The sequence below is a fragment of the Saccostrea cucullata genome, unplaced genomic scaffold (assembly GCF_032062105.1).
Source record: "Saccostrea cucullata isolate Sc308-1 unplaced genomic scaffold, CSIRO_AGI_Scuc_v1 ctg530, whole genome shotgun sequence".
Classification (NCBI taxonomy): Eukaryota; Metazoa; Mollusca; class Bivalvia; order Ostreida; family Ostreidae; genus Saccostrea; species Saccostrea cuccullata.
Window position 1 is genome coordinate 288,516 of NW_026934319.1, and position 72,089 is coordinate 360,604.

General features: G+C 32.1%; 2 protein-coding genes and 2 long non-coding RNA genes across 8 annotated transcripts; 3 read left to right on the forward strand and 1 right to left on the reverse strand.

The window, feature by feature from the left end:
• The first annotated feature begins 2,387 nt into the window (after positions 1-2,387).
• Positions 2,388-40,949, forward strand: LOC134240465 (dual oxidase 2-like). 2 transcript variants are annotated; one of them, XM_062722552.1, is made up of 30 exons: positions 2,388-2,510; positions 8,705-8,788; positions 10,198-10,359; positions 12,358-12,542; positions 14,634-14,859; positions 15,365-15,531; positions 15,936-16,032; positions 17,209-17,335; positions 17,680-17,791; positions 18,707-18,800; positions 18,991-19,342; positions 25,149-25,261; positions 25,704-25,886; positions 28,315-28,425; positions 29,111-29,319; positions 29,777-29,962; positions 30,511-30,733; positions 31,064-31,157; positions 31,627-31,808; positions 32,145-32,220; positions 32,343-32,357; positions 35,251-35,432; positions 35,519-35,749; positions 35,907-36,000; positions 37,506-37,837; positions 38,111-38,346; positions 38,703-38,861; positions 39,127-39,282; positions 39,534-39,662; positions 39,865-40,949. In XM_062722552.1, the coding sequence occupies exons 1-30, from the start codon at positions 2,453-2,455 to the stop codon at positions 39,988-39,990; spliced, it is 4,701 nt and encodes a 1,566-aa protein (XP_062578536.1). In that variant the 5' UTR covers positions 2,388-2,452; the 3' UTR covers positions 39,991-40,949. The 2 variants fall into 2 exon arrangements, with proteins under 2 accessions (XP_062578536.1, XP_062578537.1); XM_062722553.1 differs by lacking the exon at positions 32,343-32,357.
• Positions 40,950-46,793: 5,844 nt separating this feature from the next.
• Positions 46,794-54,680, forward strand: LOC134240480 (cys-loop ligand-gated ion channel-like). The gene is made up of 9 exons (XM_062722564.1): positions 46,794-46,961; positions 47,720-47,881; positions 48,481-48,522; positions 48,968-49,162; positions 51,010-51,267; positions 52,490-52,645; positions 52,957-53,133; positions 53,604-53,651; positions 54,354-54,680. Exons 1-9 carry the CDS (start codon positions 46,905-46,907, stop codon positions 54,429-54,431), a joined length of 1,173 nt encoding a protein of 390 aa, XP_062578548.1. The 5' UTR covers positions 46,794-46,904; the 3' UTR covers positions 54,432-54,680.
• Positions 54,681-60,468: 5,788 nt separating this feature from the next.
• LOC134240466 (uncharacterized) lies at positions 60,469-64,558 on the forward strand. 4 transcript variants are annotated; one of them, XR_009986458.1, is made up of 5 exons: positions 60,471-60,576; positions 61,189-61,250; positions 61,940-62,081; positions 62,585-62,725; positions 63,382-63,664. It is a non-coding gene; the product is annotated as an uncharacterized LOC134240466 (long non-coding RNA). The 4 variants fall into 4 exon arrangements; XR_009986457.1 differs by lacking the exon at positions 61,189-61,250 and having other exon boundaries at positions 60,469-60,576; XR_009986456.1 differs by lacking the exons at positions 60,471-60,576; positions 63,382-63,664 and adding an exon at positions 64,480-64,558 and having other exon boundaries at positions 60,940-61,250.
• On the reverse strand, positions 63,760-67,947 carry LOC134240468 (uncharacterized). The gene is made up of 3 exons (XR_009986459.1): positions 67,837-67,947; positions 66,025-66,207; positions 63,760-64,714 (listed from the first exon to the last, which is right to left on the reverse strand). It is a non-coding gene; the product is annotated as an uncharacterized LOC134240468 (long non-coding RNA).
• Positions 67,948-72,089: the final 4,142 nt, after the last annotated feature.

Consider the following 72,089-nt stretch of genomic DNA (forward strand, 5'->3'; position numbering starts at 1 on the left):
TAAACTAACTAAGTGCCTAGTTATGGCGAGCAAGAGTGCCTCTACCAAAATTGTGAATTTTATGGCCCCAGGATTAGGGGTTCTGGTATTAGGGGGGGGGGCGGCTCTATTGATTATATACTGAAAATACATGAATTCTTTCAAAATCTTTTTCTCTGCTCCTGGGTATTAAATAAACCAACTATGTACATAGTTATGATGAACAAGAGTGCCTCTACCAAAATTGTGAATTTTATGGCCCCAGGGTCAAGGGTTCTGGTGTTAGGGTGGGGCTCTATTGATTATATAGTGAAAATACATGAATTCTTTGAAAATCTACTTCATTGCTATTGGGTATTAAATAAACTAACTAATAAGTGCATAGTTATGATGAACAAGAGTGCCTCTACCAAAATTATGAATTTTATGGCCCCAGGGTCAGGGGTTTTGGTGTTAGGGCGGGGCTCTATAGATTATATAGTGAAAATACATTAAATCTTTAAAAAAAATTCTTCTCTGCTCTAGGGTATTAAGCAGATGAACTACCTATATAGTTATGATGGACAAGGACCCTAATCTTCCAGAATTGTGAATTTCAAGACCCCAGGGTCAGGGGTACCATAGAGGGGGGGGGGCTGTACTTATATACTGAAAATGAATGAATGGTTTGAAATCTGCTCCTTGGTATTACCGTAATCAAATATCAAGGCCTAAGGGTTAGGGGTTCATGTGTGGTAGGGGCACTACTGATTATTGCTGAATATAACTGATTAGTTGAAATGCATTTTTTGTTCCCCTACCTTGTGTATGGGTATTAAGTAAACAAACTAAGCAACTGCTAAGTGTATTGTTATGATGAATTAAATTCAATCACTGGAAAGTTGTTGCATAATGCTCAGGTGACCTATAAGGCCCACGGGCCTCTTGTTTTAAATACTGGTAAAAAGGGATGTTTATGAATTTTCTTCATGGAACGTTTTACAAACCGACTCTTAGCGATGTAGTTATTCCTCTATAAATTGGCCAGTTATCGAGCCGGTGCTGTCATGAAAATAAGTACAATGCTTACTAATGCGATGCTGTAATATTAACTTTCTTATTAAACAAACTGTTCTGCTTTACAACTTCATAATGTTTTCCCCACCTCCATCTTTTGCCTTCTTTATACAATCAGAGTCTATATTTGTATTTGCAAAATCTTAAGTCTGCTGTGAAAGTTGACTCAATCCATGTTGTATACTTACAACGATCACGACTTTCTGATTTATAGTATTTAAATAGTAACCAGGAACAGGTTTGGGTAAAAAAAAAATCGTGTTAAACTTTATTCTATTTTTTTTTTATCAAAAACATTCTTTAGTAAGTGCATGCTCGGATGAAGTGGAGCGGTAGAGGGGAGGTGTTTCGTGGGTTCGCCTCCCCTTCCTTTTTGATTTTCGGAGTTATCATTATATAGAAAAGTGAGGGAAAGATGACCTCAGACCCCTCTCTCCGGTAGAAACACGTACCCTAATCCCCCAGAAACATGGATCCATGGTTTTAGTAGAGTACGAAGAGAATGCGACATATCCTACATGCAACTGAACACAACCCTAACCCCGTGTCAGTATAAATTTCCTTCTCCATTTCCCAAAATTTAATTTACCTTTTTGTTTTATACAAAAAAAGATAAAATATGGTTATCATTATGGAGATGTTAATATTCATACGCTATCTCTTAAAAAATGATACTATACAAACGTACGAACTGTTCTTGACATTGCTACTGAAATTGGAACATCATACTGGTATAGAAAGATGGGTAGTAATTTGAAATATAAAGAAAAAATGAAAATAAATTGGTGCGAGAGCTAGGATACCCAGGCTTTTCTCGAGAAAAAAAACGGAGGAGAGGGCAGCATTTTGCACGTAGAATTACGTATTCAAATTGGAGATTACGGTGAGATGCTTCTACATGTATATTATGACGTGACGTACTTAACTTGACGTTACGTCGAAGTCTCCCCCGGGTTTCACAACTATCCATTTTCAGAAAGCTCGTGTGACCTTATTGGTAATTGGAAAGTGGTGAAATTTTCTAATATTGTTGCATTGTGACTCTATATTATAAATATGCCTGTTGTTTCTTTTCAACAAATCACGATAAAATTTTAGAAAGAAATTCCACGAACGTTTGGATCAACCCTCGTATTTATCGTCTCTTTAAAGAAAAATATTTTCATTGATACTTCCTAGATAGAACCTACGAGATATTGGTTCACAAACAAATAAACACTCGCAATCATTGATAACGAAACGAAGACTTCAGGTATCACTAATCCTTAAAAGTATTTAAGTTTAAAATCTCATTCAATCCGTAGTGTATTAAGATCCAAAAAAAAAAAAAAAATAGAAACCACGTGACCTTATCTACTTCCTGGTCCAAACTTTATAAACATTCAAGCTTTATTAATAGCAACATATCAGTTTAACAATGAAAATCTCTAATAAAAGAAACTTGCTATTCCTAGGATATTTTACCGTTATATTCGGTGAGTTTTTCAAAAAATATTTATCATTTTCAGTTGTTTTAAAAGGAAAATTTTTTTTAGAATTTTTACGCATGCAAGTAGATCTAGTTCGTGTTGTCAAAGATTATCAATTAGTCAGGTTTTGAATTTTTAAAAAAATAAAAAGTCAAAGTTTTCATGGATTTTATTAATATTTTGAACTTTGCAATATATATGCATATATATTTTTTTAGACCATCAATCAAATATAATCGTGCAAGGTTCTTGATTGATACCTCAAAGGTGCAAAATTTCACATCGCTGCACAGTTCGCCGAGTATTTAATAGAAAACAACGCAGACCCCCTGTCCTTGTTCCGACTGATCGAACAATGCATAACTTGGATAAATTCCAGCAGGTTGTTTTAAATGCATAAAGAAATAAGATTACAAACGCGAATAAATCTATTTCTTTATCCATTTTTTATCAATTCTGGGTCTGAGTATGAATAATATCTCAGATGGCTTTTCTTGTAATTTTTTTTTTTGTCTGGAAGCGTCATCCCATTTTCAGAGTAAGCAAAACACAAATCTGTACATGCTTTGAATATATAATTATATCTGTCTCACTTCCTCCCCCCTTCCCTATTCATAGGGTTGGATTCAAGTTTCTAGACTTCACTGAACATTTCGAGGGTAACTGTCACGCCTTATTCGTTCCACCTTGTCACATGATACATTAGCGATCCAGAAAACTTTTGACCCGCGATCATGTTGATGAAAAAGTCAAATAATTCTTTTATTAATCCAAAGATGTCGGTATTCCCGTCTTCTGGCGGCCATGATAACTAACTTTTGATCCGTGTAATTCAGAATCTTTTGAAAAATAAATCACCTAATCGCTTTCTATTTTCCCTGGGTTTCAAAAGACGTGCAACCTATTTTAACAGAATGCCGAAAACATGCGTAACTTAAGGATTTATAGATCGGGGAAGTTAAATTCATTTGTGCTTGTTGAAGCATTTCAAAATTATACGTTTTCTGTATACACACACATACATGCAATTTAGAATTTAGTTTAATAGGCCAGATTTTAGATTTTCAAGTGGGACGGGGAAAGAAAAGATTTTTGCAAGCAATTTAAATATTTATATTTTGACTAAATGGTTGGTACTAGCTAGGAGACTGGCTAAATGGTTATAGTAATAAAAGAAAAAGTGAAGAACTAGTAAAGATGTACGGTAGATTTTCAAGATGAAATTGCTTATGGTCGCATGGTCGCCATTAATCAGGTAATTTGAATCCTTAGCTTACAATATCCCTGCAATTCTTATCGCACAGCACTAAGATAAAAACAAACAAAACAGAGCCACTTCACGATCCATCATACAGTCGTTATCTAAATGCTGTATAACTTCGTATCTTTAACTATTAAATTCTCTTAAATCTAAATATAGCAAGAGAACTTTTGACGTAGATGACATTTCTTTCTATACCTAGGTTATATGTTTACTTTAAACATTTTTTCATTGACTCGGTATAACTTTCTCTTTAAAATCTTCTTCCGAATGATCAACCGCTTAAAATTTCATAGTAATTGGGTTGTCTAAGAAGTATAGCATCTAATTCACTTTTAAATTTTAACAAGATTTTAAGAGTCGTAAATGGGCATTCCAAGTAGGATGACTAGCTCTATTTATAAAACAAGATAAGCGAAAAATAAGGCTTCCTGGACGGGAATTTCTTTATCTATACAAGTATATTATTTTGAAAAGTTAAGTAAACATAATTTTAAAATAATTTTTAAATGCATTATCAGATACCAACGGGTGATCTCGTTCATTACTCATCGTACAGAGTAAAAAGACGAGGTCACCCGAGGGTATCCGACGATATTTTAAATGATCTTTTCTCGTACGTTTATTTCAACAATTCAATGTACTTCACAAGGTTCTGAAAGGATTCTTTAAAAATGGAAATTATTATATACGACCTTTTGATGCAAATGGGTTTAAAGAGTAGAAACATGCACACTCCAATAATCAAATAGAAAGCGGAATACACATGACATGACATAATTTCTAGTGCTTCATCAAAATGAAAATTGTTTTTAAAAATACCAAGAAATTATTAAGGGATAATTTTAGATTCAATGAAAATATGTGCATTTTCAGCTGCGAAGGGCAAAACGAAAAAAGAGGAAGTGTGATGTATGTCCCCGAATAGATTTCCGCTAAATTGGTTGATCAGAAGCCGCACTAAAAATATATGCACCAGATTCAAAATTAATAAAAATGAGGAAAAAAGAACTATTTTCGACACTGTAGCACTATAACGGAAGTGGATTTTAAATGAACATGTAAATAATTGTACTATTTTCCTTCTTCGAAAGAAATTTTAAGGCGAAAAAATATTCTTTCAGGTTTTCAAGAATCATAAATTTGGGGTTAAATACTACATATTGATTCTTGCGTGCATGGGCAAATAATTAACCAAAGCGAACCTTTTTTTTTTTAAGAATTCGAAAATACGATTCAAGTAGACGTAACTCAAGATATCTGACCCGAAAAAGGTCTTTTGTTTTCGGTTTTTCACGCAGATTCAATTTTAAACTGATATGGACTGAAAATCACTTCCTGGTGCCACTTACGTACAGGGGGGATTTTCCCTGAAGTAAATAATAAAGATCCACTTCACCATGGATAGGTATTTCAAATAAAACCATAAAAATCATAAAAGCGTGCTGCCTATAGCATATTAGGAAGTGAAACAGAGGATAGCATATCAAATTTTCTGAAAGCAGTTTTTATTCGTCGAGATGTAAACTTTTTTGTTTACTTTGGGTATACATATTCAAAGACCTGAAATATCACGGTGCAGTTGTAAAACCCAGACTACCTCATAATATACCCGACTTTCGGTGCATTAGGCATTAGTTGTACGTGATTGTTTATACAGACAAAACGACAGGTTTCAATTTTCAAAAAACGTGTCTATTAGAATCTTTGTTTAATTTGGCGTGATCCATTATATCTCATCCATGCATTTAATGCAAAGAATTTTGTTTTACTGCGATCAGCACGAAAGGTTTATAAATATCTTGGATAAATTTAGAACCAGAAATATAAATACTGCTTTTGTGTTTTCTTCCCTCTTGTATCATAAAGTATTGCAAGCTGTGGATTTTTGATAATAAAATGAATATATAATGAGAGAGAGATCATGGGAAAATATTTGAATTTTTCTGAATTCTTTGTGCTGTGAACTTGTCATTTTCTAGCTGCAATAACGAAGCCCCATTTTTTTGGAGAAAACATCAGATTAAAAAAATCGGAGATGGCTACATAATTGCAGCTAGTCTTTTTTCTTCCACTTGTCTACAATTTCAAGTGAAAGATCTAGAAAACTTGCAAACTTGTCTTAAATGACATGGCTTTAGGTCTATCGATCGCGTTTGAATAGTTTGGTTGACTAAAGATAATCTCCCCACCCCACAAAAAAGAAGAAAAAAAACTACTCATCAAGCACACCAGCGGCGATAAGTTTAGAGTTTTATCAATCATTTGGGGAAACTTCCTGCTTTAGAAGTACATATTGTTTTAAAACTGGAGTATCGAAGCATCAAGAAAAAAGTCGTACAAAATAATATCAATATTGACAATCAAATTACATGTAATAAAACTATTTTGAAGACCTGCATTGAAACTAGAGGTACTGTGAGCACTAAGCTCACTAAATGATACCCCCCCCTCCAGTATGATTATATTGTCAAAGTACATGTTTTGCCCTGGGATGACCGAAATAAGTGTCAGATCAAAAAGTAAAATAGAAGGTTCACAATGGCACAATGTTACATCTGTGAAAGTCTCATTAAATTTCATTTAGTGGTAAAAGGGGAGCTGCAGATAAGAATTGGGTACCCCAAGATTAACAGACGGACGGACATCCCGATCACTACATATCCCCCCCCCCCCACACACGCACACACACTTTTTCAAGCGGGTAAAGCCTATATTACTTGACGGTCACCCGAGTGCAATTATGCCCAACTCAGCAACAGACCCAGGAAGTGTGGGTGAAGCAATCGCAACTCTCTGTCTCTGGCCTTTCCGATTGATTGATTGTATACTGTATCACACAATTTGTAAATTTGGGGTTAAATACTATATATTGATTCCTGCGTGCATGGGCAAATAATTAACCAAAGCGAACCTTTATATACGAAAATACGATTCAAGTAGACGTAACTCAAGATATCTGACCCGAAAAAGGTCTTTTGTTTTCGGTTTGTCACGCAGATTCAATTTTAAACTGATATGGACTGAAAATCACTTCCTGGTGCCACTTACGTACAGGGGGGGTTTTCCCTGAAGTAAATAATAAAGATCCACTTCACCATGGATAGGTATTTTCAAATAAAACCATAAAAATCATAAAAGCGTGCTGCCTATAGCATATTAGGAAGTGAAACAGAGGATAGCATATCAAATTTTCTGAGAGCAATTTTTATTCGTCGAGATGTAAACTTTTTTGTTTACTTTGGGTATATTCAAAGACCTGAAATATCACGGTGCAGTTGTAAAACCCAGACTACCTCATAGTATACCCGACTTTCGGTGCATTAGGCATTAGTTGTACGTGATTGTTTATACAGACAAAACGACAGGTTTCAATTTTCAAAAAACGTGTCTATTAGAATCTTTGTTTAATTTGGCGTGATCCATTATATCTCATCCATGCATTTAATGCAAAGAATTTTGTTTTACTGCGATCAGCACGAAAGGTTTATAAATATCTTGGATAAATTTAGAACCAGAAATATAAATACTGCTTTTGTGTTTTCTTCCCTCTTGTATCATAAAGTATTGCAAGCTGTGGATTTTTTATAATAAAATGAATATATAATGAGAGAGAGATCATGGGAAAATACTTGAATTTTACTGAATTCTTTGTGCTGTGAACTTGTCATTTTCTAGCTGCAATAATGAAGCCCCATTTTTTTTTGGGAGAAAACATCAGATTAAAAAAATCGGAGATGGCTACATAATTGCAGCTAGTCTTTTTCCTTCCACTTGTCTACAATTTCAAGTGAAAGATCTAGAAAACTTGCAAATTTGTCTTAAATGACATGGCTTTAGGTCTATCGATCGTGTTTGAATAGTTTGGTTGACTAAAGATAATCTCCCCACCCCACAAAAAAGAAGAAAAAAACTACTCATCAAGCACACCAGCGGCGATAAGTTTAGAGTTTTATCAATCATTTGGGGAAACTTCCTACTTTAGAAGTACATATTGTTTTAAAACTGGAGTATCGAAGCATCAAGAAAAAAGTCCCACAAAATAATATCAATATTGACAATCAAATTACATGTAATAAAACTATTTTGAAGACCTGCATTGAAACTAGAGGTACTGTGAGCACTAAGCTCACTAAATGATACCCCCCCCCCCTCCAGTATGATTATATTGTCAAAGTACATGTTTTGCCCTGGGATGACCGAAATAAGTGTCAGATCAAAAAGTAAAATAGAAGGTGCACAATGGCACAATGTTACATCTGTGAAAGTCTCATTAAATTTCATTTAGTGGTAAAAGGGGAGCTGCAGATAAGAATTGGGTACCCCTAAGATTAACAGACGGACGGACATCCCGATCACTACATATCCCCCCCCACACACACTTTTTCAAGCGGGTAAAGCCTATATTACTTGACGGTCACCCGAGTGCAATTATGCCCAACTCAGCAACAGACCCAGGAAGTGTGGGTGAAGCAATCGCAACTCTCTGTCTCTGGCCTTTCCGATTGATTGATTGTATACTGTCTAACGTTCCTCTCCAGAATATTTCACTGATATGGAGACGTCACCATTGCCGGTGAAGGGCTGCAAATTTAGGCCTATGCTCGGCACTTACGACCTTTGAGCAGGGAGGGATCTTTATCGTGCCACACCTTCTGTGACACGGGGCCTCGGTTTATACGGTCTCATCCGAAGGACCGCCCCATTTAGTCGCCTTTTACGACAAGCAAGGGGGTACTGAGGAACTATTCTAACCCGGATCCCCACGGGGACTGGCCTTTCCGACTAGCGGTAAATAAAGAAAGACCTGAGATATTGCGATTGCAATTTGAAGGCGACCGAATGTTTGATTTTGCTATAGGATAACTAATTTCATAAAATGTAAATGGTATCATCATTATATGGAGTGTTTTTAATTAGTAATTTTACAATGTTCCAGGACTGGTAAATCCAGATGAATTTGAACCGATCCCGCAAGATGGATTCTTCAACAACTTAAACCACCCGGACTGGGGAGCCGTCGGTGAGTACAATTCAGTGACGTAGCTTCCTGCCAGATCACATACATCAAAAAGCAAACATAGATAAAAATAAAAACTATAAATATTTACTCATATTGATATAGGTTTCATATTGCTAGCACTGATAGAAAATCAGCTCTGGTATTTAGATTTAGTCTGTCAGAGTCAAATTAAGGAAGTTCTTAACACTAACAAAAAGTGCTTTTTTGATTTGGAGAAAAAAAATTCATATAAAGGTGTGCATATTGAGACTTTATTTAATTCATCACCATGCCTCAATTCTGTAGGAAAAATGTTCAAATACTATGGAATATGCATGAACAGAAACTCTGTTGTTTACTTACATTGGGAAAATTAATGGGAGTAAAGAATTCAATTTCTTATTCTTTGTCTAACATAATAAATAAGCAAATTTAAGTCTATTAGAAATTGTGTAATTAACTGTAAATAACTTTTTTGTCTATATCTCACTTCTAAAGACATATCACTCTAACAGCATAAAAATAGTTACCATACAATTTGAACTCTGGTGTGAAGTGTTTAGAGCTTCCTTAATCGGCTTCTGGTGTTGCACGGTCTTGGAAGTCTGTTGCGTGGTTTATATTCTGGTCTATCTTCAATTTGCGTGTCATCAACAGCGCTACATTTATCTACTATATACATCTTAATGGAAATATTATACATTGTACATGTACGCATCACAGAATCAGCACAGCCAGCAAATGGTCAGGTTTCCCCCCAAAATGAGTTATCATCTGGGTTATTAAAATATAATTAAGAGATGTTTGTGATAAATGCTTCGGAATCACGAAAAGGTTTTTAAAAAAACAGATTTGTTTTAAACAAGGTTTAGGTATACCGTGTGAAGTTTTACGTCTAATGATATATTCTTTAACTTGGAGTTTTGCATATAATATTTCTCTTTTTTTTTAACTACGAGAGACCAATAAATTGGCAATAGATTCTGAATTACGGAAATTTTCCCCTATCTGAACTGGGTACCTGGTTATATGCAATCGCAACTTCTCGCAAAGGCGGATCCAGGGCCGGTGACCCAAGCGTGCCCCCCCCCCCCTCCCACCCCGTTTGAAATTTTTGTATGTAAAATATATATGTCCATTATCCTAAAGTCAAGGGAAAAATCTTTTATTTGTAAAAACTTGTCAGCCCCCGGAACACCCAAAAGGACCTTGCTTTAGACCCACTGGGGGCTTCAGTACAGCCGCCTTACTTTCTGCCTTCTACTGCACCCTCCCCTCCCGTTACGAAATTCCTGGTTCCGCCACTGTCCCGTGCCTCTTCGACAAGCGGAATGGTTTTGCCGTTTTGTATCTTTAATAATTATGGTTATGTCATTTTATACCTTTAATATGGTTGGTTGTTACATAATGTACCTTTGACATTATCCTAGACGACATCCTGATTCGGAAGTCCCCTCCGGCCTACCAGGATGGAGTGTACGAGCCCGCGGGACAGGACAGACCCAACCCTTTCGATCTCAGTGACAGCGCCCACAGCGGGGAGAGTGGTCTGTCCTCAGCAAGAGGAAGAACAGCCATGTTGGTGTATTTCGGTAAGAAAGAGAGAAAGAAAGAATGTGTGAGAGAGAAAGAGCACGGAGAGTTGATACTCAGTAGTTCCATACAATGAAATCCGTCTTATCCGACACATGTGAAATTTAATTGTACTCTGAATTTCGACCTATCTTTGTGCTATCCGACACCTTTTAAATGCAACATTGCATTCTACATTTCAAGTACTGTACATGTATATGTAGCAACACTTCTAAAGATCTAGAGCGTTAGAAAAAAAAAACGCGACCTATCTTGAAAATGTCTAATTTATTGAGTGTGAACAATCGAACTCCAGGTGTATTTTATACTTGAGAACAAAGCATTATTATGTGCATTGTGCAAACATACATTGGGTTCAGGTAGTGGATTTGCCACTTCTAATTTGACACAAAGTCGAAGACATCACCGGAATACTTGACAACCATTTAAAGGACTGCTCAAAACCAAAGCTGATAGAACTACAAATCTTAAATTTCATGTACTTAAATAAAGATTCTTTGCATATCCTTATAAGATTGCTATTTTTCTATTTGAATAAAAAAATTAACAGATTAAATTCTATTCTTAATGACGTCATATACAGGTGTGTCAAGGTCTACGAAAAAAAAAATCATAGAAATGCAAAAGCATGAAGCATCTCATTTTTTAAAAAAATTAGTCTGAAAGCGTCATGTGGATTAAAGAATATAAATACTTATTCCTGGATCAGAGTCCAAAGATGGATGTCCGAATAAGATATGTTTCTTTGTTTATCGTCACTGAAGTAGCTACATGTACATGTATTGTAACCAGATAACCCAGTGCTGGTTATTTTTTGTTTGACAGGGGAAACAGCCACTTTGAATAAGTTTAATTTCTGTGAAAGGAAACTACATTATAATAAAAGCTAAATTAATGAACAGCAATGAACTTTACTTAAACAAACACACTGTGGGTCTTTTACTCATATTTTTTTATTTATTACATGTAAAAATCGTGATGATTTCTGTTATTTTCTCTCTCTCTCTCTCTCTCTCTCTCTCTCTCTCTCTCTCTCTTGGACAACTGGAACTTGATGGAAAAGAAAAGTTCTGTTTACAAATATATGTTTACTAATCTTCTTAATAAATCATGCGGAATTATTCTTCATGTCGAGACATTTTAAGGGGTTGGTGTCAGTGGGAGTGTATCCGTTGCGATTGAATGTGTGTGTACTGACCATGCTGAAATATAGATCGTTTGTATTTAGTTTCGTACCAGTGATTTTTTTTGCTTGATAATAAGAACAAAGAATATACATATAACAGTTGGTAAATTAGTATTGCTTTTAAATTGAATTAAATTAAATTAAATGCTTGTCCAATGATAAATATGAAATACCAAAACAAATACCGGTGTTCTTTTGTTGTGTGGATACAATGTGTATACAATTATAGTATTACTATTTATTTATATTATACTTTCATGTAAATTACTTGAATCTGATTCGTCGAGAAACATTTGATAAAAAACACTACTACCCGCTGAATAATGAAGCCACGCCCGCCTGCGTAGCAACAGTCAACATTGCTTGACGACGGGTGGTATTCCAAAAAATAGCGACTGCGCGGAATTTATGCGCGCACGGTTCACTGTAATATGTATTCGTATAAAACATTCAGTATAATATAATAAATATTGCATGTAGTTGAGTGTAACATTGAAAATTTTCACCCCTCGAAAACCATTGTCAACCTCGGCTGCGCCTCGGTTGACAATGGTTTTCTTGGGGTGAAAATTTTCAATGTTACACTCAACTACATGCAATATTTATATAATCTATAAAATTTAAAATCATTGTATTATTTTTACTTAACATAATATTGGTATTTTTTTTCATATTATAAACATGATATGATCAGTATAATAACATTTCGAAATCCGTTGATATTCAGGGTTGATTATTTCTTTTCATTATTTTCAAGTTTTTGAAGTATTTGAAATTAATCTAAAATTTAAAATTTTTACACTTTATCTAGGTCAACAAATTGTCGAGGAAATACTAGACGTTCAAAGACCCGGATGTCCAAGAGAATTCTTTAATATCCCAGTGCCTAAAGGTCACAGATTTAACCCCAAAAATTTGGACAACCTTCAGATGCCCCTACAGAGGTCAAGGTTCAATCAAAGAACAGGGCAGACGGCAGGGAATCCAAGACAACAGGTTTAATCTGAATATTTATAATGACTGTCGCTTCAATTTAAAATCATCGTACATGGCTATTGTATAAAATACTTTGTTATCTATTTATGATACAAGTCTTTTTATGTACGTATAACTCTGTTTTATGCCCCCGCAATCGCTTCGTCGCAAACCACGGAGCGCCCAAAAGTATGATCCTCTCCAATTGGTAGGATAGAGAGAGCTATATGCGGACTCCAAACCGTGGGTTGAGACGATGCCGCAATCGAAGATTCAGGGGTATATTGCTTTTGCCCTGTCGTCTGTCTGTCTGTTTGTCCGCAAGAACTTAAACTATGCCCGTAAATTTTGATTGGTTAATTAGAGTTATGGCTTTTTCACATGTATATTCTTTGTGATATAAAAAGCCTTTCTTTGGATACATATTTTGGCAAAATTTTCAAACTTTGACCTGGCCGTAACTTTTGGTTAGGTTGTGCTAGGTCTTTCATACTTCACATGCATATTCTGATAAGACTCTTCAAAGGATATAATTTTTCTTTTACCTTTTCGTTTCTCTTTTAAGAAAACATTAGTCTTCGCCATAACTTTTAAAAGCCTCGTACTAGGACCTTCATATTTTACAGATGTACAAGTATGCCCGTGACAAGACCTTTGTTTGAAAACCAAAAACTTTGACGTTGGAGTTTCATCTGTTTTTGAAAAACTTAATCTTGGCCATAACTTTTGATTAGTTAGTGTTACTTAGTACTTCAATATTTCATAATTACGTATATTTCTAATGACAAGGTCTTTCTATGAGTATGGCTACCATTAATTTGACCTTTTGACTTTGGAGTTTGAATCAGATTTTAAAAAGTTCCATAACTATTGAACGGTTGGTGCATAGGCATTCATACTTCACAAATATAATAACTGAGATAGGTCCTCCCCTTTGGGCAACAACATCTATCATCTCTCGACCTTAACCTAAATTGAAGTTTGACTTGCATTTGAGGTTGTACAAACACATCTTGTTTTAAATTGGAATCTTTATATGCCGTATCAGTTTATAGTTTTTCATCAGAAGCCTCTCTTAAGAATTGGTTTTTAAGAATTCGATGTTCATATAGATCTTTTTATTATCTTATAAAAATGTTATATAAAAAACTATAAATATTATTTCTAAATATAATGAAATAATAAAAAGCTTAATCCCTATTATATTACACTGAAGTTTCATAAGTGATACAACTGCTGTACTTTCTTATCATATTTAGAAGAACAACTTTATTTTCTGTAAATAAAATAGTGCATTAAATAAACAAAATAATTAATATCACACGCTTTATGGTGCCATTTAAAATTCTGCACATGGTAAGAATTAAGAAATAAAGTTTTCGTGAGTGTTGCAGGATAACCTCCAAGGTCGAAAAATGTTGTTAGAAAGATAAAAGCCGAGGCGTTATCCGAGGCTTTTATATTTCAAACAACATTTCGAGACTGAGGAGGTTATCCTGCATCATTCACGACGACAGGGACTTTATTTCTATTCTACCATGTCTACTAAAATCACAAAAATACAGCTGATCCTTTCCTCTATAGAGAAACAAATTAGTGTCTCGATTACGCTGTTCCATTTAACACCAGAGAGAAAATTTGTTTGCTTACCTGTGTATGGAATGCAGACGATTTGAACTTTCGTTGCATTAAAAATAGGCTTTTTAAATTACAAATTTGTTCGTAAAAATGTATTGATTGATTTTAATGAATATACTTTAACAAAATCATGTTCATGTTTTACTGCTTTAGTGGGACTAAAATCACGTTGTTTAAATGTGTAGGGAGGTCCGTGGAATAGCTTAGCTATAAAAACCGACATTCATCTGCAACTTTTTGCAATTTACAGTGTTTGTAATGCAAAAGACGACACATCGATGTGGTCTACACAAGCATTTCATTCTATAGCCATGCAAACATGCATTTCAATTGTACGGGTTTGAAACGTGTTTCTGATCTGATAATTCTTTGATGACGTTCGTGATTTATTGGAGAATAATGTCTGCGGCATTTCTTTGATCTCCGCAATAATCGTGGTAGAATGTAAATTATATGCATTCCTCTTCTTTACAGTTAAACGAAATAACACCTTTCCTAGATGGCACTTTGTTTTATGGCCCTGGAAAAGCTTGGACAGACGCCATACGAGAATTCAAACGTGGCTATCTCAAAGTTAAGGACCCCAGTACATATGATGACATCACAAAACAATTTCCGGCGGACAACGACATCAGACTCCCTTTTGCGAACCCTCCGCCACCTGCAGACCACTACCTTAAACCCGTCAAACGATTTTTCAGTACGTATAAATTACTAGTAGTATATACACTGATAGAAAGGATTAAATGATTAATTGTTGCTCTTTTTGCAAATTTCCTAGACTTGATCTACGGGAATTATGAGAACTTTTCATAAAATGTTTTACTAAAGGTTAAACGAATAAATCTGAAAAATAAATTAATATTTATAAATTGTTAAGTTTCAGATTGTAAATAAGAAGATCAAAAATATCTAAGTCTTTTTTCTTCGTGATTTTAATTTGATTTTAATATTTAGGCATATATTTAAAGAACAGTTAGAGATTTTATTGAAAGCATGGTCGTAGGAACCGGGGGGGGGGGGGGCACGTGGGCATGTTCTAGTGTATAGTTTAAAAGAAAATTGATTTTTTCTCCCTAAATATAGAAAGAAAAGGGGTGCTTGGTGTTGATAAAAAGATCCTTAAAAGAACATAAATATTAGGAAGCAAAGGCAATAAAGAGAAAACGTTTGAGATATTTAAATCTAAATTTACTAATTCCTAGGACTTGGAAACATTCGAGGATTTGAGAATCCGTTTTTGCTTACGTTCGGTGTTCTCTGGTTCCGTTGGCACAATGCTATTGCCAAACAGCTTGGAGACATACATACACACTGGAACGACGAGGAATTGTTCGAAGCTGCAAGGAGGCATGTCATTGCTCATCACCAGGTGCTTAGAATTTACAATAAATGCCCCCTTTTCGAAACCTAATACATTTAGTCTTATTCCAGGCAAAAGAAAAGTGCAAGACGATAATATTTAAAACAAAAGTACAGTACACTTTCTGATTTGAAACACAATGTCAAATTTTTAACATGCAGAACATTTTAGATTAAGTCAGCTTTATTTGATTAAAATTTGATGGAGTTATGGTTTAAATAGTTATTTGGGATCAGGAAATTAGAATGTTTAGCCCTCTGTTTTATAAGAAACTTCCGTTATATTTACAGATATTACTGTTTTTTCTACGAGGTATCACTAATAATAAGTGTCAAAGCGATTATTCTTTTGTTCTTGATGATCCGCAAACATTTTGATATTTCAGCATCATGTTTATGTTTTCATTTAAATAGAAAATAGTGATGTATGATTGGCTACCAAGATGGCTGCAAATTACATCGAACGGGAGGTTTTTCAACATTCCAAAATATTCCCGTGGTCCCAATGAATGTAAGATTGATATTAATAATTATCTTTATTAACCTAAAAGGCCTTCATTATGGATTTCCTAAATCCTTCCCTAAATGAAATATAGTTTATCCATAAATTTGGCACGATTTTTTTATCCCCACTCAGCTCGTTGGCATTAATGAAAAACAAAACGGTTTGGTATAGCAAAAGTGAAAACTGATGAAGTCGATGACCCGTTTTACAAAAGACTATAAAGAAAAACCTTAGCTGACTATATATGTCTTCATTTTGCTTAGAAAAGATTATATATATAACAATTTCAAATTCTATGAAAATTGGAAAATTATAAGCAGAATTAAATTTGCTCTTGCATTTAAGTCGTAATATCTTTTGCAATATGGGCCTATGATCTTAGGTGTGTAAATGAATCGGCACTTTTATTATTGTATTATTTCATTATTTACTATCAAAAAATGGTATATCATTCCTGCTTAACATGTAGCATTTTTTGTTTGTTTCTGATAAATTTTGGTTCACATAATTTTTATTTTTGTTGTTTTTTTTTTAATTTTTTTAAATAAATTTAATTTTACTGAAGAAACTTCATAGTAATCAAGAAATATTCTCTTTGAATGCTCCTCTGAAATATTGTTTAACTACATGTTTTTTTTTATTGAAGTACATGTAGAAAAGATAATGTATTCTTATTGAAGAGTTATTTAAGAAATAAGGTATCATTTTTAAACATCTATCGGGCTATAAATACGGGTTGGTCACGAGATTAAATTCCATTTTATGATGAATTTAATCTCGTACCAACCCGTATTTATAGCCCGATAGATGTTTTAAAATGATACCTTATTACTTATATTTACATTTGTGACTTATTCATACTTTATATTTGCCTAATTGTGACTTTTAGCGTGTGAAATGCATTATTTTTCAAACTCAACGGAAAGTATGTAATCCACTGAACGCGCGTCGACCCTTTATGACGTCACTGAGAAATTACGTCAAACGATTATCCATACGCACATCTATGACCTCTTGACCCCGTAACTGTATTTATACAGTTATAGATACGTATTCCTTTCAGTAGTGTTATATAAAGGAAAACATTTACAAATGTAAATATATATTTATAGGAAGAAATATAATATAGTAATAGGTTACTTACTGCATTAATATCTTTATGAACTTTCCATTTCTCCAAAGCTTGCACAGGAAGGCTATGCGCTTTTAATGGTTATGATTCCGAAATTCATCCGGGGATTTCTCATGAGTTCCAGACGGCAGCTATGCGTTTTGGTCACACACTAGTGACTCCAGGCCTTTGGATAAGGTTAGATTGATTGATCGATTGATTTACTGATTGATTGATTGATTATTGTTGTTTTACACCGAGTCGGCATGCAATGTTTCAGCCGTATTTCGGCGTTGGTTAGATTGACAGACACACGATAAATAAGAAAAAAAATACGTTGATTTTGAAATATGACTTTATGCAGAATGTTCTTCTGATTTCTAATTATAAGCACAAACATTGATCAAATTTTGATAGTAGATAGAATGGTTTATGCACTTAACATATTTTTAAAAATATAATTCATCAGCTAATAATCGAACTTGCATTTAGTCAAACATAATAAATTCTTGTGAAAAGGAAGTTTTTTATCGTAAAAACAGAGGGCCGAAAAAAATTAATGATTGTAACTGGAGGAACAGGACGATCGGAATCCCTAACCAGCCACATAAAGTCCACGCCATCCGACTCTGCAATGCCTTCTGGAACAGCAGGGTAAGGCTTAAGTGTTTATAGTAAAACATGCTTATGGAGAAGTGCCAGGAATGAGCATTTTTGAATCGCTAAAAACGTACTTAGTAATTCGTAATAACCGTTAAAATGACAATGGATTTGAAAAAAATTTATTTGAAAATCATTTCGCTGTAAGTGTGAATTCATTATAAGTGTGTTCGTTATAAACGTGTTTGACTGTATTGTTACTTGCTGAAGTCAAGTATGAAGTGGAGATGCTTGTATTTTAAAAATCATGCTTTTGAAAGATTGAACCTAATTTATTACCGTTACAGTTTAATATTGTTGTTTTTCGTCATAGAGACGTGTTTACTTTAAATTTCCTCATTCAACTATGATCAAGAATTCTTTTTTGTGATTATATTTACTTCTTGAGAAAAGACGGCATGGTCATTGTCATTTTTAAAGAACAGTGTATGTCATTTTTTAAAGTATGTTTTCTGTACATGTATTATATACAATATACATGTAGCTAGTATATTGAGTTATTTTTGTCTCGTAATGTTTTCGCCAAAAATACTTGCAAGCGAATTTGCACAGTTTTAAATTCGTTCACAGATTTTGCTACTTTATAAAACTTCCATTCTGAGGAGCAAACGGGTTGAAATAGTCTATGTTGCAATAAATGTATGCTGTTAATTTTATTGATACTAGTAATCACAGGAAGAAATATGGAATAAATATATATATAGATATATAAATTCGAATGAATCAAGATTAAAATACAGTGAAAACTGTCATCCGTCACACTGTAAATTTCGACGTAAAGTTTCACCCCCTTTTTCCTTACACCATGCAATCTGACACCCTGTCTATTCTGACACAAAATTGATCTCTTAGTGCAGGTCGGATTAGACAGGTTTCACTGTACATTATTTTGAATGTTACATGTAACAGGAGCCGGTAGAGAGCATGTTAGACGATATTGTTCGTGGTCTTGCTTCAACTTTAGCTGAAAAAGAGGATCATATAGTTGTTCCAGATCTTAGGGGTAAAATTTTCTTTATTATTGATTATATTCTGTTAATCTATCAAGATCGACTATTATTCAGATGACATTTAAAGTTCTGTAATAGAATAACTTTCAAAAAATTTATTGGTGCATTTTTTTAAGCTACCAAGAGGTTAAGAGAACCCCCTTTTTACTTTCTGAAAATCTAGCAAATATTAAATTTTTGCAGAGCATCTTTTTGGACCATTGGAATTTTCTCGGCGTGACCTTGTTGCTATAAATATCCAGAGGGCGCGGGAACATGGTCTCGCAGACTACAACACCATCCGAAAAGCGTTTGGTTTGGAAGCAGTGACTTGGAGCAACCTGACGACAAATACCGATGCATCTCGCCAAAAAGCCATCAGTGATCTGAGGTCTCTGTACAAGAATTCCAGTTCACCAGATTTAGACATCTTTGTCGGGGGATTACTAGAGACTACAGAGGATGGACCTGGCCCATTATTTCAGAGCATCCTTATTGACCAATTCATGCGAATCCGTCACGCCGACCGGTTCTGGTTTGAAAACAAAGACAATGGGTAAATATAAAAAATAACTCCCTTCCCCCACCCACATTTCCACATTGATAACTTTATTATTATTTTGCAATCAGCAATTGATCCGTGCTAGCGCGGGAAATCAATTAATATTATACATATGTATTAAATAATAATAAAATGATATCAAATGATGCTTGCGTTTCAGATTAACAATATCTTTGTAGTTTTTGCAGACCTGATCTTCCAACAATCTGTTTGAATTATCATCGTTAACAACTGCGCACAGTTAGCAGATCTTTTTTTTTTTTTTGTATTCATATGGAGCAGACTTGATTCAAAAACTGGTGCACGAGAAGAAGGAAACACTTGCTGTGGCCTTCAATTCGACATTTCAATAAATCGACGGCGATTGTCAATTAATAACAATAGATACTTTCTTTCAAAAATCGACTCTATATATTTAGCATGAGATAAGATATACCACGGTGTCCGACACATCTGTTTCATACTTGAATATTGATTTATTAATTAGAAAGAAGCATTAATGGTAACATTAAAATAGAGCTTTGTGAAGAACGAGATGACTTCTCATGTGGAGTTTAAGTCTCTCGGTTCAGCATGCTCTATGTATGAACAGTTTCTAAAACGAGACAAGCTATTGACAAAGAGGTTGATAAAACAAGGATATCAACAGTCTCGTTTGAAGTCATCTTTTCGCAAGTTTTATGATCTCGTCAGCAAGTACAACGGTCCTATCTTTTAGTCAAATGCTGACTTACAATTTTCTTACACTTTTTTGGCTCATTATTTTCACACTAAATTGTCTTTAAAACGGATTTTGTTTTTCTACGATCATGACAAGGAGCACACGGCGGGTGTGACTGGTTGGCAGAGAATGCTCACTCCTCCATAGCACCTGATCCCATCTATGATGTCTTATTGGTTCACATTTCCTCTGCTCCCGATCTGTATTATTTAAATGAACTTTGAGCTTGAATACCATTTGTCTTCACCATAGTTCATTATGTATTATTTATAATTCTTAACACGCATTCTCTGTAAGCACCAAAAAAAAAAAAACATGAAAATTGAGGAAATGTAAATGAATATTTATCGGTTTCTAATACACTCTAACAAAAATCATTGGATCATATGATAACACGACCTTTTAAGGTACACAGGGCATATAATCGTTTATTCTAGAAATATTCCTCCTGTAAAAAAAAAAAGTCATGCAAACTGACATGGTTTCTGATAATTTGAAAAATGAGGAAATTGGAATTTTTTGAGATCTTTGACACTAAATAAGAAAAATTGTCCGCGGAAGTTTCCCAGATCTTATATGTGTTATTATACTTGGGAATAAGTAGTGTCATCTCATGAAAAAACATAAGTGGGCTTTTGATCCTATTTTTAGTAACATGTATCTATAAATAGATATATTTTAGAAAAATGTGAAAAATCAAATTTTGGCAAAGTTTAAATTGTCACTGCTGCATAATTAGAACGTATTTTGTAAAATTTGAGATTTTAATGACAAGAGCTGGATACCACTAGCTGGTATGGATAATGGTTTAGGGGGTTTTCCATTTCTATTTTTAGTTTCACGTGCCTAAATATAGATATGTCTCTGAATATTAGGAAAAATGGCATTTTTGTTCTTATTGGAAGCTTCATATAAAAAGTCCTAACAAATAAAAAACTTTCTACAATATGCTTTAAGAATGTACATGTGTTTGTACAGTAATTGCTACAATATTGAGGATGGACTCTTGTATCATTTTATTGCAACAATGGCCTAAAAATAGATTACTCGAATAATTGAGAAAATGTAGATTATTGCACCTATTCGGGCACTTTTTAGATGTAGTTGCTGCATTATTAAGAAATATATTGTAAAATTTGAGATGTGAATGACAAGATCTGGATACCACTAGCTGGTATGGATAATTGTTGAGGGGAATTCCCATTTCTTTTTTTAGTATCAAGTGGCTAAATATAGATATGTCTCTGAATATTAGGGAAAATGGCATTTTTGTTCATATAAAAAGTCCTAACAAATATAAAGCTTTCTACAATATGCTTTCAGAATGTACATGTGTTTGTACAATAATTGTCACAATATTGAGGATGGACTCTAGTTTCATTTTATAGCAACAATGGTCTAAAAATAGATTACTCGAATAATGGAGAAAATGTAGATTATTGCACCTTTTCAGGCACTTTATAGATGTCATTACTGCTTAATTAGGAAGTATATTGTAAAATTTGAGATGTTAATGACAATAGCTGGACACCAATTAGTCGGTGTGGACAATGGTTGAGGGGGTTTCCCAATTCTATTTTTAGTATCACATGGCGAAATATAGATTTGTCTATTAGGAAAAAATGACAGTTTTTTGCTAATTTGAATATTCCTAGAAAATGTCTTAAATATAAAGCTTTCTACAATATGCCTTCGAAATGAACGTTTAGGACTGATTCTTGTTTCATTTTATAGCAACAATGGTCTAAAAAGATTCCTCGAATAATCGACAAAATATGGGTTATTGTACCTTTTCAGGCAATGTTGGAAAGAAAAATAAATGTTACACCTGGGTAGACATTGTGTGACTGACAAATACTTCAAAACTATTTAGTGAAATGCACACTTTCTGAACGGGGGCTCTCTTTTCTATTTACAGCACACCCACTCATATGTAGAAACTTCTCAGCAAAAGAAGAAAAATCACAAAGGATTAAAGGAGCTTCATTGATAACATATTTACGAAATATACTGCTGCATACAATATGTCATGAACAAGAACATCTGGGAAATGAAAATATAGATTTTTGCACTGTTTTAGACATTGATAGAAAATTTGAATACTCTTTATTAGAAACACAATGTCACTGTCAAGCACTAGAAAGAAATTACTAAATTCAAAATGTTTCGAGGGAATTCCCATTCCTATTTTTTAGCACAAAAATAAACCTTTGATTCGTCTTAATATATGAGGTAGAATATAAAAAGGACAAGATAGGATAAAGCACTTCTTGGCCCCTGATTTTGATGCCTTCGAGAATGATGCAAAAGTTTATTCATAAAAGCCTTTGTCACCCCTGTCACAAAATGAGTATAAATTTGATGGAAAATTTGTAGACTAAGTGAATGATGAAAACGGAATGGAATATGGTGATAACAACTAAAATTCAAGCTCAAATTCTATTTAGACAATGCAAATTGGGTGCAAAGCAAACATAGACCTCCCAAAACATTGAATTAGGTGTCATGTAGGAGTGAGTATCCCGACTGGTCACATCCGCAGTGTGCTCCTTGTCATGAAATAACCCGAAAAATCCGTAGACAATTGATTGTGTAAATAATGGCCTAACAATTAGTATGTAAAACAGTATTTGACTTAATGATAAGTTATATTTTCCTGAATTCATTGCATCGACCATTTAACCTGGGAAATAATAACTTCAAATGAGACTGTACGAGGGTTGATCCAAAAGTTCATGGAATTTCTTCATATTTTATTTATTTTTCAGTGGAATTGGTTGAAAATTCCAATTGATGAATATTTCAAATTGAAAAACATTTTTAATATCTTTGTGTAACTTTGTGGTAGTTGCCATAGAAACGGTTGTTTGGAAATCATGCATTTATTATCATTTATATTCTTAATTCCTAAAATAAGAATTAAACCGCCCTATATGGTAAATAAAACAAAACCATGTCATTATTACGATTGCTTTATCTTTTATAAACCTTTGGGTGAGAGTTTTAATTTTTGGACAGTGTTCATTTTTGTAGAATCAAAATTTCAAGTCACACAATCCCGGGATTTTTAAACGCATATAATTGACAAAGGCTTTAAAAATGCATTTAGTTACTGGTTTTCCAGTGGCATAAGAATTTTGAAAAATAGACCTTCCATGGACGTTGATAAAAGATGTGATCGCTTTTTAGAGGCTCTATTTAAGTAAGTATCCCCCTAGACAAACTAAAAATATTGACGTTGTCGGCTGTTGTACTGTTTTTTTTGCTATTGAAAAACATCATATGGAAAGATGGGTAGATTTTTTTTAAATATTTATTTTTGAATATTTTATACTTACAAAATAAACAAAATACACACGTCAAACACCCCGGGTTACCCAACAATCCACACACATTATGACACACCTGTTGATTGATTTCATCAAATCACGATTAAATTTTAGAAAGAAATTCCACGAACTTTTGGATCAACCCTCGTACATATGTTAGTTTCATCAACTTGTTTGTCAATTGCTTACCTCGTTTTAACCAATTTCAAAGGAAGAAGATGTTCTTGCGTCACGAATTAATTGTGACATAAAAATCACATATAAGAAAATACCAGTTTTCTAAAAAAATTAAAAGTCTTTTAAACTGAAAATACAGGTACACTGTCAAAGACTAGAATTAGGACAACTAGCTAGTTGTGGCCAGCTACTGTCATTTACATCTCTCAAATTTTACAATAAACTTCCTAATTATGCAGCTAGGACATCTACAAAGTGCCAGAAAAAGTGCAATAATCTACGTTTTCTCGATTGTTCCAGGAATGATTTTTAAATTGTTGCTTTAAAAAGAAACAAAAGTCCATCCTCAATATTGTAGCAATTATTGTACAAACAAGTGTTCATTTTGTAGGCATATTGTAGAAAGCTTTACATTTATTTGTAAAGACATTTTCTACAAAGATTCAAATATTTTCCCTAATATTAAGAGTCATATCTATATTTTGCCACGTGATACTAAAAATAGAAATTGGAATTCCCCTCAACAATTATCCATACAAGATAGTGGTGTCCAGATCTTGTCATTAACATCTCAAATTTTACAAAATATTTCCTAATTACGCAGCATCTACATCTAAAAAGTTCCTGAAAAGATGCAATAATCTACATTTTCTCAATTATTCGATTAATCTATTTTTAGACCATTGTTGCCATAAAATATTCAATAATGTAGCAATTACAAACATATGTACATTCTGAAACATCCAATTAGAACAAAAATGCCATTTTCCTAATATTCAGAGATATATCTATATTTAGCTACGTGATGCTAAAATTTTCATGTTTTCCAGCTCTTGTCATTAAAATCTCAAATTTTACAACATACGTTCTAATTATGCAGCAATGACAATTTAAACTTTGCCAAAATTTGATTTTTCACATTTTTCTAAAATATATCTATTTTTAGATACATGTTACTAAAAATAGGATCAAAAGCCTACTTATGTTTTTTCATGAGATGACACTACTTTTTCCCAAGTATCATAACATACGTAAGATTTGGGAAATTTCCGCGGACAATTTTTCTTATTTAGTGTCAAAGATCTCAAAAAATTCCAATTTCTCCATTTTTCAAATTATTAGAAACCATGTCAGTTTGCATGACCTTTTTTTTACAGGAGGAATATTTCTAGAATAAACGATTATATGCCCTGTGTACCTTAAAAGGTCGTGTTATCATATGATCCAATGATTTTTGTTAGAGTGTGTTAGAAACCGATAAATATTCATTTACATTTCCTCAATTTTCATGTTTTCATTTAGTCAAAATGGGCCAAAAATGGCCGAATTCAATGGATCCGTCTCCATTGCAACCAAGTGCACGTGTGGAACTTCCGACACCATATTTACTAGTTTTGTACCATGACACACCTATGGTGAAAATTTCATCAAAATCCGAGACATGTCGTTTCCAAGCCCTATAGTAAATTCGTTGGTGCTTACAGAGAATGCGTGTTAATATGCATTATCATATAATGCAAGTATAATTTACATAAAAAGTAATTAACAATTAATAAACTCTCATTTTTTCAAGATATTTTACCGATGCAGAGATTGAAGATATAATGAAGGTGACCCTCAAATCTATCATTTTAAATGTGACCGATGTTAAAGACGACGAAATTCAAGACGACGTTTTTATTCATAGTAAGTAAACCAATTAAAGTAAGACAAGGGGAAATTAACTGGCAAGATTATAAAAATTCGCAATTTAGGCCAAAACTATTTCCATATGTTACCTTAAAAACAAATAATCATAGACTATGAAATCGGCGGGGACTATTCCAAACGAACTGCAGTCTAGTGCAAATTTCATTTTCAATCCACCTCAAATATTTTCATATGCAGATGATTAAATCTTTGATCTAATTAAACATACAATTTCTTTTTGTTTTTATTTTGATAGAAGATGAGTGTTTAATATAATTAAACTGAATTCACATTTCCTATACAAAAATATTGTACGCAATGGGAAAAATATTATGTTAAAAAATACAATTTTTCAAACATAACTATTTTGTTTATCGAAGTACTGTAGGTATTAATTAATTAAATCGAACATGTAATTAATTTTGAGAATTTTCTGTAGATAATTCAACTGGGGATGTCTGCCCACAACCCCAACCATTGAAGGCTGATTCTAATGAGATGTATAAAAATACCGGTATTCACATCATAGAAAACTGTACGTCAGTACAACACTACGACTACTTTTCCGGAAGTGGAGCAGCATTCATTCTGACTTTTGTAGCACTAGGACTCTGCGTTCCAGGTTAGCCTTAAGAGGGCTGGGTAGTTTTAGCCATTTTTGAACTATATTGATCTCATTAGTAGAAGAGCTCCATATAGAAATATACATGTACAAAAATGATTAAAATTTTAAACTTAAATTTATGACTGAAATTTTTCTTTGTTAAATGGTAGTTGACAGTTTAAGATATCGTAGCTAAAAAACAAGATATATCTGTTGGTTAATTTGTTGACCCCCAGCCTCCTTAAAATTCACCGTGTATATCCCAACATGCGGGGTGTATACTATGTTGTGCGCGGGGTGTATGCTTCCGAAGCGACAGAAAGGGGGTTAATGTAGGTTCTTTGTCCATTTTCTCACTTTACGGATATTTTTCGCCAGAAAGCATATGCCTACGGAAGAAAGCATTATCTAAGGAGTATATGGATACCTATGAATCCACTGGACACCTTCTAGTTTTATCAAACACCTCAACACAGTTCCGAGGATCGGAGCAAGATTGACGCTACAATGTGTTTATGGTCAAATATTAGAAGAAAGCTTTGCTTTATCATCACTTTTATATTATTGTTAAATATATGTTTACTATATAAACGTTTGTTCAAATTGTCTATAAATAAGACAGTTCGCATGTAAAGATATTGACGAAAAATCAATGTTGTGTCCGGGGTGTATGCAACATGTTGTACGCGGGGTGTATACCCCTCTCTTTACTCTATAGTATCATTGTCTGAAATATCATTAAAAAAATTCTTAACAATTGTTTTTTGTGAAAGATATATTCATTTTTTAAGTTATTAACCAGTTTTGTAACTGCTTTACTTCGTGTATATACGATAATAAATTAGAAGAGGGGTGAACATTAATTGATATTAAATACACGTCAACGTGAAATTGTAATTGTACCTTAACAGTTTTTTTTTCAATTATGCATGCCCTCAAAAAATTGTCATCCAGTATTATAAATGTGCATTTTTATAGCTGGCTTTACATCTTTATTGTGATTTATAAAATATGAAATCTTTTCAGATAAGGAAAAATGAGTCCATATGTTCAAAAATTGAAAGGAAAATTAATTTAATATATCATACAAACATGAAGTATCACCCCCCCCTTTTTATTTCAAACACAACTTTTCACTACAGAAAATGTTCATCGAAAGTAAAGTTGCCCCCCCCCCCCCCTTTTGTTGCAGCATAGTCAAACAATGATTATGTAGTGTGTTAAAGTAATTGAATTAAAATGGGACCTTCAACCCCATCTGAAATAGGATTTTTGAGTTTCGATAAGCCCCCCCTTTTATAGCTAGTCAACTTATGTCAAGTTTTTTTTAGGTACCCCCCCCCCACCTTTCAAAGAAAATTCTGCATCACTGTCATAAATGTTTAAGAAGACATGTATTGATAACATAAAAGTTGCAGAAACAGAAAAGAGATTTATTCATAATACATCATTCATGTACTGTTTCCATTATTTTAAACAAGCGAAATATTTAGATTAATTAAAAAGTGTCATCAATGACTCTTTGGAGAGATTTTATGATTACGTAGATTTAGACCATCTACAGTGTAGCATTAATTCAGATAACAATCGCTCCCTGCATATCTAGCGCCTATTATGTTTGAATATGATAGTTTGTTTTTAATTTTTTTTATTCTCTTGATTTTTCAAAATTTAGTTAATTCGTTTTTTTACTTCAGTAAGTTTATGGACTTTACTTTTTGGTTCCAGCTTTAGTATTAAGGTCTTTTATCAACACTACCTGTCGCTTATAAACCTGTGTAAATAATATTTCTATAGATACTTCACACTAACAATCTTAAGAAAAATATGGGTATACACCCCGCGTACATCATGTTGCATACACCCCGGACACAACATTGATTTTTCGACAATATCTATATATACGAACTGATTTATTAACAGACAATTTGTACAACCATTTATAAAGTAAACATGTATTTATCAATAATATAAAAGTGATGATAAAGCAAAGCTTTCTTCTGATATTTGATCATAAACACAGTGTAGCGTCAATGATTTAGGTGTTTGATAAAACTAGAAGGTGTCCAGTGGATTCATAGGTATCCATATACTCCTTAGATTATGCTTTCTTCCGTAGGCATATGCTTTCTGGCAAAAAATATCTGTAAAGTGAGAAAATGGACAAAGAACCTACATTAACCCCCTTTCTTTTAAAACGGTGAAATTGATTAAAACATATTGTGATATTAATATACAAAAAGGTAAAATTTAATATCTGATAATTTCGATCTGATTTTATTTTATTGTTTTGAACGTTTGGTAGTATGCATTTTAGATAAATAACACCTAACATAAGAAAAATATGAATAAAAAGATTTTAAAAATTAAATGCTACGTAATGAAAAATCATTGTAAATAATCTATATATGATAATAACTATAACAAGTTTTATCAATTATTTCAGGGACCGTCGGGATAATGGTGTGCATGGCCAAGATGCGAGCGAGGCAAATGCAGCGAGGTCGACAGAGGCGATCACCCCACCGCCCTAATGATGACCCTAACGTTTTCACAGGTATATTGAATGTAAATTATGTTGTATCAGAAACTAGTGTTTGACTGTACCAGAGAGATCGGATAAATTTTTTGTTCAATAAACTGACGAGTGCCTGATGTCAGAGTCTTATTTTCATTTGATAATGATCAAGTATGAAGATTAAATTTAGTAGCGGATCCAGGAGTCTTAGAAGGAGCGGGGACCAGTTTGGGTCGGGGTAGGGGCCCACAGCTACACAAAAAAAAATAAAATTTTTATGTATATTTTGGACACAAAAGGGGGGCTCTCTAAATTCGCCAGGGAGATTAGTGGGCGAATTACTTTAAACAATAATATTCATTTTACTTAGTTGTACAGCAAATAGCTAAAATCTACAGTTAAACCTAGGTATCTCGGATACAGATACCTCGAGTACGATGATTATATCGTAAAAGTCACTTTAAAGTCCCAACAACTTTGCCGTAACGTGTGTTTACCGGAAATGTCTTTAACCCTTAAATTGGAGATCTATAATTTAGTTGTTTTTAATCTCTGTCAAAACGAGTTCAAAATGATTAGGCTTGACTGTATGCAGTATGAATTTCCAACATCGGCTAATATTAAAGCTTGAAGAATAATTGCTTTTTGATTTGATTCTTAAGTCCTAATGATTGTTTTATATCAAAAATAGATTTTAATCATCATAATGTCACTGTGATTTTAGCTGTTGAGTGGGTTGGTCCAAACTCAGATGAGCGCAACGTGAAGGTAAAATTTGACCGAACTCGGAAGAAGATTCACGTAGAAGACATGCGCAGAAAACCATTACGAATGTTGGATCTGAGAACTGTGAAAGGCAAAGTGCATTACAGAACGGCAACAGACGGACTTCAGAATGTCATTTCTATCCGTATATCGGGGGAAATTGATCTGGTTAGTGCCTCTAATTAACAATGATTTTTGATATAGTTACTAAATAAAGTTGTATATGAATCTGTGTAACAGCGTATGATGTATAATTTCTTTGTACTTGTATATGGAAAGGAAGTGATGTTCATGCAAATGTATAAGCATTAGGCGACAAATGCTTATACACATTTGAGGTAAACGTTTTGCAAAGCCTGTCTGAATACTGTATAATGTCTTCCTCCTTTTGTGAAGTAGTTTTCTGAATATCTAAGGATATGTAAAATGTTTTGACACACTGAGCAGAAAAGACACTTCTAATAAGCAAAGCGAAGTACATGTTAAAATAGTTTTCTATGGCAATAGCTAGCCATAAGCACTCCAAAATCCAATGTAGTCCATGGGTGTATGATGTTAAAATTGAAAAAAAAACGTCTTCATGTGATGTTTTTCCTGAGAAAGTAAAAAATATTCCATTTTCCAGGTTCTCAAGTTTTTGGATATGGAGGAACGAGAAAAATTCAAGAAGAATTTGGATAACTTTTTGGTTGACCTTCAGATTGAAAGAGAAATTCACCAGTTCTCAGAAAAATGGATCTACGATAACGCTAACACAAAAGAGGAACGGCAAAAATATCTTGATAAATTTTTCCGCGTTATTTGCCTTCAGGTAAAATATTAGAAACATACTTCATTAACGTTTACAAACTCTTGTTGGGTCCAGTTTTAGGTGTAGTTATAAATAGATCCAAAACTATTTTCCCGACTTTCGTGCTTAGGCGAATGTTTCTCTGGACGGCAAAAAGAAGAGATAAGGAACATGATTCTTAGAAAACGGGGACGAGATAAACTAAATCGTACCTGTTTGATTACTTATGAGTATAAAAAAAGGTAAAAATTTTGGTACTAGGACCATGCCAAAATTTTTTATCGTTCATTACGTACATACGACGAAATCCAAACATTAAAAAACGATATTTTGAAAAAAAAAATAACATTGGAATGATAAATTATAAGTATTTTTTCTGCCATGCTAATGTTATGTGGATTATTCATAAATTCATCGGTTTCTATATAGTACTCAAACAACCACAGATGATTTCTAGTCTACCAAAGTAACCGAATGCCGTTTAAAGCATCAAATCTAACACAAATTTGTCTTTCTTTTAAATATTGTATGAATCAAACTGGATGCAATATTGTCGTTTTCATCTAAAGGCTTTCAACAAAAACCCCGGACAAATGCAAATAGAGAGTATGAGTGGAGATGATCTAAATAGAGTAACAAAAATACAACTCACAAGAACGGAATTCGCCGACGCACTGGGACTAAAACCGAATTCTATATTTGTACGGAACATGTTTATGATGGTTGATAAGGATAACAGTGGATTTGTGAGCTTCCAAGAGTTCCTCGACATGTTTGTGGTTCTGGCCTCAGGTACTATTTTGATAACAATCTGTTTATTATTGTTGTAATAAAAGGTTATAATTAAATAGTCAAAATTGATAAGTACGTTTTCGAGAGTATAATCTTATCCCAGTGAACTTGTTCATTGATCAATACCTTTTACTATATGCACACTAATAGTTTGACCCTCTATTTTGACTTTTCCAAGTAGCATTTACGTCATAGTTTTGGAAAAGAAAAATCTGCGTAAGAATAAGATAAGAAAACTTCTGTAGAAACTGTAAAAAAAATCATATACATGTATCAAGTTTCTTCAGTACTGTTGTTACTAGAATATTATCTTTAACATTTCTTATTAAGGCGATGCCGACGACAAAACAAGACTGATCTTCAATATGTACGACGTCAAAAAGCAAGGAAAACTAACAAGCAAGGAGTTTGCCCGCATGATTCAGTTTGTAGCTTTGCGTTTTACCTTAAGAAATGGTTTCTTTAACTTAAACCCGTTAAAAATGTTATTCTTGCATTTTACCATATGGAATCTTCATTGTTCATGGGGGGACCAATGTTCGTGGATGATGTGGGTCGCCCATACATTTAAATTAACCCCCACGAATTTACAGCCCTGCAAACATGTATTTTGTAATCAAATTGATTCATTGAATCTACTATATGATCAATAACTCACAAAATAATATCCCAACGAACAAGTTAATTAAAATTTGCTTAACCACGAAGATTGACCTCCACGAATTAAAATTAATCCACAGTAATTTTGTTTCCAAAGATCGTGTTCAAAAATTACTGATTTTTTTCTCATAAATACAGTGTATAATGGAACTTTCTCAAAAAAGAATGTGTCATGAAAAATTGACGATATTCAGTAAAGTCTATGTAGTAAACTTATTTTAATTGGTTCCCAGTTCCATGCTAGATCTCTCAGATTCATCCATTTCCGAAACCGATATGAAAGCTTTGATGGGTGCCATGTATAAGGCGGTAGGACTAAAAGAGAATTCCGATATTGACTTCGAAACCTTCTCCAGAATTTTTGCTTCGGATGAATACAAAAGTACCTTACAGAAAGCAACACTTGGAATAGACGGTAATTTTTTCCCGTCTTTTATCGCTGTCTACACAATTCTGCTTTATGAATAATTACTTTATAAGCATTCTGGGATAAAGTTTGGTCCGTTTTCCGATTTCTGATTGAAAAATGAAGAGTATTTTGCTTTGGATGACAATTGCAATAATTATTACATTAAAACAAATTACTGAGAAGCTTGTAAAATTACTGTGTTAAATCATTTTTCAAAAAGGTAAGATATCACTTTGGCGAGGATACATGCACATTGAACGCAACAGGCTATTGCTAAAGTAGTTGACCTTTCTGATTTTGCTTATCTTCAGTCATGCAGTTGTATACTTTTTTGTATTGCAGCACTCGGAAGAGATGGTAAAAGTGATGGAAAATCAAGTATGGCTAAAAAAAGAACTTCATTCTTTCAAAGCTACAAGTGAGACTGATTGTTATGTACACTCGATGAAATTTTTATAATTTTTAAATCAGTATAATTATTTTAATGTGTTAAACTAAGTGATCAGAATTGAAACATATCTGATAATGTGGAAATTGCAGGATGGATACCGATAGGTAAAAAAAAACTTACTTGTATAGCACTGATTGTCAAACATACATCTTTTTAAAATTTCACTTTGACCATATATTTGCACCACCCACACTCCTTTAGTTTGATTTGGTGTGTATCCTTTAGTTTCTAATCAAACATTTTATCAATTGAAATATAATGCTTAATAATTAACACAATTTAATATCCTTGTCTTTTTTTAATGGTTTATGAGTTTATAATAATATTCTATTATGGTTAAATATTGGTTTTTAATGTATCTATTAAAAATTCCAGATATAATTAACACAATTTAATATCCTTGTCTTTTTTTAATGGTTTATGGTATTAACATTCATAAAAAACTTAACATGTCAAATAGATTTTAACTGCACTTCTCAAGTAATATATTTACAGTTTTATCTATATAGTGTTGTTTCGTAGTTCTCTACACATATTGAACAATTTCTATATGCGAACACTTTCTTACACAAATACGTTGATGATACAAGGGTGTCTTTAATTTCATTTTACTCAACAAATCCTATAAGTGATGATTTTTTCCACTAAATTCAGTATAACATTGAGACAAAATGTTTATGGCATGTTTCATATACATTGTCAGCTTATTATTTTTACATTGAGTTATAATATATATCAATGATTTTTTCATCTGATCATTACAAGAGACACATGACGTGTGTGACCGGTGGATATAGCATGCTCACTCCTCCATGGCTCCTGATCCAACTTCTTTTTTTTTTCAAATTTAACTGTGCCCAACCTTTGTTTTTGGAATAAATAGAGTCTTGAGTGTAATCACTGTTAATCTTAACATTTTATTAATTGATTTTGAAGTAAAATAATAAAAATTTAAAGTATTATCAACTGCAACACAATAGTCTATATACTGTATCATTTCCCTGCTTCTCCTAATAATTACTATACACTAAGTGTATATAAACTGTTTCTGAAATGTTATTTAGGAGACGCAACGGACAGGACAGGTATTGTGGGCAATTTGTGGCAAAGGGCTGAATACCTTCGCTTTAATATTTTTATAGCTAATTTTTTTTTGTACTAGCTAAGTTTGCTAGGGTTAATCTTTATTTTTGTTCCCATATTTTGTATTTCAGATTTTATTTATGGAAAATTAAGTAAAAATATTTGTTAATTAAAATTGTCAAATTGTATATTTATCATGTCGTTTACAATGCCCCAAAAAGGGTATTGATTTCATTTTTTTAAAAAAAGTAGCGAAAAAAGTGCAATTTCTTATGAAATATGAGTTAATCAAAAATGTACATTTATCATGTTGTTTACAATGCCTAAAAAGGGGGATCAATTCATCTCTGAAAAGATATAGCGAACCAAGTGTACTTTCTTGCCTTTTCTTGCTTGTTACAATTCTACCACCAGAAAGTTTTCAAACTGAAATCAAGAGCGGTTTGTGGCAACGCACTTTGAAAAAATTACGCACTTTGAAAAAAATTTTCAAAGTGCGTTAAATTTGTTAAAAATTAATGGCATTTTTAAAAATTTTTTTCAAAGTGCAGTTAAACCACTGGGCCAGGAAACGCACTTTGAAAAAAATTTTCAAAGTGCGTTAGGTAGTGTACATCAATGTATTTTACCATGGTGACACTTAACGCACTTTGAAAAAAAATCATATTTTAGTCATGGAAAATATATTGGAAAAATCTTTAAAAAACAAAGCCTAACCCTAACCTCAAAAATGAATTGGCCAGGAAAGATGAGAACTCATGTGGAATCATCCTCAGGTAGTGTAGATCTTTATCTTTCCAATACATAGGTGTCGGTAACAAACGGGGGAGGGGAGCAATAAACCTAAAATTAAGGGTACGCTGCATTTTCAATGCTTATACAATGTATATATATTTCCAAAACCACTGGGCCAGGAAAGATGAAACTCATGTGGAATCCTCCTCAGGCCCTTCGCCAAGTTTGTGTCTATGCTATACTCAAAGCATTCATATAATTATATATTTACCTAACTGGTATGACGTTGAAAATATATATATAATTAAAAAGATGAAATTTAGAAATTTTTAAGTACAGTAAAACGTATGAGAGAGAAAGAATTTTCATAGTTTTGAACAATCAAATTGGCCGCTTGTTTTTATTATAAATGCTAAGTTGCTTGAAACTGTCCTCTGTTAGTGCCCCCTATACACCTTTACATCTACTTATCAAAGACTAGAATTTAAAAAAAAAAAGAAGAAAAGAATTAATGAACTTAAACAATCGTCACTCTTATTTTCAAGACCCTTTAATTTTCCCTTAATTTATTTTATCACAACCTTCAATATTTAAAACGTCAATATCTCAGGTCCTACAGTGACTTTATCAAAAAAAGTTATCAAAAAAGGCAATTTGTTATTGAGCATACCGATTATTTGAAAAATGTACATCTTTATCATTTTTTTACAAAGTGCGTTAATATGGTCGATATTAACGCACTTTGAAAAAAAATTTAAAAATTTAAAAAAATTTTCAAAGTGCGTTAGCTTGGTCCCAAATTTTAACGCACTTTGAAAATTTTTTTCAAAGTGCGTAATTTTTCAAAGTGCGTTGTAACAGCGGTTTGACCTGTTTTTTTTCTCGTTGAACTTTGCTCAGGTAATGTGTTGGCTATTACAGATGGAGAAGCTTTTCAGTAGCGAAATTGAATTGAATATGTGCTATAGAATTTAAATGTAGCGCGTGAGTCAATGTCGAGCGTTGCTTTTCAAATATTCTGAAGATTTTGCTTTAATTTGTATTCTTTTCAGTTGAAGAATATAGTATATATCTTAACGTAACAATTAATCTTTACAAAATGAAATACATGTATACCCAACTTCAAAACTTAGGAACTAGAAAAATATGTCACGTTAACTTTATGACTGTGATTTGCAGAACTCTTCAAAGAACGAACACAAAGGTTAAAGTGAAAGCAAGGACAGAGCAACTTCCGACAACACCCTTGGGACAAAGGCTTTATGAGTTTACCAGAAAAATAGAAAACAATCGACTTCAGATATTTTGGCTTACTCTTTATATTTTAGTCACCTTAGGAATTTTTTTGGAGAGAGCTTTTTGTGAGTAAAAATCTTATTTAGACAGAAATTAAATATGCTGCTCCACTGTTTTTTTTTCTTTTCTTAACAATTGTCTTTCTCGTTAGACTACTCATTTGAAAGAGAACACGCTGGACTACGCAGAATCGCCGGATATGGCGTCACAGTAACACGTGGTGCAGCCAGTGTAATGATGTTCACGTATTCCAGTCTCCTTGTTACCATGAGTAGGAACACCATAACATTTCTAAGGGAGACATTTCTTCATCGGTTTATCCCTTTCGATTCTGCTCATGCCATGCACAAAATAGTAGCCATGATTGCACTTTTATTTACAGGTAAACTGCAGCACGTCTGACATTCATTTATCTTTTAAGCTGGATTTTTGATTTTAGAGTTTTTGTGAGAGCGTGGAATTGTAGAATCATTTTGAGGTAGTTGAAAAATTCAAATTTTATTTTTATTGACAGAAACATTTATTATATGTCTTTTCAGTGATGCATTGTGTCGGACATGGTATCAACTTATATCATATAAGTACACAGGCATCAACAGACTTAAACTGTATCTTTCGAGAATATTTTAGAGCGTAAGTATTAATTCAAACGTTAATTAATCAATAAAATGTTTCAGGTATGAATTTACATGTAAATAAGAGTACTGAAATCGCTGAGACAAAAACTTATTGCAAAAAACTTTAAGGCCAAATATATCGAATTAGTTGGTTTATTATAAGTTTAAATGATGATTTTGCTGCAATAAATACCTACTGTATAGAGGGTTATTTTTGTCCCATGTTATTTTCGCCCTTTCAGAATTGCAAACAATTACTAGTATGCCCTGTTTTAAATTCGCCCTGTCACAGTTTTGTTTAAGAAATTATATTGTTTTTTGAATTCGCTCCGTTTAAAATTCGGTCACCTGTGAATAGGGCGAAATTTATTTTTCTGTAAACATGCACTGCATTACTAATGTACGGGGGCAAAATCAGCAGGTTTTGTTCACATGGGGAAATGAGACGTTATTTTTATTAGTTCGGTAAAACTAATTCATAAATGATAACAAGTAAAAATCATGAGTAAAGTATTTTCAAAACTTGTTTTAAACTAAGTACTAATTGTTGTTATTATATTTCAATTTCATTATCATTTTTCATCAGATAATTGATAATTAGTGGTTTTCTGCATTTTGCACCATGGCTTCTTGCAGCATAGCCTATTCTGCAGAAACCATGGGCATTACATGTATTAATTTACATTACATGACAATAAATTCTTATCATTCATCATTTACATCGATGAATCTATTTATGAGCAAATGCGGTGAAATGTCAATTTTTTTACTTTTTTAAAATTATTTATTTTGCTTTTAAAAAAAGCCTAAAATAATGAATCCTTGACGGTATTTCACCTGAATTCACACCCTTTTGTCATGGACGCTTTTAAAATTATGAAAGAATTTTTTTAATGCTATATTTTGTGCGCGGTCCATTTGATGCTTTGCATCAGTTTTGCTTGTTTTTATAATTAGATTCATCGCTCAAAAATGTTTAAACCTTAAATCACTGAATCCCCGCCCTATTGTTTTGGACATGGAACTTTTAATATCCTCAAATCAAGGTAAAGTTATGAAAAAATTCCAAAAATTTCTGCAACTATGCAAAACTGGATATTACCAATTTATTTTATTATTTGTTTATTATTAATATATTTGTATATTAATAACATTGTTGAATTATTTATTATTTAATTCTATTTTGATTTTATTTTGTCATTTTACCTTTGTTATGTATATATTGAATATGTTACTTGGTGCCTTATCATCGTAAAACTGCTCTCCAACATTTGAAAGTTGCTGTAGTGTATTTATCACTTTCAAACTCGACTTCTTTCAGAGGACTTCTTCAGTATGATGACCTTAGTTGCCATATTCTACAATTAAACATTTATTTCAATTGCTTGACATACATGTACTTATATTAACCAATTGCATGAAATGTGCTGTAGAAAAGATAACAACATAGTCGTCAACCTACAACTTATATCAACATACTTGTAATATATGTAACCTGGATTTAAATCATACCTTTTTCAGTACAGATGTTCTAGCCTCGTTCCAGTACTGGGCTTACGGGACGATCACCGGTCTGACGGGGATCATACTAACGCTTATTGTTATCGTCATGTACGTGTTCGCCACGCCCTACGCCAGGAGAAACGTCTTCAATGCTTTCTGGTTCACCCATAGTTTCTACATTCTACTCTATATCTTTATGGTGATGCACGGTACAGGAAGGCTTGTTCAGCCTCCATTGTTTCAGAACTATTTCTATGGGCCTTTGTTTATATTCGTTGTGGATAAATTCATCAGTCTCAGCCGAAATCAAGTCGAGATTGATGTTATATCTGCAGATCTATTACCATCAGGTATGTACATGTATGGCTGTAATATGTAATACCTTTTGTGTAAAACACTGCATCAACTTGACTTTGTTCACATTCTTTAATTCATATATACAGAATTTGAAAAATATAAATTGCAAGACGCACATTTAAAAGTATAACTGACAATGCCTTTAAGGGGAAATGAGAAAGAAAAAGAGACACTAAGGGAGAGTGATCCTCTATATCAGCTGGAAACAAGAGCCCCTATAAAAATATAAATATATACCGGTACTCTATTTTACACTTTTATTTCAGATGTCACTGCTCTGAAGTTCAAGCGTCCAATTAACTTTGAATATAAATCTGGTCAGTGGGTCAGAATCGCCTGTGTAAAATTAGGTAAGAGTGAATACCACCCGTTTACGCTGACGTCTGCGCCTCATGAAGATTATCTCAGTCTGCATATTCGAGCTGTTGGCCCCTGGACGACAAATCTTAGGAAAACATACGATGCTAATAAGGCCAGTTCAGAAGATTGGACTCCACCAAAGGTAGAAATCTGTATTGCATGTTCATATAAGTTCGTTTCACTTTTGCCCCCCAATTGGGCGTGTCTTTATCATTTTACAGTAGATGTGTTAAATTTTTCCTGCTCAAGTTTGTCACAACATATTTAAAACGTAATAACATGTTAGAAATACACGTACAAGAACATTCCAAGAAAAATGCGTAATTGCAGATGAATGGATTGAAAACTGATTTCGCAAAAAACATTGATCTAATTCAAAAAGTGCATTTAAAGTATTACAATGTTTAGAGATAAACAGTCTTTCCAATATTGCCATTAAGAGTTCCGAGTAATCCAAATACTATAATTTAAACTTCGGTTACTGTTTTTTTTCCCAAGGTCTTGTTGGACGGTCCGTTCGGGGAGGGTCATCAGGATTGGTATAAGTTTCCGGTTGCTGTGTTAGTAGGCGGCGGGATCGGTGTAACACCATTTGCGTCCATTTTAAAAGACATCGTTCATAAAACATCACAACCTATACAGTTTCCTTGTCAAAAGGTAAGTTACTGAGAAACCTTTTGGTATGAATTACTTTAATTTTTAAGTACTATATATAAATAAGAACTCTTGCTGTAAGAAAAAAATGTTTTTAGAAAATCAGTATAACCTTTCTTTGTGATTAAACATTGTTCAGAAGTGCGCTGGCAAAAATGTAAGTGAAAAATATGCTTTATCAAAACCTATTCATATTTAGCTCACAGAACATAGACCACAGTTTGTCTTTTAAAAGAGATCATTTTATCATACATGTTTATCCAACTAGGTATATTTTCTGTGGGTGACCAGAACCCAGAAGCAGTTTGAATGGTTAACAGATATCATACGAGAAGTAGAAGAAAATGACAGGAGAGAGCTGGTGTCTGTCCATATTTTTATTACACAATTCCAACAGAAGTTTGATCTGAGAACAACTATGCTGGTATTAATGATCTGTTCATTTTAGCTTAATTGAATAAACCTCATTTTGCACGACTTCTTGCCCATGTGTTTAATTAGATAGTAGTAATTGATCGACCTATATGTAAATCCGGGTTTGTTCAGAATCATATTTTTCTAAGAAAAGGAAAACAACATAACGTATATAATGAATTATCAAATTACCTATTTAAAACATTTAAGGTAAGTAAAGGTTAAAAGTTCAAATTAATGGATGAAACATTATTGTTCTAGTACATCTGTGAGCGTCATTTCCAAAAGATTGCTGGGAAAAGTTTGTTTACCGGACTGAAAGCAATAACGCATTTTGGAAGACCCCAGTTTCAAGAATTTTTGGAATCTCTACACAGCGAACATCCAGAGGTAGACCAGTGCTTTTATTCACCCATTTTTTCTTAATTTCATTACATTTTGTGGCAAAAATTATTTAAATGCTACATTTGGTACACTTGTGTTTTATATATCAACTAAAATAACTAACACGTACATGTATCGGCAACAAGTCAAATTATACTTGTATTATCAATAACGTTGGTCTCTAACAAATACCAAAATATCATTGTAGGCAAAGCAGATAGGTGTATTCAGCTGTGGGCCTCCACCAATGACCTTGAATGTAGATAAGGCATGCGCAGAGGCCAACAAAAATGAAGGATTCCCTACTTATTCACACCATTTTGAAAACTTCTAGTTGTTTATGGTCCATGCAATCACTACCTTCAACCACTGACAGTACCCGTTAAAAAAGTTTGCAAATTTTGTCTTCTAGATATTAAGAATGCATCACACCTTAAATCAATTCTTGTGTCTCACCTAATTTGATTCTATTAATAAACTGAAAGCAAAGATCAGTGTGCTATACGGGTGAAACGAGTATATGTACCCAACTGTACATTTGATATTTATATATATGTATAGTAAATATATATATCATGTATAATATACTCATTATGATAAATCTATGTATTCATAACTAGTTAAATTCAGAATCTTTAAAATTATTCCGTTTGTGTGACTAGAATTTTTAATCATGTTAATTGTCTAAGAAAAAAAGGGACAAGAGTATTTACTTAAAGTAATGCTTAAAGTTGAAACTAAGCAAAATGAATTTGCATTTATATGTATCTTGCAGAATATTTGTTTTAGTGTTGAATTAATTTTTGGACTATTTTTTTTTTCAATTTAGTTCTAATCAGGCATTTCATACTATGCCATTTTTATGAAATGGCACCTGGAAATGTCAGGAAATTTTCGTATAAATATAAAATTGTCTTTGTATGGAAGATACACCACAAGAAAATTGGGACTTTTGCTTGAAATGTTAATTGCTCAGCATTATAAATAATTATCATAAGTGTATTATAAAAATATTTTCACTATTCGATGACTTCCTACTCGCATTTAAGTGTTGATTGTACAAAACAATTATAACACGATACCATTTTATTTAATTTAGAGTTGTGGATTATTTCTGTAATTACAAATTTAGATATTACTAAGGTGCAATTTTCGACAATCATGTATTAGTATCTAAACTAAAACTACTTAATGTATACGTTAATATTTTTTTTAATTATTATGCTTTAAAGTTTTGGTATAAACCACACACAAAAATACATCATACTTTGAAATTCCTTAATCAGTTGTTTATTATAATGATTTTATAAATACATACGTTTCACCTTGTACTTGAAAATTTTTGTATGTGTGTAAACACAAAGTAATTTTTTTAAAGATTATTCGAAAAACAAAATGTTTTTCTTCATTTGATTCCAAAAAAATTCAAATTAAATTTTAAAGACATTTCACGGCATTGTGCATGTATTTTGTTTTATATAAGATTTTTTAAAGGAAATATTAATTAGTTAAAACTAATTTTTTGCACATTTATATCATTTGTGATGATAACGAAAATGAAGAATATTTATTGGATGTTTTTTATTTTATATACAATTTATATTCAATGATGCACCTTCATTTTTATATTTTTACATTAAAAATCAATATGTTTTCTCATTTGTTTTATTTTTTCCAAGCATTAGTATCAACGATTAACGTGTTATTTGTTTCATCAAGATATTGCATACGAAGGGAATCCTGTTTCCAAATATCGTTGATATCCTTTAAAATATATTGCAGCAAACTAGACAGTGGGTATTTGTTTTTTATGAATTAAAGATAATATATAGAGATAGTTAACAGTATTCAAACTTAAAGTCAATGAAAGCAATACAAGCGGAGCAGACACTGACCTCCAAAAACATCAAGAGATCAGAGTACTTCTAAATGACTTGTGACATGACCTTTCTAAGGACCTCACTAATTTACATGCGTATTTGGGTACATACCTCCCAGCCAATCAGATGATTTTGCAGAAAGTTGATTTAGTATCCCATTTTAAGCATTCGCAACTGAAATGCCGAGTGAGGTGGACATGCAGGTATTTATCATTTTAATATTATTTAAGGGATGCATAAATTAGAGTTAAATTTCATTAAATTAGAGTAACCAAAGGGGGATACAGCACTCACTGGTGACCCCATTCCACCTTCTTTGAGTTTTTTTTCTTTTTCGCTTTCGTTAATTATTTTTTTTCTAAACTTGTATACATACACTTTTTAATTCATCAACAAGTAACGAAATGACGCACATATGTGTTGGTTGATTATAAATCTACCCCCACAAAATACGATTTTCCGTTTTTTTAAAATGGGGGTTATAATAATTTGTGAACTGGCCCACTCCCTCCTTTTAAAATTTTTGAATCCGAGGAATAATAATACCTTTACGTTGTAAAATTTTATTCTTAATTCATCTCAATTTTTGAGTAAATACTAACAGTTCTATGGCGAACTGAACGATTGGTATGTCTGTATACGGATACAGCTCTCCGTCATCGCTAAAAATAAACCGTACTGTATCGTTGATATTTTGCAGATAATACAGTTTCTGCTCATTTGCATAATAAACGCCCACAAAAAGTGTTCTGTATCGCAGTTACAGTATGCTTGACTTCAAAGGAAAACTCGCCGGGTCATGTCACAACAGTATTCAAACTTAAAGTCAATGAAAGCAATACAAGTCGGGAGCGGAGCAGACACTGACCTCCAAAAACATCAGAGATGAGATCAGGTGCCGTGAAGGAGAAGGCGTCCCCTAGTCACACGCGCCGTGTGCTCCTAATGACTGTGTTCAAGAAAAATAAGTTTCACACAATTTAGTGTGCAAAAACCGTACTTCAACCTTCGATTTCATGATAGATTGTATTTTGCTAATAAGATCAGTGTATCGACCATTGATTTGACTTTTAATTAGACTGTTGACATCCTTGTTTCAGCAAGTTATTTATCAGTAGCTTGTCTTGTTTCAGAAATTATCTGAATGTAGAGAATGCTCTTGCATATCGAATCAACTGGGAGACATAAGTCCCATTTGCAAGTGATAAGGGTATCATGCCCCCAGATGAGTGTTTTTGAAAAGTTGAAGTCCTCGCTTTTTCATAAATTTTTGTTATAATATTACCATTAGCGATGTACCCCATTACTATCTTTTTTAATCAAAATATGATTAAATCCGAATATGAAACAGGCGTGTTTGACCTTTTGTATCGTATTACTTGAGTTCAGAGGAATATATCGAATCAATGTAGGAATGAAAATGATTATTTTTCCTAGATACAGGTCAGATGTCGATATATCTAAATGTTGAATTGAAGGCCACAACAGGTATTTCTCCTTATTACGTACATGTTTTTGAGTGAATTCTTTTACATATGAATACAAAAATAATTCATTTATATTTATTTAGGAATGAATAAAATCGCCACTGTAACCCAAGTTATTCTCGTATAACCTGGGATGGGTGGGACAGTTTATAACCGCTTCACGTTTACTTAGCAAATACAAGTATGTTTTAGTTCCTTTGGAGAAAAATATGAATACATGTACCGGAAAATATATTAGTTTTCTGTAGCAGGTTGCTTCTATATATATCTTTCATCGACTCTCCAATGCACGATTTGGCGACTGGGTACAAAAGATAATACTTAACCTTTTGCATGTAAACACATTGGAGATAAAACATGATAGCTATTGTTATGCAATATTTGTTTTTAATTCATCCAAACAGTTATATGATTAAGATGAAACTGTTACGTTTTGATGTACATAAATTGATATACGGTTGCTGAACTCTAAATATTTCTAATTTAGCATTAGATATTTTTTAAAGTCTGTCAAGTCTATTTTCTGGCACCTCATCTTCTCACAATATGGTTTATTCACCTCTCTCAGTTCTATTTTCCGGCACCAAACCGAATCAGGTGCGCTTTCTGGCCTCCCCATCCTTTTCCTTTAGTCTTCAAGATTCGGATCAAATCAGTGAGACTGTTTCTTTTTACAACAGCATCTTGTAGATAAAAAAAAAAAGAAAATACATGTAATAATAAAATTTGCATTGTTTAATGGGTGTTTGAGCTTGAATTCTGTTCATTGTCTCCTCATATTACACCAATCAAAAAAAAAACAAAAAACAAAACAAATATAATTTCTTTAAACAGTTTTACTTTTGAAATAATCTGCAAAATGGAAACATATCGATTGTACTCAGCCTGCGTTTTGCAAGAAACGTATGTAAGAAATATGATAACATTCCTCGTTTCTAGCCATCTTTCATATATTTTCAAAGTTTTTAAAATTCAGGACAAATCAGAGGGATCGTTGTCGTAAATATATAACTGATACAAAAAAAAGGTTATCTTTAATTTCTTAATAACGAAATTGTTTGTAATCATTTCTGTCTGTTCAAATTGCATATTACATTTCTTAAGTACACTACACTCAGAACAAGTAAATTGTTAACAAAAATAATATACAAACAGAAGTTAGTGAGATGAATATTATTTATGAAAAAAAAAATTTAATTAATATTGTACAATCATCTAGATTATTTTAATTGAAAATAGAAAATTTAAAAAATAATTTGAGCAAAGGAATGTGCTTTACCTTCATCGTCCAGGTCAAAGAAAAGATCTTCTGAATAAGGATAACTGCACACTTGGTGAAGCGCAATGGCAACTAGGAACATCAAAGTCAGTTTGGTGGCTACACCCATCATCTTGAACTTTAGGAATCGAGAAGTAATACTAAGCTGATACAAAAAGCTTCTTATATTACAGAGAAACACTCTTCACTGGTCAATTATTGACGTTTAGAAACATTTTAAAAGCTTTAATATAAATCGAGACATGAAATCGGAAGCTTTTTGTTAAGCTTAAAAAAAAATGACAGTCTCACGCAATGTTTTGAAATGTTAAATGAAAAATATGCCTGGAATAAAAACCAAAAAAAAAAAAATTATCGAGCTAAAAAAACATTTTTTCCCTTTATATTTTATTAAATATGTATATATTCATTTTATTCCAACACAGAGGTAAAACAATATTAAATAGTACTTTGTAGGAAACTAAATAGAGATACACTGTAGTTAAATGTGTTGTTAAGTACTTCATGTATATGTGCGTGATAATCTTGAGAAAGGTGATTTTATGTCTTTGTTTTATGGGAAATAACACTTTTATCTTATATCCGAACACACTGTCTAGGGCCCACAAATGAATACAAAATTAGAAGAAAATTTTGATTATCATTGTTTCTCGTGACGGATGCAGGTACTTTAATCAGTAGTCATTTTCCTGTATAATCCACCTACAAATTTTTGGGCGGGAGGGATGTGAATGTTTTTGTTTTGTTTTAAAGACATTACTGATCTGTCCCCAAGACCATAAACTGGGATCAATTCAATTTATTTGCTTACATGCATAAATTTTCAATTTTGTATAATTAAAAATTTCAAACATATCGAAAAAAAATATTGCTTTCATTATCAAAAGTATTTCAAAAGAAATATCGGTTTAAAATTTTGACTTAGGTCTTTTTTTCACTTAAAGGTCTCGGATATGGGGTAAACTGCAGTCAAATTTTGATACCTTGAATTCGATTGGTTCTTGGAAAAACCTTAAGACATATGAATTAAACCATACTTAATTTGCTTATGCCCCAGTCTGAAACATGGAATTCGTGATTGTTGTGAATTTTGAAAAAAAAAAAAATCCCGCTGGAAAACAAAGCTTGAATAGCAAGCAATCAAAGATAAACATCTGAATTTGAAAAAAAAATTAAAATAATTAACAAAAGTAAAGTACAAATAAAAAAAATATTCATTTATTACTAACATGTAGCTTATTATATCAAAGAAAAAGTAATTTTGAATTAAGACAAATGTAAACAAAAAAATTATATCAAAGAAATAGTAATTTTGAATTAAGACAAATGTAAACAAAAAAGGTGTATTATCACCAAAAAGAAATTGTCTTATTGGTTTAATCTACTATGGCTGTGATGCATCCAGTCCTGCAAAATCATATTTTAAACCCGTTTTCTGAGAATTTTGGGCTTCCTGGATGTTTCAATCATCATTATATCAACCTCGAAAACATCAATCATTGAATGATATTTACAGTCTTAGATAAAATAAATACTGAAAGAAAAATATACATATAATCACTGATAATCGAGGTGTGAAATCAAACTTTAAAGTTAAGTTTTTGTAACTATAAATAAAGTGTGATGATGTATTCCGTTATTTCAAACTAGTAGTAATCTCTAAATTAAATATAAACCCGTTAAAGCTGCAGGGAAAATTATATTGTGCCTTTACTAATTTCATTGTCAAAGAATAGAAATAAGTGGAAGGATTGTTTGCATTCCATTTTGTAATTGTAATGCTAAATGTTTTTGAAACAACGTATAGTTAACATGTTTAAATTCTATATCAAAACCTAAAAGTTGTTTGTTCACTAAAGCGCCACTGTTAATGATTTAATTAACAACCAAGTTGATAAACAATGTTTGGAGATGTTTTGGAGATCCTGATATGCTTATTTGTCCCTTGTGAACTTAACATAATGGAAACTAAATACCAGAACCATTCATCTAAACATTTTTCTTTTAATTTGTGAACATACATTAATTATTTTGATTGACGGTTTATTTTTTTATGCCTTGTTGTTTTATTTTCATTTAATTTAATTTTAATCTAAAAAAATTAGAACGAGGCTTTGCGTTATTTTCATTACAGGTGATATTGACTGAAAACGTGAATAATCTCGTAAGCGATTGTAATTAAACACTTTGTTAATCACACTTAAACAAATAACATTTTCCAGAGTTAAAAGTCATAATCAATATCTCTGTACAAATTATACAATAAAAACCCGAAGAGTAGATTAGATAAAACCGGCATTATACAGGTATAGAGGATGAGTTAAATTACACCAACAGAAGCAATGTTAACGATGAACATCAAATTAAACCTTCCTCATTTACGAAATATAACGGTGCACCGGCTCAATATAAAAAACGTAACCTAGAGCAGAACAATAGGTGAATAGAGAATATTGATTAAATGGAATTTAAAGGTAACCCAAATGTAAATAGAAGCTGCATGCTCGATTGAAATTGGGATACATTATTTGATCAGTTTGTTAAATATTTGTCTCTGTACCATTCTACAGACACTGAACTGAAAGATTCCTCTCAAATCAAAATGGAGGAAGAGAACCCCACTGCCCCGAATGAAGATATCAATGAAGTAGTAGAAAAGGTGAGCTCGATTCTTTGATCTTTCGTAGAACATTTTCATCAATGATGTGCTGTTTCTCTTGATAACAATTGCTTAATATGTCTTTTACATTGATTAAGAGTAGATTACATGTACATGAAATCAAAAACTGTAGAAGGAGGAATGTTTTTGAAATTCTCATAATTTATATTTTAGTTACCGTGGCAATGTTCTTCGTCGTAATCACAAATCATTTTTAAAAATAACTATTTTTTAGAATGTCTGCCTTTAAACCAAATCCTATTGAAATCGGACAAAAAATTGTAGGTGGCGAAGTATTGAAAGAATCTAAAACAAATAAATTTTTTTATAATCATGGCAATACCTTTTGTTGAAATAAGAAAAACAGAATTATGTATATCCTAATTTTTTGGTATGATCTAGCTACAAGTGTACTGTCTTACTGTAAACAGATCAATATTTATAGGAGTAAAAGGCATTTGAAAGTATTTCACAGAAATGTCTTTCTTAGTAACGATGGCAACAATGTTCGATGAAATTAAAAAAAAAACAATTGATATATAGGATATGATATATATGATATATATTGTTTGTATCGCCAATCTCGCCTCATACATAATAGCAACAAATAAAAAAAATCTAGATTTCTTTTCTCCAAGCATTGAAATAAAGTACATAATTTTTTTTCAATATGTAGAAAAACAGCACCAAATAGAACTTTAAAAGAAATATCAAACACGCTGAATATTTTAATTAAGTTATCACAAAATTCATTTCAGAGGAAGGCTTTGATTAAAGTTGTATTCCTGAAGGTGGGTGAAATTGATACTTTAAAGGAGTTCTTTGTTGCCGACGTTTTCATCCAAATACGCTGGAGGGAACCAACACTAGACATACTGACAGAGGGGGGCAGGATGAAGCAGGTGCTCACAGGGGCACTGGTGAGGATACATTAAAACTGCCTTTTATTTTCAACATGTTTGATTATAAGCTTCAGGCGCGGAATATAAGAAATTGTGAATAAAATTGACAAAAAAAAAGAAAATGAAAACCCACAGTTTCTGTAATAGTCAAGTGCAATTTAATAAATTCTAGGCTTTGAAAATTTGGTGCATGTAAGTGTATCAGGAACATGTATTCAGGTGAATAATTTTAATTTAAACAATATTTCATTATGAATAAACATAACAGGATTGCACAGCAGGCACTGCTTATATACGTCTTCTCCATAATTCTGGTGAATATCCCTCATTTAAAAAAAAATATTTCAATGTTAAAACAATTGTTTACATTATTATACATATGCAAGATAAGAAAGAATTTAAAATTGATCAGCAATAATACACATGCACATGGCAAAAACAACCTATAATTTACGTAATTCCTGATTTAAAAAAGGAATACCCTATACGTGAAATCTCTTTTGTTTTATTTTATTGATAGCATATTGATACTTAATATGATCTTATCTGTTGAAAATTGCTAAAAGCGAGATTAAAAATAATTGGATATCTCTCTGATAATTGTTATATTTTTTCAGAGGACTCTTACACAGAATAATTTAGAAATACCAAAGCAAAAGGTTAGTTTTTATGAATTTCATTTATTAATTTCTTTCTGAATAATGGAAAAAAAATATTGATGCCGATTTTCCTTTCAACGGTTAAATATTTAAGAAGACCTCTTCGAAATTTGGAGAGAAAAAACTTCTGTATGGCTAAATGAAAGCGTTATTTTTGATTGCCGATCTAGAGTAACTGTTTTTTTCTAGAAGGAAAAAGAATAAAGGAGTTAATTTTAATTTTCAATACTCTTGTCAATTTAAAGGAATTTTTCAGGCATATAAAATGCTTAAGTTTTTTTTCACTGGACTTATTACAATACATTTTCGAGGATAACATGTACATGTAGGCATTAACGATTAGTCGATGTGCAAAAAGGTAATGGATAAGGAGTTTCCCTTAAAATCTTTTTAAGAAACTTAATATAAATTATCAGCAGTTATGGATTTATTCTATCTTTTCTAGAACAAAAAGATCCAATTTGAAAGCTACTGGGATCCAAAGATAATTTTTCAGAATGTTTTAAGCGAAAGTAAACATTCAGAGTGGAAGCTCTTGAAACACAATGATGATGGCGAAGCATTTATTGTACAGAAGCATCGTCTTAAAGCAACTTTCTCAGAAAATCTAGAACTTGCCTTATTTCCTTTTGATATTCAGGTATGTTTCGTCAAGATTTGAACACTGAATTATCTCTCTTTGATCAGCAACATTGCGATAAAGGTCTACAGATGTTTTATTGATTTTTACCTAAAACATTAATATGTACCTTTAATTTATTTTTTCCTCACTAAATATACAGCATTGAATATACAAGTACAATTAAATGAATACAAATACATTTTTTTCTTGATTTCGTATTTATTTTTAAGGTACATGTAGGTAGAGTAGATGAAAATCCTTTTTTAAAGAGAGTTTAATTTAAAAAAAAAAGCATCGCTACAGATGCAATATCTACACACATGTATTGTAAATTATTTTGTTACGTACGTTCATCACAAGTCTACCATATAAGTGTATAACAATAAATTAATTTTAACCTCATTAAAAAAAAGTTTTCTTACAAGTTGAACTTAAAACATAAATTTATATATTTAGCCAAAATATCCAATCTTTTTTGCATCATTCATGATTCTTATCGCATAAAAACAAACGCCATGTAATATGTAATATATATCACGTTTTCCGCATTATTAGCGAAAATGTCTTACTTGATCACAGCATCATACTTTTCACAGTCTAGGTGGCATATTTTCATGTGGGAAACTGTTGATCTATTTTATATAAAATTAATGTACTTTTAATATCTACTTTTTTGAGATGCATTTTTGAGGAAATATCCTTGCAAATATTTTAAGAATTTTTAATATTTTTTTTTCAGATATATTCATTACATGTATTTCTGTTACAAACATTGCACATCAACTGTCTTTTGTCTTTATTTTTTTGCGCATGTAACATATTTTTAAAACTTTAAACTTCTTCATATCGTCTTAAAGCAACTTTCTCAGAAAATCTAGAACTTGCCTTATTTCCCTTTATTCAGGTATGTACCGTCAAGATTTGAACTCTGAATTATCTCTCTTTGATCAACAACAATTCGATGAAGGTTCGCAACTTTAATGTTTTATTGATTCTTACCTAAAACATTTATATGTATATTTTATTTAATTTACCACAAAATATGCAGCATTCAATAAACGTGTACAATTTAATGAATACAAATTATATATTTCTTGATTGTTATACATTTATTTTTCATGTACATTTGTACATTTAGGTAAATTAGATGAAAAATCTTTTCTTAAAATGATAGTTTAAAGAACTTTCCAATTTAGCTATCGATATAAAATTGCTTATAAAATAATATCCATTTCAAACTATCGAATGGCTAAAATTCTTGTGTTATTGAATTAAGAAAAAAAACAGCCACAGATAAACTATCTTCACACTTATATTGTAAATTAATTTGTTACTAACGTTAATCACAAGTCTATAATAATGATAAATTCATTTTAATCTCAATTTAACAATTTTTCTCACATTCCTCTCACAATTTTTATCACAAATTGAACTTAGAAATAGATACATTTATCCAAATTATCCACAATTTCTGTTGCTTCATTCCTGTTTTTGTTATGCCATAGAGACAAAAGCCATGTGATAGGTGATACATTTCATGTTTTCCGCATTTATAGTGAAAAATGCCATGCTTGATCACCATATCAAGCATTTTGACAGTACAAGTGGCATATTTTCAGGTGGTTAAACTTTTGATTATGTATAAATGTATTTTTAAAGTCTACATTTAGATGCTCTTTCGAAAAAAAATATCCTTGCAAATATTTTAAGAATTTTAGATTTTAAAATATATTTATTACATGTATTATAGTGTTTCTTGAAGGAAATTTGAACTACTGAGGTACATGCAATATTGCAATTTAACTGTCTTTTGTCTTTTTTGCACATGTACCATATCTTTGAAACTTTAAACATCTTCGATCCAGGATTTAACTTTAATCATCAGCACGGAGCGGTCAGAAGCTGAAATAGAACTTGAAGAAGACATGGAGGAAATATCCAGTGTACAAATTGACAGCTTCGCCAAAGAGCAGGAATGGACGCTTCACGAATGTGTGTCCATCACACCCAAAGTCACAACAAAGGCGTACACAAATCCTGGTTACAAAAACCCCGGCGTGGTGGTTGGTTGCTTTGCTGGAAGGCGAGCTGGGTTCTTCATCTGGAATGTTATGCTTATAATGGTAAACATAAGCAACCAATGACAGAATACTTAAAGGACTTCCTTAAACAGATGTAAATGTCAAGGTGTCTGAACATCCATCGATTACACTTTATATGGTTATTTTTTTTTTTTATTTTCTTAGTAAAATTGTGAATATCACAATGTACTCTTAAGTGCAGGTGAAATTCCTTAAATTATGAAATGAACAAAACGCGTGTAAATATAGTAAGGTACTTCTGTTATTATTTTAAAAAAAAACGCATGCTAATAAAAACAAATATAATAAGGTTTGTAGCTTTAACATCATAAGAAGTTTTTTGTCTTACAAAACATATTTAAAAAACAATTTCAACCTAGTGTTTGAGGAAATTTATAATATAAGAATAAGTACATGTACCAATTACAATTATTGTAAATCAAATGTTGTAAACCCTGCACATATATTGATATTATACTGTCTACTCAAAGTTTGGAACTTGGTCCGTGAATTTTTTTTCAATAAATTGCGAAAATTTTCATGAAAGAACAACATTACTTATTTAGATTTGTAAAATCTTAGAATCAATATCAATCGCAAAAATGTATTTATAGTTGTGAGTCGTATTGATAATTCTCACCAAGACCCTTCTTTGGCTATTTTTTCGCAATTTTTCGATAACTGCTCCTTGTTTTTTTTTCTAATCAAAATGGTAAATTTTCTCTTGAAAAATCAATCAACATTTCTTAAATACTCTCATCCTTTGTTTCTGGAAAAATAATTAATGCAAGAGAAATGAAATTATAGCATCTCCATAAATCTTCTTCAAGTTATAATATTAAGAAAACATGTTTTTGTTACACTGAAAACATTTATAATATAACCTAGGAGCGTTTCTGCGATGAATAGAAGACCTTGTAACAGTAGAAAATAACCAACACGTAAATTGATAAAATTAGTCAACTTACCAAGAGCGTCATCAATTAGCGAAAATAATATAATTGTGGAATATGAACTGAAATGTTATGCCTAAAACTAATAAAGAATTATTTTTCAATTAAACCAACAACGTTTACATCATCTTAATCTTGTTTTTAAGTCTTAATCAGTCTGATTTCCATTGAATCAGTTTTTATTGCCATTGTCTTCATGAGGTGAAACTCGAGTCCCCAAGTCTTAAATAATACATACCGCATCCTTAATAAAATCTTTAGGAGGAGTAGCAGGAAATTATATGTAATTTTGTGTATCAAATTAATTTCAGACGCTGATTAGCTCTTTGTCATTGGCGACCTTCTCAGTGGACAGGGCCTTACCACAGAATCGTCTACAGCTTTCCTTCACCTTAGTTCTAACTGGGGTTGCCTTCAAATTTGTTGCTAATCAGTCAATACCTAAAATATCATATCTAACACATCTGGTAAGCGAGAATGTCATTTTTTTTAAATACTTTCAGTCTGACGATTCCAAAAGACACAATATATACGTAAATCATCCTAATTCTGAAAGGCGTCAATAAAAACTAATGTAGTTACGTACATACAATCCATGTATAAACGTTTTCTAGAGTACCAGGTACTGACTTTTTCCATTTCCCTCCTTTTCAATACCTTTATTTTCATTGTAATTAAAAATGCATTTTGATATAATTATGTAATTGTAACTAAAAATGCATTTTGATATAATTATGTAATATATTTTATTTCGATTTTACTCTTTTTTAAAACAAAGGACAGGTATATTTTGGGCAGCATGATCTTCCTGTATTTGATATGTATGTGGCATGCGTTTGTGACCCTTATTGGCGACAAGGCAACAAGCAAAGAGGCAGACAAGGACGCATTCATCGTGTTCGCTTCGTGTTTTGTGTGTCTGCAAATTTTATTTATTGTGAGCGTTGTTATAAGCGTAAGTGAATTACTATAATACCAGAATTGGAATTAATTACACTGTAAAGCAAAAAGAGAACAATTTCAATAATTATCGTGATAACTGATGAAATAAAACTTTTATCAAAATTAATTTTATTTTCTAGGATAAAAAAAATTACAAAAAATATCGCTATAAACGACTACAATTGTAAGTACTGGATCCTGTTTGTACATTTGACATTTTTGATTGCTATTCAAATTACATGCAAACAAAACATTATCAATGTGTCTTTCATTGTAAAAGAAAATCTCCACGAATAGTTACTGCATTTTAAAATTGTGATATAATAATTGCATAAATTATATTAGATTTTGTTTTATTTTTCATTTAATTTACATCAAACATCAATGATGTCTCTTTCATTTGAAAATCACTCCAAATAAAAATGTGGTATGGTCAATTTTGTCAATCCAACTGGTTTTGATATGTTGTTGTGCATTTTTCAGGGATACCAGAGATATTCAAGTGTGAAGAAAATAGAGAGGCAATATCAGGTTATATTGGTTAACTATAATTAAGTATATCATTAATTATCTAATAATTGCAAAGATTTGTAAATGAAAAAATATCTATTAGCCGTTTGTCTAATTAATTTTTCTTAAATAAAAGGCTGAGCTGCAATCCTTAAAAATATTTATCAGCTCATCTAGGATTCTTAAAATAGATAGAACATTTCAACGATGATACTTTATTTAATAGTCAAGAATGGGGAGTATTATATGTACATAGGATTTAGCTTTATAATAATCTTTTAATCAAATTCAATTTACTCAGTTAAATGATGTTCTTCACCGATGACAATGAGAAAAAGAGGAATGACTTCTGTTTATACAAAAACACCCATAACTAGACTTCTTGAAAAATAGAACTGTTCACAGTATTTAACATAAATATTTAACAATAAAAAAAAAAAAATACGTGCATAAAGAAAAATGAAAGGATATTCAGAGCAATTCTGTTAGTGTTGAACAAACTTACGGTGACAATATTTATCAATATTCATATACTTACATATAACATGTATAAGATACGCTTATTATTAAAGAAATGTTTGAAGTTCAGAACATTATCAATACATAAATAGGATAGTATTATGCTTATTCTTCAAGAAATCTTCATAATTTGGAACGATCGCTGAAAAATTCCTAAACAGAAGATTCTCGAAATATTATAATAGAAATGATACTTTTTTGCAGGAAAAGGCCAACAGAAGAATTAATAAAGAGAACCCCTCAATGAAAAAAACTCGTAAAGTCAGATCCATGAACGTGTGATGAACCCAAATATTGTGTAAATACAATAGTGTATTGAGGATAAAAACTTTTTTTCTGCGACAAAGGAAACTAAAAATCAGCAAATTTCTCCATTAATGGTGGGTGATTATCTCAGTGTGAAGTGTCTACTATTATTATTTACATCCAACTGTTCTTAAAGACGCTGGAGAGCTAATGAGACGCGGTCAATATAATTTTTTGTCAGTCAGGGCCGACAACACAATCAAGGAATCCTTTAATCATACAAGAGGACAGAAAATCCCGAACAAACTCTCCAAGGTTGATTAGAAATTGATACAGCTAAATAGTAAATGGGTTTAAAACCTACACAGACATTGACATTAAATCGAACTTTGAATCATGGAATCGGTGTTAATGAAGAATGGATTTCTTGTATGAATTTCGATTTTGTACAATATTGATATATACGTGTACCTAATGCACAATGTTACCGTATTAAAATATCTACTACGTGTACCTAATTCACAATATTACCGTATTAAAATATCTACTTGTTCAATCCCAAAGATATGAATTTTGCTTTCATTTTTTAAAGTAAATAAATTACTTCCATGCTTCAGATTATGTTCATACAGGAAGATAGCAGAAAATCATAATTATTAAATATGTTATATATCTGCAACTGTTTTTCATTGACATCGTTTACAAGTACATTGTATATATAATCCGTTAATATTATTTGACAAACAATTCTGAACGATTTTTAAATTGACTTTTGAATACTTTTAAGGCAAGCCTACCCTAATTCTAAAAGGATCGAAATTTTAAACAGACCTGACTAAAAGTGTCAGTCGTACTTTGTAAACAAGAGATGCTTGTGAAATACGTTATGCCCCTATACCCCTACAAAATATGTTTTTCTAAGTCAAATAGCATAGGTCGCATAACTTTGTCAAAAATTCCTTAATCTACCCAAAACAAAATTTGACCTAATATATATTCTTATGAAAAATCTGTATACCATTTCATTTCAGTACTATGAAGAGAATAAACGGACACTGCAAATAATTATAATTTTTCTAAGTCCAAGGGGCATAACTTTGTCAAAAATGGCTCGATCGTGTACCCAAAACAAAACTTGACCGAGATATTATGATGAAAAATATGTAAACCAAATTTCATTTTAGAAGGTCTAATTTTTACGAAAAAAATTAACGGAAACTGCAAATAATTGGATTATTTTAAAGTCTAAAGGGCATATCTCTTTGAAAATGGCTCGATCGTTTCCAAAACAGAACTTGACCTAGATATTCTTATGAAAAATGTGAAAACGAAATTTCATTTCAGAATGTGCAACCACTGTGAAGAAAATGAACAGAAACTTGATAGCCCACCGACAGTCAGTTTTTTATGAGCACATTATGGAATTATCTCAATTTATTTAGTCTGACACCAGAGTCTCCAATCAAATTTTAATTCCCAAAATTAATTCTATTCTTTTCAGCATTTTGGTTCAATAGTTGTGACAAATGAAATACGACTACTTCATCAGTGAATCAACACACACATTTTATAAATTTAATTCCTTAACAAATCAAAGGATCAATTGTGCTCATAGAATACTAATGATGTCTCATCATATTTACTCATCGACTGGCATTTATAATCTCTGATGTTCACCAATAGTTGCCTAAGACACAATTTTAGAGGCCTTGTTTTGCTTCGCAGGAATAGCTAGGAATTAGAAGCACAAGGTCAGCTAGTATGCTATACCTTTTAATAATTCCCAGGGGCTTAGCGCATTCTTCAACATATATATTAAGCATTTACTAATAATTATTTCTGTAATAATATTATTTTTAATATTCATCAATATTAACGTATGCAAAAAAGCATTTACTTAATGAAATAAATGTCTGCTCGCTCCGTGATCCGAGAGTCCTGTGATTTTTTTGCCTATATTACATAAAATAATATTATTATAGCTTATTTACATCGTAAATTCTTAAAATTTTACAAGAGGCCCATGGACCATGTACTGGGCATTATGGAACAGTTTTCCACCATTTGAATTTGGTTCGTGTTTCAAAGCAGACTTTACCAGAGGTCATAAAACTTTATAATTTTGAGAGAGGCACCAGTTTTCATCATAACTATACACTTATCACCTTTACTTTGGTTAGCTTATTTCCATAAGCTGAGTATGGAAACAAAAATATGCATTGCAACTCATCAACACGAATTAATAGCAATAATCAGTAGTGACCCCACCCCGCTGGAACCCCTGATCCTGGGGTCACATATTTCAAAATTTTGGGAAAAGGCAGCCTTACTCATCATAAATGTTTGATCAATACCATGTAGCAGATTCATTTTCAGTATAGCCCCATCCACCCCCCCCCCCCCCACGATTCCCCTGGCCCAGGTGCTCAGATTTTAACAATTCCGGGGACCCTTGTTCGTCATAACTATACAGGTAGTTCATCTGCTTACCCAGAAGCAGAGGAGAAGATATTCAAAGAATTAATGCAATTTCACTAATTAATACAGCCCCGCCCTTACACCAGAGCCCCTGACCCTTGGGCCATGAAATTCACAATTTAGAAGAGGCCCTTGCTCATTTAAACTATGCATGTAGTAAGTTTAATAACCAGGAGCAGAGAAGAAGTTTTCAGCGAAATAATTAACTTTCCCACCCTCGCACTAGAACCCAGACCCTGGGCTAGGAATTTTCTACAATTTGGTAGAGGACTTGATACATAATACAATCATGCCAACAGTTTAACTGCTTCATGTCTAGGAGTAAACAAAAATTGAAGAAGTGGTTTTGGCTCAACCCTTCAGACCCCATGGGGACGGGAACTTGGAACTAGGAAATTTATAATTTTTGTTCCCCTTCACCCATACATGCTACATGCCAAAATTGGTTGATAGTTTTCATAGATGATAATCTTCACATGTTAATGCGCATCACAAGACGGATGCAAACAATTATTATAGTTCACTCAGGTGACCTTATGACACAAATCACAATTTCTCACATTCTCATAGTAATCAACATACTAGTACGTCTTTTGAAGGGCACTTCAAGTGAAGTCGAGGAAACATTTAATTTCAACATTATTTTGTCCACAGTTCACATTGATGATTTGAAGAATGAATTAGCAGAACAATGAATTAACCTTCAACAAATACATTATGAATCAAAATAATGAAAAATATCAACCCCGTGGGCAAAAATCAGTAGAGCCCCACCCTGACCCTGAAGTCACACATTCCAAAATTTTGGAAAAGGCACCCTCGCTCATAATAAATATTTGATTAATACCAAAGAGCAGATTTCAAAGCATTAATTTAATTTCAGTATATTATTAGAGTCCCACCCTAACACCAGAACCTCCTGCTCTATCACTGACCAAGGGGCCTTGACATTCACAATTCTGCAAGAAGAACCATTGCTTATCATAGATATTTAGGTCTAGATAGTCCATCTGCTCAATACACAGGAGCAGAGGGAAAGAATTGCTGCATTTTCACTATATAATTTACATAGCCCCGTCCTTACACCAGAACCCTTGACCCTGAAATTCACAATTTTAGAAGAGGCACCTATCCTCCTTCTAACTAGTATGTATATACTATGTATATAGTTTGTCTGTTAAATACCCAGGAGCCAAAAAGAAAATTCTCAAAGCATTAATGCAATTTCACTATATAAATCAAAGTACTCAGAAGTACTGAAAGCTGGGCTCATTTACAGGGTAATGAACAAAGATGGTGTTGACAGTTTAAAATCAAATTCAGACGTTTAGAGGATATGTTTCACATAAAAATATCTCAATGGCATGTATAGTATTAAAAAGTTTTAAAAATTAAATAAAATATAGCTAGAAATTAACAGCGTAAAATATTTATCACATGTATCGTTTCGGGGTTTTATATACAAACAGAAGTAAATAAACACCGATGCAGCAAGATTAATTAAGGTCAAACGACTATGCACTGATGTGTCCTCAGCGGGGAGTTTTGCATCAAGTCATTAATGATGTTCCCTACATTTGTGTTAGCCCGATAGTACAACCTTTATTTATAGAATATGACGCAGACAGGGATACCTGTGAAAACCTTTCGCACCTTTTGAATTGCTCTGTAAAATATTAGTCAAAGGAGCCAGGAAAAATATTAAACAATCTAATATTTTGATGAAAATATTCGATTTACTATTTCTTAAGGTGTTTGAATGGATTTTGTTTTCTCAACAGCGGCTGAGCGTACGTACTATATTTTTACCCGTAAACTCAATTTGGCGGTGAAGAAGCAGCATTTCCTGTTGCTCACCGTCGCAAGAACCGGGCATTGCTCTACGAGCAATGAGCCCGGCTAAAAATAGAACCCCACTCTAACACCAGATCTAGAACCCCTAACCCTACTCTTGGGGCTATGAAATTCATAATTTTAGAAGAGGCACTTTTCCTCCCCATAATAACTATGAATGAAGTAAGTTTGTTAAATACCCGGGAGCAGAGAGGAAGATTTTCAAAGAATCAATACATTTTCACTATAAACAGTGGGACGGACAACTTCGGAATGGACATTTTTCCGAACTTGCGCACCCTTTTCCTTTAAAGCTAACATCTTAGGTTTTTTTTTAAATGGTGGGGTTTTTATAATCAAATTGATTTATGAAAAAAAAAATTCAACATTTTCTGCTACTTTTTGAGATATTTGAGTTCAAAAAAAAAATCCCATGGGGAAACATGAACTTAAAAATACCCCACAAAAAACCCCACAAAAACCCCATGGGTTTTATTTTTCACCCCATGGGGTTAAATAACCCATATTATTTTTCGTGGGTTTTTTTAACCCACGTCTCACTAAAAATAAAATGTGGGGTTTATTATCCCATAATTTTTTATGTGGGGTAAAAAAACCCACATTATTTCTCTTAATGCTTGTAATCATGGTAAATTATCAAGTAAGAATTATAAAATAAATATTGTTTGGAGTTGTGTACATTTTTTATCAACTTTGTAACAATTTAATTAATTAAATTTTTTTCAAATTCATTGATATAGTATATTATAATACAGTACCTGGCCATAAGTGAGTCATAATTTTATTTTTACACTATATATTTCATTGAAAACCCTATTTTTCTAAAAACTTGTTGTGAAGTCAATTTTTGCTCAATTTTCATGATTTTTTCACTGAAACATGCAGAATTACTCAAATTTTCTTTTCTTAAATGATAAACAAAATGATACTTAAACTATTGAGAGTAAATTATAAAATATTGTCAAGACAAAATTTTCTAACCTCAAATTACTATGATTTCTTAACAAACTGAAGTCTTCAAATTTTTGTTTTGCGCTTGACTTGTGATTTCACGGTAATACATAAAGTTAAAATTATTTTGAAATAATGTGAATAAACTACAACAAATTCTGCATTTTATGGTGTTTTAGACATTCAAAAGAAACAACAAATGACACTGCAATAATATTTCAGAAAAATGTGTTTTTCAATGAAATATATAGTGGAAAAATAAAATTATGACTCACTTATGGCCAAGTACTGTACCTTTTATCACTGCATATGTAAATTAGACATGGCATAAGCATGATAAGAAGGGAAATAAATTATATATTTTTTTTGACTGACCCGTAAGTGAAAAAGTAAACAAATACGGATTAAAAGTTTGAAAGTTTATCTAATATTCCAAGTGGGAGAGAGTTAAAAATAAAAAAGACACTGGAGGCAGTACAGGCAATTTTATCAGAAAAACAATGTAAAAAATAACGTGACTTTGTTTACGCTAGCGTAGCTCACAGGTTATTGTTTTCACTATTTTACTGATAAAACTGCCGACTCCTCAGTCCTGTAACCTGTTGATCGTGAATCACATAGTAATTAATGATACACTTGTTCTACTTACATGTAGTTTAGTTTGAGCTCTGCTGTTTGTAGCATAATGGACTTGATTCAAACAAAGACAAAAACTTTTCTACTATTCAAAGAATGTTTTTGAAATTGATTGAAAGAGACCAAATCAAATCATAACTTGTGATACTTCTTTACTAGTCTGGTCCCCTTCCCACAATTCCGTTCGCGCACTCTCTACATTGAGGTCAGGCATCGGTTGATTCACTGTTAGACGTTGCGCAATTTCAAAATGGAGGACAAAGTAAGTAACCATCTCGAGAAATAATTGCTCATATCTATTTGTTTTACATCATGACAACTTATTTCATCAATGCTTACTGTTAACCAAAGTTGTTTTCTATTTATTTTTTTATTCATTTGATTTATTTTGCGTAAATTTACACTGTTATCACTGGATTAAAAAATGTTTACATTTTAAGAACGTGGAGGTAGTCAAAATTGACCCCCAATATTTCCTTTGTCGTGGACCGACATCAAAATTTTATTGTCTAGTCTAATGTATATATGAATGATCTATGTTAGGATATACAATGTTTTTTATGTCGCTCCTTATTTAATATAGTAAAACTAAAAGCACCCCAGATTTTTTATCATAATTCTATCAACAATTAGCATGTGCTCTGGCCTACTATTGCATATATTTGACATAAAACAAAGGTTTAATGTTTCTATACTGTTTGTATTTTGCTGTCCATGCAATCATTATATAAGTTGAAAAGGGGAAGGGATTAAACCCCCAGTGTATTTATTTTGTTTTATTATGATTCCCCTAGCTGGTCCCTTAATTTCCTTCCACTTTACCCAGCATAATATTTACATGGTAGCGTGAGTCTAACATGTAATTTTCATGAAGGCTTGTGGAAGTGAATCCCACCACTATACAGATGTTTAGCAGTTAGAGGTGGTGCTACTTTGGTAGGTCACCACAATCTATTAATATCCTTGCATACATAATAATTTTTCATACAACTGTAATGCCAACTTGCCAAGGCAATACCAGTCTTCGAAATAACCTGGGTGCCCCATGCCCGGGACCTGGTAAATTTGCCAGCGGGCATGTGAAAATTCTCAAATTACATGCCCAAAGGGCATGTGTAAATTTTCTTTTGATTCAGAAAGTTTACAATTCGATCTTCTGTCATACCCCAGTTATTCGCTTGCTATGTAATCAGTTCAGCTAATCAGCCAACAAAAGACCTGCATTCGAGTCAAAAGTTGTCAACAAAAAGTCAAAAATGCATAAAAAAATGGCAGACAGACAGGCCATGGTTGATTAAAAACTTTGAAAACTACTTATCAAGATCGAGAGAATTTAAAAACAGAAACACTGTCCTTATAGTTGATATAAAAACCTTATTTTTTTTTGCACAATCATATAGATCTGCTATATGAATGAATTTTGAGTAGGGCATGTACAAATTTCAATGGGCTGGGCTGAGATGATCCGTATACATGCCCGAAGGGCATGTTCTGAAAAAGAATTGTTGTGAAGACTGCAATACATTTTGAAAAATGTACCAATCCTTTTTATGTTGTAACAGGTTCATTATAGCTTTCAGATAATCATAAATATCTCTATTTTGTATGTTGGTTTTTTTTTTTAGGCTTTTCCATCGTTCATTGCATAAATTTCATAAAATTTACCAGGATACCGAAAACAAATCCTCTGTATTAAAGACATGATGGTCAGCCAAAAGAGAGCATGGAAGCCCAACAGGAACAATCCCTCTACAGCCCATTTATAAGGTGATACAGTTTGTTTAAATTAATCTTGCACACCTTAAAATGTTTGTCCTTTTCTCCAAGTCATTCCATGGTTGCAATCTTATTTTAAGTACAATTCAATGAACAGACAACAATGATAAAACCGTGAAACAGATTTATCAGTTCAAATGATATGAGCTATGAGGAGAGTAAGTCAAATTAATTATAAATTATTTTACAAATTTACAAAAGGAATAATATGCAAATTAATATGGTGTATATCAGGACTCAAAAAGCAAGTCAAAGTTCATACAGTTAAACTTGTTAAATACAAATATGCAATGATGGATATTGTGAATTCACAGAATACAGAAGTTATCTTGTATTCTCAGCAATATAAATCAAGCAAATTCCTTATATATAATGAATAAAATGGATGTAAGGAATTTTAAAAGGATATAGGATGTAATTTCTGTAAAACCGAGTTTTACTGTATTAGGTAATGCTCTTCGCTTTATGTTCAGTTCACTATATTCTGTTTATAGGTCTGAAGTGTACCAGTGTACCAGTTTCTCTTTGACCTGTGCCAACTCTGGTAACCCTGCCTTTGTCAAGGACACATGTACTTGTCGCTATCCCTAGGGTCTGGATCTCTCTATCGGATGTCCGACTCATTTTGATGGGGGGTATTTAACTTAGTACATATACAATGCTCTGTTTTTCTTTGGCTTTCAATAAGGTGTGGTGTTCTAGATGTTACATATTAAGCATCTGAAATTTACAAAGCTTTCATTCACTGTTGAAATATATATGGGAAAAAATTTGGGAGAATGTCAACGAGTGTAACAAATATTCAATAACAGCATCTCGCACGGCAAAGAGGTACGACTTAGGTCATTTCATCGTCGTCAACAAAAATTTTAAGTTCTGATGTTATTAATTTCTTAACAAATGAGAATCTATTTGCGATTTGGGATACTTTAACTACGTACATGTAGTGTCGAGAATGCCACACTTTTCTGAAAGTCCGGTAATGATAGAAAATTCTACAAAAAATTAAAAAATGTTCTTTTATTTTCAAAAATTCCTTCATTATTTTACATCAAATTGAATCTGCATACTCGGCATAAAAGTTTGGAGTGCCAAAAGACTAGCTCCATCATGACTTTTTTGTGTTATTTCTCCAAGACACGGTCAACTCAGGTCAAGGTCAAATAAGTCCTGACTTCAACCTAGCCAAACGGAGGCAAATGTAACAAATACATGTATATCTTATATAGATTAAAGAATAAGATGAATTAATTTCAGAAAAGCTTTTGGTACCTAATATTTATTTCTTCAGATGGAATGATTTCAACAAAATGGCCGTCTGACACCTTTACTAGATTAAGTACCTGGATACATGTAACTGGCTGTCCCAGAGGGTTTTATGAAGGCAGTTTTACACATCATATTAAAGACACCAGGATGGACCACACAAGTTCCACATTTAATGCTGACATCATTTCAAAGGCCACCTCTACATTTTACAAATTTTGTGCTTAGAAGAAAACGGAAGAAAATAGAATTTCGCCAAGCTGGCCTGCAGGAAAATATTGTATCTACCGCCAAGGAGGTGTTTGTCCCATTGGTAAATAATGCAGAAATAGATTTACCGCTATTTCTAATTTAATTTAATTTTCAAGCAAATGTAAACAAACAATCAAATTAAATCAAAAGCTGTGGATTCAATTTTTTTATTCATAAAATACTTAAAATTTGCTGTCACTGTACCAGAAATATGATCACTATAATTACTTTCGAACATTTATATCTTAGGCTTCAGTGGTGGATATATACAGTATGATGACACCATGAATCCATAGCATTCAGATATTCTCGGCATTCTTCCTGAAGGTGACTTCACGGCTGACAGAGGTTCTATTTCTGTTGTTGCAGTGACTGATCTACATCATCTGGTTATCCTACCCTTAAAGGAGCCGTTTATCTTATTTCCAGACACCTCTGCTTGACAGCAAGTCGCAGGTTCTAATTTTCGCAAGGGTTTTAATTTCATAAAATAATTAAAAAGAAAAAAAAAATGGGGTAAATAAGGCCATGCAAAATTAATTCCTTGGTTCTCAGGCCTTTTTTCAAGAAATATGATGAGGGAGGGAGGCATTTCTTTTACTTTTTATTGCCCCCAAAACATGATGAGGCAGCTTTTTACATTGTACAAAACCTCAAAAAATGATGAGGGAGGTGATGTGATTTGTTGTTTTTATTTTATTGATTTAGCAATAAAAAGGGTCAATGAGGCACCCTTGGAAGAGATGAGGGAGGGCCTGAGAACCAAGAAATTAATTTTTTTTGGCCTAATGACACGTTTTTTTTTTTTTAATATTAGCCTTTTTATCAAGTCTGTTGTTTTAGTTTATAAAAATTGTCTTTGTATTTTAAGGAATGCAAAGTTTTGATGGCAATGCAGAGTCAAGATATTGTGACAAAGACATGCCAGCTTGAAGAAGACCATCCAGTGTTCATGGTGTTCCACTCCATTTTTCAGAATTATGTGTCAGATTGAAATTCATCTCATGGTGCACAAAACAATCAGGATATTCTTCTGGATCTAGTAAGTGTTTGTAAATAGGAATGAAAAAGATTTTACTCTTCCCTTGTATACTTCAGATTGGAACCTGAAAATGAGAAATGACCATGTAAATGCATTTTTTTAAATAGGTAAACAGTTCGTGTTACTTGTACTTGTAATATGATAAGCATGATCTGAATTTTTATTATACCTTGAAATTTTACTTTACATACTGACAGACTTTCTTAAAGTATTTTCATACACTGAAATCTGTACGAGGGGTGTTAGAAAAGTTCGCGGACAAGTTCTATTGTGAGCGCGCTATTTCAACGAAACCGGTCAAACTTTCCAGATGAAATTTTAACCTTTTTTCCAATTAATATACAAAAAATTGGTGCTCTCTGGTGATTATTGAAAAATATGCAACTTTTTTATTTTGATAAAACTTGCTTCACGGAGCATGCTACATTTTTGCAAGTTTACATCACAAAAACTCTTTAATAAAATTAAAAATTGCACAATTGTAGCGCAAAAAGAATTATGATATTTTACCTGTCGCTAAAGCATGCAGGACACGTCACTGGGAGAAATTTTGAACTAAATTGGAGGTTATATGACTGTTTTATAGCCGTTTATAAATGATCAACGCCTAAAAATACAGCCAAAAATCGGAACGTCATTGAGCGTCATGGAGCACTGCACTACGTAAAAATTATGTGTGCAGACAGGAAAATGTCTAAAAAGAGATTAAAATGTTCAAGATGCTGCCGGAAATTTCCTACACATACAAAGAACAAGTTTTCAAATGGTTGTAGCTTCGTAAGAATGGAAGGAGTAACATTTTGAGTGATTAACTCCATCGATACTTCAATATCCCCTTATCGCATGGACGTTGCGTTGCGCTTATATGGTTTTGCATAGTTTCCATACCTGATCGATTAACTGCATAGACTTTTTTTTTATTTCTTAAGATCTCAATATTATCCGAATCAATACAAAAGACATTATAGTAGAAAAGTAACATGTCTTGATATAGATATTCATTTTAAAGTAGAAAAAAAAAAACAAGAAAAATCTGAAGAAATGAAAGATTTATAGAACTGCGACAAAGCGTAACGGGTTGAAATCTGGTTGTCACGTCGCTTACGTCAAGTGATTGCTCCTTGAATCCCATGACCCCAAAGTAAAAATAGTTGTAAAATTTCAAGAATTTATTATATGGACCTGATTTTTTACATACCAATAAACAGAATGTAGGAATTTATTCAAACATAAGTCATACTTCACAGTACACAATAGATTTTCCGTAATTCAATGTGTCCGCGAACTTTTCTAACAACCCTCGTATGTCAGATTAAAATATGTTGAATCAATATTTTTTTTCAGATCCAAAGTATTGGCAGAACCAAAGAATACCTGATAATCTGCAAATGGAGTGATCATTCTGATTGGATGAACCAGGCAACACTGATTATCTCAAGAAATTTTAGGCTAGAGACTCCATCTTCATTCATAAATGATTGATGTTGACATTTTCTCATGGGCTTTTGTTTCATATCTTCTTTTTCATAACATGGACACCATGCAGCATCAGTTATCCTGTAGTGTCAAAGTGTTTTATGTTCAAAGTAATTGATTCTGAGACTTATTTGAAATCTGTTATTAAACAAGCTGTAATAAAATCATGATAGCAATAAGCACAGTATTATTTTACTTTGCATAGCAGAAGTCTTAATTCATGGAAAAATAATGAGGATTTACTTTGTCTATTTTAGACAGGTAGAGCTCTATTTTTCTATTAGCTGCAGAACTGTAGCTCTCTGAAAAAAATATTGGGGGCAAACCTGAGAGCTACAGTGCCACCCATTGAAAAAAAAAACTGTATATATATTGCACACAAGAAATGTTTCCTGATTTATTTCTCCATGTTTTTTAACCGTCATCTCAAAATATTACTAACCATGTGTTCCTAACATATTTTTTCACTGTTTTCACAACAAAACATTCCTTATAATTGATGTTAGTAGCCCTCCTGGACCTGAAATTGAGATCATCAAAAATTTCGTCTATTTATACTACCACTTTGGTTTGCAAAATATTTCGGTCTTGCAATGCTTCATGCAGTTGTAAACTACGAGTGTACTTGATACTAAGAGAAGTAGGGAAGAATTAATACAGAAGCAAGCACAAATTTTATGCACAATAAATATACAGTTCTTTCAGTGGGTGGCACTGTAGCTCTCAGGTCTGTCAAAATATTTTTTTAGAGAGCTACAGTTCTGCAGCTATTCATAATTCTTCTATGGAATCATCATTGTTTGAGGAAGGAGGACTAACATTTTTGGATTGAACATCAAGTGAATCAGCTACATTTTTATTTCCACAAATGCTTATTTGGATATTTTATAAGTCCACAGATTCATTTAATTATTATTTGGTTAACCTTTATAAATCATGTCCTGTCCACAAAACAAAATTATATATTTATGTCTGTCCACAAAAACTGACTCCACAGTCACATCAAAATAATTCCACAGCATTATACAATTTAAAAAAAAAAGATATAAAAATATCTAAGACAAATATAAATGTATGTGTATTAGGGAATCGTCAATAATTAGTAAAATATTTGGAAAAAATTTTCTTGACTAAAAATCTAACTCAAGATTATAACATGAAAAAATTCGTTAGGTGTAACACCTTCAGAAGACAATTTCTGACTGGATACTTTGGATAACATTTTGAGACTGTGAGTGAGAATTGTTGTGATGTGTGTAACAAGCAAAATACAAACAGTATAGAAACATTAAACCTTTGTTTTATGTCAAATATATGCAATAGTAGGCCAGAGCACATGCTAATTGTTGATAGAATTATGATAAAAAATCTGGGGTGCTTTTAGTTTTACTATATTAAATAAGGAGCGACATAAAAAACATTGTATATCCTAACATAGATCATTCATATATACATTAGACTAGACAATAAAATTTTGATGTCGGTCCACGACAAAGGAAATATTGGGGGTCAATTTTGACTACCTCCACGTTCTTAAAATGTAAACATTTTTTAATCCAGTGATAACAGTGTAAATTTACGCAAAATACATCAAATGAATAAAAAAATAAATAGAAAACAACTTTGGTTAACAGTAAGCATTGATGAAATAAGTTGTCATGATGTAAAACAAATAGATATGAGCAATTATTTCTCGAGATGGTTACTTACTTTGTCCTCCATTTTGAAATTGCGCAACGTCTAACAGTGAATCAACCGATGCCTGACCTCAATGTAGAGAGTGCGCGAACGGAATTGTGGGAAGGGGACCAGACTACTTCTTTACTTGATAATTCCTCATTTTGGCACCATTGTCACCCACATCTTTTTCTTTCCCTATGTATAAGTCGTACTCTGAGAAACATATGGGTGACTCTGACAAATAGCGTAAAATTCAAAGACTAAACTGTTAAATTTATCCGGAATTTGTTTTTCCGCTATATTGACAAAAGGTAAGTATATTATACTTATAGATGTTTATGTCCACTGGCCCTGATTTGGGAATAAATCCCATTATATTCCATTCTAAATAATCTGTTAATGTAGTAGCTTCTCAATCCTAAACCAGAAAAATGCTTTCTTTAAAGTAATTAAAAAACCAGTTCGTCTTCTTTCATCTCTTTTTTATGATTTAATTATAAAAGTGTTATATTGCATATAACATGCAAATAGGACCAATTATTACCTGATTATATGTTTGAATGATCATTACATTAATCATGACAAAGTACAGATTTTAAAATTGTTGTAATTTCCTTAAATATTTCAAAAAAAATATATAAACAAATACTTTGATAAAGTTAGAATTACTAAATACAAGAAATTTATTCCAAATTGGCTAAATATCATTGAAAAGTATTTAAAAAAAAGATATGGTCATCTAAAGACAGAGAATTTTTACCAGGTAGTATTTTTATTCAAGGTGAGGGAGGGGCTAATTTTATACAGGTGTGAATACCTTGGAGCTAGCAGTCTACCTGAATGGATACACAGTGGAATACCCTAGGTGTCAAACTTTACCTGTGTTAGGGATTTTGATATTTTTAAAATAAGTAGTAAAAAGGTTTCTCAAGTATTAAAATATTGAATTATTTTTTAAGGTTTAAAAACACCCCTATCCATTAAAAAAAAAATTATATCATACTATAAACTGCCTTTATGAGAACTCACCAGTATATATGACTGTTTGAGGATAATCTTCCTAGGAAATTTTCAGTCCTTATTTTGCAATTTATAATTTTTTATTTAGAAAGTTCATGCTTTTACAAGAAAAATAAAACAATACTAATGCCAAATTTCATTGAAAAGGAAAACCTTATGACCATTTAAGAGTCAACACACTGGTACGATCAACTGAATATAACCTGGTGATGGATTCTCCCCATGTACATTTCAGTTTTCTTACAATTCATCATGTAAGATTTAGAAAGATTATGCCATTGCAAGAAAAATAAAACCATACTTGCCAAATTTCATTGAAAAATAAGAAAGTTAAATGGCCAGTTAAGAGAACACACCTGTACGATTGACTGAATATGACATGATGATGGATTCTCCCCATGTAAATTTCAGTTCTTTTACAAATCATCATGTAAGATTTAGAAAGATTATGCCATTGCAAGAAAAATAAAACCATACTTGCCAAATTTCATTGAAAAATAAGAAAGTTAGATGGCCAGTTTAGAGAACACACCTGTACGATTGACTGAATATGACATGATGATGGATTCTCCCCATGTAAATTTCAGTTCTTTTACAAATTATCATGTAAGATCTAGAAAGTTTATGCCATTGCAAGAAAAATAAAACCATACTTGCCAAATTTCATTGAAATATGAAAAAGTTATGGCCAGTTAACAGAACATACTAGTATGATTGACTGTGTATAACATGATGATGGATTCTTCCTATATAAATTGATGTTCTCTTTTAGTTTTACAATTTATCATTTTAGATTAAGAAAGACCATACTTTTACAAGAAAAATAAAACCATTCTTGCCAAATTTCATAAAATATGAAAAAGTTATGGCCAGTTAAGAGAACACACTAGTACGATTGACTGAATATGACATGATGATGGATTCTCCCCATGTAAATTTCAGTTCTTTTACAAATTATCATGTAAGATTTAGAAAGTTTATGCCATTGCAAGAAAAATAAAACCATACTTGCCAAATTTCATTGAAAAATAAGAAAGTTAATTGGCTAGTTAAGAGAACACACCTGTACGATTGACTGAATATGACATGATGATGGATTCTCCCCATGTAAATTTCAGTTCTTTTACAAATTATCATGTAAGATCTAGAAAGTTTATGCCATTGCAAGAAAAATAAAACCATACTTGCCAAATTTCATTGAAATATGAAAAAGTTATGGCCAGGTAACAGAACACACTAGTATGATTGACTGTGTATAACATGATGATGGATTCTTCCTATATAAATTGATGTTCTCTTTTAGTTTTACAATTTATCATTTTAGATTAAGAAAGACCATACTTTTGCAAGAAAAATAAAACCATACATGCCAAATTTCATTGAAATATGAAAAAGTTATGGCCAGTTAAGGGAACACACTAGTACGATTGACTGTGTAAAACATGATGATGGATTCTCCCTATATAAATTTATGTTCTCTTTTAATTTTACAATTTATCATTTAAGATTAAGAAAGACCATACTTTTACAAGAAAAATAAAACCATACTTGCCAAATTTCATTGAAAAATAAGAAAGTTAAATGGCTAGTTAAGAGAACACACCTGTACGATTGACTGAATATGACATGATGATGGATTCTCCCCATGTAAATTTCAGTTCTTTTACACATTATCATGTAAGATCTAGAAAGTTTATGCCATTGCAAGAAAAATAAAACCATACTTGCCAAATTTCATTGAAATATGAAAAAGTTATGGCCAGGTAACAGAACACACTAGTATGATTGACTGTGTATAACATGATGATGGATTCTTCCTATATAAATTGATGTTCTCTTTTAGTTTTACAATTTATCATTTTAGATTAAGAAAGACCATACTTTTACAAGAAAAATAAAACCATACTTGCCAAATTTCATTGAAATATGAAAAAGTTATGACCAGTTAAGGGAACACACTAGTACGATTGACTGTGTAAAACATGATGATGGATTCTCCCTATATAAATTTATGTTCTCTTTTAGTTTTACAATTTATCATTTTAGATTAAGAAAGACCATACTTTTACAAGAAAAATAAAACCATACTTGCCAAATTTCATTGAAATATGAAAAAGTTATGGCCAGTTAAGGGAACACACTAGAACGATTGACTATTATATGTATAACATAATGATGGATTCTTCCTATGTGAATTTATGTCCTCTTTCAGTTTTACAATTTATCATTTTAGATTAAGAAAGACCATACTTTTACAAGAAAAATAAAACCATACTTGCCAAATTTCATTGAAAAATAAGAAAGTTAAATGGCCAGTTAAGAGAACACACTAGTACGATTGACTGAGTATAACATGATGATGGATTCTCCCTATGTAAATTTCAGTCCTCTTACAATTCATAATTTTAAGTCTCAACTCTGTTTTAAGTGGTTATAATCTGCACCAGTAAGAACATTTTAATAGAAAAGGTCATATATTTTATGTAGGCATTCACAAATTAATTTGGTAAAATTAAAAAGAAATGTTGGAAAAGTATTCCATGAAGATACAGTACATTTTAATCTGTTTAATAAGAAATATATGAAGAAATTGAATAATACATGTATGAATTCTTATTTATGAAAATAAGTTGCAACCGATTTTGAATGAGCAAATCATGAAGCCTTACGTCAGAGACATTTATTAGTATTTGGAAATTTATCAATATGTCAACGACTGTTTTCAATGGCAATAACACAATAATTATCAATTGGTAAAATTACAAAAAAAAAGTTTATTTTTTATTTTTTATTTATTTATTTATTTATTTTGTATTTTCATCAATGAACACTTTGAAATGTGCTTTTTACTAGGAAAACTTAAAAACAAAATTTAGATTAGCTAGTTACTCTGAAACCAGCTATGTATACGCAAATGCAGGATATAGTAAACAGGAAATGGCTCGTGTAATGATCAGTCTGTGTGGAAATAAATTCTTGAATATATGTATATACCGGGTATATCATCATATAGACTGAAACTCTGAAAGGTGTGAGAATATTCCTTCAGGCAAAATTCTCCAATATATTTTCAAAGGTGTGAAATAGGGATAAGTCACTGATTTCAATTTAATTGATCTTTTACAAATTTATACAGATTTTCAGAATTAATAAATTGAAAATCAATCTGCACTTCATCCCTTTTATGACAACACTAATCAAAGGGTTTTAATTAAGACTGTTTTTCATGATTCATCACTCCAATTAAAATCATCAAAATTATT

Bases quoted from the DNA above. Each gene is read 5' to 3' on its own strand.
- LOC134240465 (XM_062722552.1), top strand. From the start codon at position 2,453: ATGAAAATCTCTAATAAAAGAAACTTGCTATTCCTAGGATATTTTACC. The intron at 2,511-8,704 runs GTGAGTTTTTCA...ACAATGTTCCAG, and splicing joins ATATTTTACCGTTATATTCG to GACTGGTAAATCCAGATGAA. The intron at 29,963-30,510 runs GTAAAATATTAG...TTTCATCTAAAG, and splicing joins TCCGCGTTATTTGCCTTCAG to GCTTTCAACAAAAACCCCGG.
- LOC134240480 (XM_062722564.1), top strand. From the start codon at position 46,905: ATGGAGGAAGAGAACCCCACTGCCCCGAATGAAGATATCAATGAAGTA. The intron at 47,882-48,480 runs GTGAGGATACAT...ATATTTTTTCAG, and splicing joins AGGTGCTCACAGGGGCACTG to AGGACTCTTACACAGAATAA. The intron at 49,163-51,009 runs GTATGTTTCGTC...TCTTCGATCCAG, and splicing joins TATTTCCTTTTGATATTCAG to GATTTAACTTTAATCATCAG.